We start from the raw sequence: 69,909 nt of genomic DNA on the forward strand, positions 1-69,909 counted from the left end.
TGGGTGACAGAGCAAGACCCCATCTTCAAAAACAAAAACAAAATAACAGATTGAGGAGAGTAGGTTAGTTAGAAGATGAATGTAAAGTCCTGAGTCAGGCACAAGAGGGGAGAAAAAAGATGGATGTAAAAAATGAAGGGCCGGGCGCAGTGGCTCACACCTGTAATCCCAGCACTTTGGGAGGCTGAGGCAGACGGATCACCTGAGGTCAGGAGTTTGAGACCAGCCTGACCAACATGGTGAAACCCTGTTGTAGGGAAGTGGAGGGGGAAGAAAAAAAAAAAAAGAAAAGAAACCCTGTTGTAGAAAGAAAACAATCAAAATTGAGGCGTCTTCAGAGAAGATGCCTATTGTAGGGACCAATATCACAGTTTAAATAAAGTATACAAGGGCTAGACACAGTGGCTCACGCCTGTACTCCCAGCACTTTCGGAGGCTGAGGCGAGTGGATCACTCTACAAAAATACAAAAATTAGCTGGGCATGATGGTGGATGCCTGTAATCCCAGCTACTCAGAAGGCTGAGGCAGGAGAATCACTTGAACCCAGGAGGCGGCAGTTGCAGTGACCCGAGATCCCACCATTGCACTCTAGCCTGGGTGACAGAGTGAGACTCCATCTCAAAAAAAAAAAAAGAAGAAGAAGAAGAAGAAGGAGGAGGAGGAGGAGGAGGAGGAGGAGGAGAAGGAGAAGAAGAAGGAGAAGGAGAAGGAGAAGGAGAAGCAGAAAGAAGGAGAAGAAGAAAAGAAGAAGAAGAAGAAGAGGAGGAGGAGGAGGAGGAGGAGGAAGAATGAGGATGGGCCAGGCTCAGTGGCTGACGCCTGTAATCTCAGCACTTTGGGAGACCAAGGCAGGAGGAGCACTTGAGTCCAAGAAGTCAAGGCTACAGTGAGCCATGATCACTGCTCCACTGTACTCCAGCCTGGCTGACAGAATGAGACCCTGTCTCAAAAACAAAAACAAAAAAGAACGAAGATGTGTTAGAGCTCCCAGTTTATATGGTGCTCAAAGCCTGTTGTAGGGACCAATGTTACAGTTTAAAGAAAGCATACATGGGCTGGACACAGTGGCTCACGCCTGTACTCCCAACACTTTCAGAGGCTGAGGCGAGTGGATCACTTCAGGTCAGGAGTTTGAGACCAGCCTGGCCAACATGGTGAAACCTCATCTCTACTTTAAAAAAAAAAAAAATTGCCGGGCCCGGTGGCTCAGTCCTATAATCCCAGCACTTTGGGAGGCCGAGGGGGTGGATCACGAGGTCAAGATATCAAGACCATCCTGGTCAACAAGGTGAAACCCCGTCTCTACTAAAAATACAAAAATTAGCTGGGCATGGTGGCACGTGCCTGTAGTCCCAGCTACTCGGGAGGCTGAGGCAGGAGAATTGCCTGAACCCAGGAGGCGGAGGTTGCGGTGAGCCGAGATCGCGCCATTGCACTCCAGCCTGGGTAACAAGAGCGAAACTCCGTCTCAAAAAAAAAAAAAAAATTAGTCAGGTGGGATGGTGCATGCCTGTAATCCCAGCTACTCGGGAGGCTGAGGCAGGAGAATCACTTGAACCTGGGAGACAGAGGCTGCAGTGAGCCGAGATTGTGCCACTGCACTCCAGCCTGGGCGACAGAGGAAGACTCCATCTCAAAAATGTTAAATACATAAAAAATAAAGAAAGACAGAAATTTAAAAAAGAAGAAAAAGGCCAGGTGTGGTGGCTTACGCCTGTAATTCCAGCACTTTGGGAGGCTGAGGCGGGTGGATCATCTGAGGTCAGGTGTTTGAGACCAGCCTGGCCAACATGGTGAAACCCCGTCTCTACTAAAAATACAAAAAAAAAAGTAGCCAGGTGTGGTGGTGTGCACCTATAATCCCAACTACTAGAGAGGCTGAGGCAGGAGAATTGCTTGAGCCTGGGGCGCAGAGGTTGCAGTGAGCCGAGATTATACCACTGCACTCCAGTGTGGGTGACAGAGCGAGACTCTGTCTCAAAAAAATATCTATCTATCTGTCTATATATATATATATATATGTGTGTGTGTGTGTGTGTGTGTGTGTGTGTGCGCGTAACAGGAACCCCAAAATTTCAATTTCACTTTTTTCTTTTTCTTTCTTTCTTTTTTTGACAGTCTTGCTCCGTCGCCCAGGCTAGAGTGCAGTGGTGCGATCTTGGCTCGTGGCAACCAGGCTCAAGCAATCCCGCCACCTCAGCCTCCCAAGTAGCTGGGACCACAGGTGCACACCAGTACACCCAGCTAATTTTTGTATTTTTAGTAGAGACGGGGTTTTGCCATGTTGGCCAGGCTGGCCTCGAACTCCTGACCTCAGGTGATCTGCCTGCCGTGGCCTCCCAAAGTGCTGGGATTACAGGCATGAGCAATTGCGCCCAGCCTTTTTCACATTTTTCACTTGATTATCTAGTCTAGCAAAATGATGTGGAACTTTCTGGAGTCTTTTGCAAGCACAGCTTCTGTTGGTCCAATGATCAGACATCAGTGAAATATAATACCATTTCTTAAATCCAAAATTAGGGACTTCAAAAACACAGTAACGGGGCAAAATGAATTCCAAGTTGCAGTGAGTAGATATGGTGCTTAAGGCCCTCATTCCCAGGAAATCTATAGGCTCCAGGCAGCACCACCTCACTTGTAGACCTTACTGCTAGCTGAATTAGCGTACCATCTTGACTATGTGGGGCTGGTTTTAGAATATTTCACAAAATTAGGTTTTAGAAGGAGGGAAGCGGAATCAACTTTGCTTTTGTTCTCCACTCCAAACTGTCCTTAGAGCAAATGGTATATGTCTAACCCTCAAGTGAATTGGGGCACTATCTGGTACAATTCTTCAGAAACCTCCTTGGGAAAATATTGATAACACCCTCTAGCTGGCTTCTTCAAAGAATATGAATTCCTGGGGCATAGATTCATTCATATAATCATGTGATTTTTGAAAAGGATTTGTGAGATATAGTATCAGTTATGAATACAGGACCACTTCCATATTTCCCTTGCAGCTCTCACTGGGAACAGTTTGCCTGACCTTCCACAGCCTGAGCTGGGGTGGGATTTGGGAAATGTTCTGCAGCTTCTCAGGGTTAGCCATCTCCTTAAGCCTGTGGACCCGTTTGGGAAGAGTTTTTGCCTGTGTGTCATGAACAACATTTACATTGGAAGCTGTCCCTTTGATTTCTGAGCTATACAGCTATGCTGTCTCATTGATCAAAGCCATACAAAATGCCACATTTTGTTCGGTAATGAGGCCCAGGGACGAGCTGGATGTTGGACTCCACATGCAAGGCTGTGCTGCTGCCTGCCATCCCAGAAAGCCTCAAGATTGCCGTTGCTGAGGCAGCCGCCACAACTCCCTGATGTAATGAGCAGAGCTCTCACCAGGCTGCCGATTCTGTTTATGAGGCCTGAAGCTCTGAACTATGACGATGTCAGTGGTAAGATGTGCTTTTAAATAATGTGATCAGTTTGCTCCATCAACTCTCTCGGTCTGGGTGGAACAGGAATGAGGACAGCGCTTCTTTGGGCTGATGTTTGAGCCATGCTGGAGACAGCAGGCTTGTGTTTAGGGTCTCTTACCTTGAATGTCTCAAGATTTAATGAAGATTTCCCCCAGAGAATCTCAGAAAATAAGCAGGCTGAGGTAAAGCTTTTAAATATTCCCCCAAAACATTCATTGTAAGGAGAAAGTCTGGGCGGAGCACCTGTAATCTCAGCACTTTGGGAGGCCAAGGTGGGCAGATAGCTTGAGTTCAAGAGTTTGAGACCAGCCTGGTCAACATGGCGAGACCCCATCTCTAAAAAAAAAAAAAAAAAATGAAAATTAGCCAGGTGTGGTGGCACACACCTGTAGTCCTAGCTACTTGGGAGACTGAGATGGGATGATCGCTTGAGCCCAGGAGGTCGAGGCTGCAGTGAGCCATGATGGTACCACTGCATTCCAACTTGGGTGACAGACCAAGGCCCTGTCTCAAAAAAAAGAAGAAGAAAGTCTGCTTAGGATTCCAGGTAGCAGCTCAATTCAGCTGCATCACAGGAGCAAATGGATTTACATTGTTCAGCGTAGTCATTTTCCTCCTCTCCGCTTTATTTTCCCTTTGCCCTTCCCTCTTTTCCCTCCCTTCTCTCTCCTTGCCTTTCCTCTCTGTAGCAGCTGCACTCCATCCAGAAGATATGCTCAGGTAACAGTAAACAGGCAGCAGACAGGCCAATTCTAGCAACAGTATACTTTATACAGCTACAAAATATCCAAATATACTTCTATAGCTTAGAACTATAAGCATTGCAAAGAAATCCTGCCAGAACTCCAAGGAACAATGAGTACACACTAATATTAACATGCAGTTTCTCTTCCTAGGAACCCCACTACCTATAGGAGCTCTCTCTTCCAGTCAAACAGGTCTGCCCACCATTCCCTAAACACATCTCACAACTTCCTGTCACCTAGAATGTTTGTCCCTCCATCTCCTTTATGACCCACGTCCAACTCTGCCTTTCTGTTAAACCTACCCTTTTCTTCTGTGTCTGAACTTCTGGCATCTCATATCTGCATATGGCATTTAGGACGAACTCCCTTGTAGTTACTCAGGTGAGCATCTCATCTGTCCTGTTAGCTTAGGATCTTCTGGAGTCAGGGACCACCTCTAACTCAGATTCTCAGTGGGACCTTGTAGAGCTCACCAGTTGTGATGTAGTGGCCAAGTGAACAAGTTCTGGAGCCAGACTTCCTGGGTTCAAATCCAGCTTTGTTACTTACCAGTAGCTGGCTAACCTCAATTATATCACTTAACCTCTGTGTGCCTTAATTCCCCTGTAACATGAGAATATTAATAGTGCCTACTTTGTAGGGTTATTTTGAGGATCAAACAAGGTAATACTCACAAAGCACTTTGAACATTGCCTTTTATGCCTTAAGTACTCAGGAAACGCTAGTCGTCTTTATCCACTCCAACCTGTACGCTCAGCGGGAAGAATGGCATTCAGCCTGGCCCCCACCCACCATGGTGTCCAGCTCAGTTTTGCCTTTACCAACTTTACCAGGCATGCACTAAAGGAATTCCCTATCTGGCTTTAAATGTTCTCCATACTCTAAGCCTCTAAACTGACTGACAGCTTCCTCCACAGACCCTCAACACAGTCCTGCCTCCTTACTGACTCCCAGACATGCTTTGCTCATTCCTACTCTGTGCCTTCACTCACACTGTTCCTTCTAGCCCTGTCTTTCCCCTTCCATCTCCTACCTCTTATACTTCTCCACTCAAACCTCACCTCCTCTAGGAAGCCTTCCCTGATTACTTCAGTTTACTCTCATCATTCCCTTCTCTGGATTCTCTCAGCAGTCAAAGTTAGAACCACACAATTGAATACACACTGATATTTTTTACAGCAATTTCTTGGGTCTTGGTCCCCTCTCCTCAAGAAGTTTGGCAGGGCATGATGGCTCATGCTTGTAATCCCAGTGCTTTGGGAGGCTGAGGCAGGTGGATCACTTGAGCCCAGGAGTTCAAGACCAGCCTGGCCAACATGGTGAAACCCCATCTCTACTAAAAATACAAAAATTAGCCTGGCACCTGTAATCCCAGCTACTCGGGAGGCTGAGGCAGGAGAATCGCTTGAACCCAGGAGGCAGAGGTTGCAGTGAGCCAAGATTACGCCACTGCACTCTAGCCTGGGCAACAGAGCAAGATTGCATCTCAAAAAAAAAAGAAAGAAAGAAAGAAAGAAAAGGAAGTTGATACATCTCTTATGAACAGTTGGGATGTTTTCACCTTCTTTGCCACCTGCCCCCCGGCACATAGCCTTATGCTGGGTTCCTAGTAGGTGTCCAGTACTCATGGATTGATGTATCCATATGCCCAGGTTTGGCTAACAGAAGCTGAGGCCCTGGCTCCCTTTCTAGCAGTGAGCTCAAGCTGCAGTGAAGAACAGAAGGCAGGGGACTACTTTCTCTGCTGACTTCCCTTATTTGTCCACTGCCATTCAGGCCACAGAACCCAGCAGGGTCTTCAGGTAAGTTGTCAGTGGTGCAGACCTTGAAAGCGGACTGATCTCTCAGTTAATGGCATTCTCTGTTTATCTTCATGATTGCCAAGATTCATTGCTGCACATGATACGCTTTGCAGTTCAACTGCCTTGGCCTTGAGGGTAGAAAGCAATTTCTGAGGTTTTAGGGTTCTGGGATAGGATTAGAGATACTTTGGTGCGTCCCCAGCCACTCAGGATGTGGACAATAAGCAAGTGACGAAAGGGCACCCTGGGACTGCCATATGGGTGGGAAGCACTGCCAGCTCCCACCTTGACCTCAGGTGCCAGCAGGCATTACCCATGGCTTTTTCCTCCCCATCGTCATATAATGTGTATGTTTATTTACACTTTTTGTAGGGATGAGGTCTTACTATGTTGCCAAGGCTGGTCTCAAACTCCTGGCTTCAAGTGATCCTCCTGCCTTGGCCAAAATGCTGGGATTACAGGCCTGAGCCACCATGCCCAGCCCTGTCATATTGTTTTAGAGGCTGGGAGCTAGAAGGAGTGACCAGGATGGCAGCCGGTACAGGATCCCTCTCTGCAACTTGCCTGAACTGTGGATCTCCCTAAGGCCAGGGCGTGGGGGAAGCCTGAGGGATGCTGAGGAGCACAGGTCCAGCTCAGTCTCTCAGAGAGACTAAACCTGGGTGGGTGACAATGATGCCTGTCTTCCTCTGGGACAGGGCAGTGACTCCAGGCTAGGTGATCTGTCTCTCCAAATCCATTGGGAGCTCAGAGGATCAATCCTGTTTAATGATTGTGTGTGTGAGGAGGTGGGGCTGGTTAATGTTTGTCTGGTTCCTCCTGGGCTGTGGGCCATTTCTGGCTCTGGCCCTGGGCTCATTGTCCCTCCCCTGGGCTGGGCTGACAGTACCTGGTGGCATAGGGCAGACACGCCTGCAGACATTCTCTGGGAAAGGGCAGCAGCAGCCAGGTGTGGCAGTGACAGGGAGGTGAGGAGACTGGGGGCTGAGGGAGGTGGGCCAGGGAGGGCTGATGTGGCTCAAGGGGCCGGAAATGGGGCTGGGTCTTGCCTTCTCTTGACCTCCACCTTCAACCACCTAGGTCCCTTCCATGCTTCCCTCTGAAGCTGGGGTGAGGCCCGTCCTGCCAGGTGCCAGGTTTGCTTAGCCTCTCTCTGCAGCCTCTTTCCAGGTTCAAAGTTGCTTCTCCTCTCATTCTTTTTCTTCCAGCCAAAGATTCACCTCATTCCCATAGGGACAGATTTGCAGGAAGACTTGAGGGACCCCCTAGGTGCAAGGTGGCCAAGTTTGTCTCTCTGAGACATTTCCTGCCACACAGGGTTAGGGTTTGGTGCAAATGTTGGGCACTGCCAGGTGCTGTTTTCCTTCCCTGATTACAAGGCAAACCAGGCATGCACCCAACACGGGGCTGCGTGTGGATGAATAGAGGAGTGTGCTCCGCAGGCTGCAGAGGGTTAGCCAACAGGGCCAAGAATTTGGGAGCGTGTATTTCAATTTTCTTGAAGGAGGCAGACTGACTCAAGCTGAACTTGGAGTAATTGATGGTTTGGAGATCTAAAGGAAGGATTTCCCCCAGCTGTTTGAAAGTTGTTGCACCTGTTGGGAATGGCACAGCAGAATGTGTGGACTTAGAAAATGAGACGAGGAGAGGAGAATATAGACAAGAGGGGTTTTAACGGAGAGAAGTATAGATGAGAATGCAGCCTGGCAATGGAAAAGGGACCCAGGCTTGGGTGAGGGGCGAATACGATTCCTATGCCGAGCTCCAGCACTTGCTTACCACCTGTGTAATAAGTTAATCAGCTTCTATGAGCCTTCACTGCCTCACCTGTGAGTTGCAGACAATAGCTCCTGGCTCACGGGGTTGTTGTGAGCATCAGAGTCCGTGAACATACACGCAGGGGCACTCCATCAATGGCAGCTGTTAGAATAACCCAAGCAGAGAGCAACAGCAAGTCAGGTGGGTGATGGAGGAGTAAGAGAGTGTGTCCAAACAATGGGGAAGGGAGCTGGCATGAGCAGAAGCTCTCTGAAAAGACTGCAGCAGAGAGGAGGAAAGAACAAATTGGAATGAGTTAGACTGGACCTGACCCAAGCCTGGCCACAGAACACGTATGGCAGGGTGGAGAGGCTAAGTCCGGTGGCTGAGATACTGTAGAACCGCAGGAGAGAGAAGCAGGGGAAGGGGAAGAGGGCTGGAGGAGTTTGGCCTTAGCCACACCAAACTGATGAAGGCAGCCAGAAGTTCCTAAGGAAATCTCAAAGAAAGCCCCATGTCCCTTCTTGACCAGTGACTGCCTGTGAAATGGGGAAGGGAACATGGGACCGAGGCTGAATGCAACGTCATCCAGCCCAGCCAATCCCTCTTCCCCAAACCCCCAAATACAAGCATATTCCTGTAGTTGGAAGGAAGGATAGGGAGGAGGTGGGGACAGAAAGGGAGACAGAGACAGAGTAGACGAATGTGTGCGTGTGCGCACGTGCCAGCACACGCAGGAAACTGTATAGGTTTTTGAATAGTAGGCCTGATCTCAGAATGCAAACTCCTTAAAGGAAGGGAGGCTGCCATAAGTAGTGCTGTATGCAAAGACTTTGAGGTAAGAAAATAAATTTGGAACTGAATTCTACCACTTAGCAGCAGTGCAATTGCCGTTGAAGGAAGTTACTTAACCTCTCTGAGTCTCAACTTCCTTGTCTGAAAAATGGGGATAATATTACAGGACTGCTGTAAAGACTAAGCGAGATCACCTGATTTTGAACTGTGCTTGAGTGCTAGGGCAAATCTACATTGGGGACAGGGCCAGAGAAGTCCTGTCTAATTAAACATGAGAGGAGCAAAACACGCCTGGAGCAACACGGAGTACATCAATACCTGGACTTTAACCTAAAGTCACAAAAACAGTTTGGATTTCAAAATCAGGTCACTCCCCTGGATGTTTTAGAATGAAATCCTTGAGGTATCAATGTTAACATAGGGATCAGTTCTCCTTCCAACGGGAACAGCAAAAATTGAGATCACAGCACCCAAACAAGGGTCCTTAGAGGCCCCAGAAGCCTTGAGAAGAAAAGAGGCGGAGAGCTACAAGAACCTAGAAACTCAGGGGTGGCCAGGATGTCCATGGCACACCCCTGAAGGGCAGAGAAAAGAGAACAGCTAAGGTTTGCTTTACAGTTTGAGGAAATAGCCCAAGAAAAGTAAGGAAAGGAAAAGCAGACCAACTCAAGAGGCAACAGAAAATTCTGGGGCAGAAGGAGAGAAAAAGAATTGTCAATTGCTACAACAAAAGCACCTTAGGAAAAAAAGCTGAGCCAGGCACAGTGGCTCAAGCCTGTAATCCCAGCACTTTGGGAGGCCAAGGTGGGCGGATCACCTGAGGTTGGGAGTTCAAGACCAGCCTGACCAACATAGAGAAACCCTGTCTTTATTAAAAATACAAAATTAGCTGGGTGTGGTGGTGCATGCCTGTAATCCCAGCTACTCCAGAGGCTGAGGCAGGAGAATCGCTTGAACCCGGGAGGCAGACATTGTGGTGAGCCGAGATCGAACCATTGCACTCTAGCCTGGGCAATAAGAGGGAAACTCTGTCTCAAAAAACAGCAACAAAAAAAAACGTGCTGGGATTACAGGCATGAGTCACGGCACCCGGCCAGGTTATTCTTTTATTATTTATTTCTTCTATTTTTTTTTTTTTTTTTTTGAGACAAAGTCTCGCTCTGTCACCACGCTGGAGTACAGTGGCACCATCTCGACTCACTGCAACTTTCGCCTCCCCAGTTGAAGCAATTCTCCTGCCTCAGCCTTCCCAGTTACCAGGACTACAGAGGTGCACCACCACACTCAGCTAATTTTTGTATTTTTAGTAGAGACAGGGTTTCACCATGTTGGTCAGGATGGTCTCGATCTCTTGACCTCATGATCTGCCCACCTTGGCCTCCCAAAGTGCTGGGATTACAGGCGTGAGCCACTGCACCCAGCCTTTTTTCTTTTTTCTTTTGAGACGGAGTCTCATTCTGTCACCCGGGCTGGAGTGCAGTGGCACGATCTTGGCTCACTTCTGCCTCTTGGGTTCAAGTGATTCTCCTGCCTCAGCCTCCCGAGTAGCTGGAACTACAGGTGTGCGACACCACAGCCAGGTAATTTTTGTATTTTTAGTAGAGATGAGGTTTCACCATGCTGGTCAGGCTGGTCTCGAACCCCTGACCTCAGATGATCCACCTGCCTCGGCCTCCCAAAGTGCTGGGATCACAGGCGTGAGCCACCGCACTGGCCTTTTCTTTTCTTTCTTTTTATTTTTTTTTTTTAATATAACAGAGACGGGGGTCTCACTATGTGGCCCAGGATGGTCTCCAACTCCTGGACTCAAGCAATCCACTTACCTCACCCTCGCAAAGTGCCAGGATTCCAGGTGTGAACCACTGCACCTGGCCTAGGTTATTTTTATTATTAATTTTTTTTTTGAGATGGGGTCTCGCTCTTTCCCCCAGGCTGGAATGCAGTGGCACAATCTTGGCTCACTGCAACCTCTACCTCCCGGATTCAAGCAATTCTCTGCCTCAGCCTCCCGAGTAGCTGGGATTACAGGCGTGCACCACCATGTCCAGCTAATTTTTTGTTTGTATTTTTAGTAGAGATGAGGTTTTACCATCTTAGCCAGGCTGGTCTTGAACTCCTGACCTCTTGATCCATCCGCCTCGGCCTTCCAAAGTGCTGGGATTACAGGCGTGAGCCACCACGCCTGGCCCAGTTATTCTTAATAATTCTCTTTGACCACTTGTTTTAGAGTGTATGTAACACATCTCACCACCTGAAGCATTTCTTTACGGCTAACTGTGGTGCCTAGTGCAGCAGCTTTGCATGTAGACTGTGAGGCTTGGAAGAAAGGGCACCCATACATACCCCTGCTACCCCATGCTGGTTGGCACATGACATGAACTTACTAAGGCTTTTAATTAATTTATTTATTTTAGCTAAATGAAGAAACCTTGTTTTGAGAAGTAATCTATGTCCTGTGAACTGTCCTTCTTTCCCCAGATTCTTTCATCTCATTTCCCAACTTTTGTAGTTGCTGGTTTGTTGTTGTTGTTGTTGTTGTTTTAATAGAGACAGGGTTTCACCATGTTGGCCAGACTGGTCTCGAACTTCTGACCTCAGGTGATCCACCCGCCTCGGCCTCCCAAAGTGCTGGGATTACAGGCGTGAGCCACCACGCCCAGCCAATGCAGTTGCTGCTACCCTACCCCTTTCCTCTATAGCACAGAGGACCACCCAGGGCTGAATATGAGGCTGCTTCCACAATCACTTGCCCTGCTGTGGAGCAGGCTCTGGGGTCAGGAAATGACTCCAGGGACCATTGCATTTCCTGTGGTCCAGGGCTTCAAGTCCTCTTCACATCCAGTTTCCTGCTTCTAGCATGATCTCCTTGCAGCTTCATGACAGAAGTGGCAGAAGGTGGGAGAAGCCTTCTTAGCTTGCCTAAGGGATGGAGGAGAATTTCCTCCTTAGAGCAACTGGCAAGCTCCTGAAACCACGAGGTTGCAATATGCACTTGGGGCTGGGGGATGGGCAGCAATGGGGTGTCAGACAGACCCTATGGGTCAACAACAGGATTGGGGGCTGCTCAAGGTGGCTCACGCCTGTAATCCCAACACTTTGGGAGGCAAATGTGGGAGGATCGCTTGAGCCCAGGAGTTCAAGACCAGCCTGGGCAATATAGCGAGCCCTCCATCTCTACAAAAAAAAAAAAAAAAAAAAAAAAGGAAGAAACAAAGAAAGAAAAACTAAGCATGGTGACACATGCCTGTGGTCCCAGCTAATTGCTCTGTCTCCCAGGCTAGAATGCAGTAGTGCGATCGTGGCTCACTGCAACCTCCGCCTCCCAGGTTCAAGTGATTCTGCCACCTCAGCCTCCTGAGTAGCTGGGATTACAGGCATGTGCCACCACACCTGGCTAATTTTTTGTATGTTTAGTAGCGACAGGATTTCACCATGTTGGCCACGTTGGTCTTGAACTCCTGACCTGAAGTGATCCACCTGCCTCAGCCTCCCAAAGTGCTGGGATTACAGGTGTGAGCCACTGTGCCTGGCCCCTGAGAAGATCCTTAACCCCTTTGGTCACCAGCTATGATCCTGGAGCTGGGCTAAGAACTTTGGCAGGTTGTCTCATTGAACTTCACAATAACCCTGGGTATTAACCACATTTATAGATGAACAAGCAGGCTCGGAGCAGCTCAGTAGCTAGCCCAAAGTCACATTAAGTGAAGAACCAGGATCCTAAGCCTAAAGCTATGTGACTGTAGGTAAGAGTCACAGCCTGATTCCTGACCGTCTGTTTGCTCAGTGACCTTTTGCTTTCTCCTTCTGGGTTATGCTCACCATGTGCCCAACTGACCACCCCTGCATGAGTTCCCTTTCCTGAAACTCAAAGAGATGGTCAAGGTTTGCTCTGTGACACTGGAGTTGGAATGTGCTCACAGATTCACCTTTGCTTTTTATTTTATTTATTTTTTTTTTTTGAGAAGGAGTGTCTTGCTCTGCCACCCAGGCTGGCATGCAGTGGCTCAGTCTCGGCTCACTGCAACCTCCACCTCCCAGGTTCAAGCGATTCTCCTGCCTCTCAGCCACCCAAGTAGCTGGGACTAGAGGCACGTGTCGCCAAGCCTGGCTAATTTTTTTTGTATTTTTAGTAGAGACGGGGTTTCACCTTGTTAGCCAGGATGGTCTCGATCTCCTAACCTCATGATCCACCTGCCTCAGCCTCCCAAAGTGCTGGGATTACAGGTGTGAGCCACCGCGCCTAGCCTTTGCTTTTTGCAGACACTACCTGCAAAGCCCCAAGGAGCCTGCTGTAGAAAGACTTCTGTCTCAGAGACATTGTTTCATCCTACCTAGCCTACTGCTTTCTAACTGTGTGATCTTGAGGAGTTACTTATCTGAGCTTCAGCTTCCTCATCTGGAAAATGGGATAACAGGCTTGCTAAATGGGTCGAAAGAAAAATGTATGGAACAATGCTCAGCACAGTTCCTGACTTGACAAATATGAGCTCTCTTTCCTCTCCATATTCTGGAGGGGATCTAAGCCTCAGGGAAAATCCTGCTGACCTTAAGTTTCTGATGGGACCATGGGGGAGGGACTCAGCCCAGAGCCTCCCGATCCCCTGGGGTCCCCTCTTCACATGCACCTGCCTGTGTTTCAGCTCCCTCCCCCCATGGCTATTCTTCTGGTGGGGCTATGGGGCGGGTGCGGCGATGGACCGGGCGGGCACAGAACAGGTGGGTGCAGGCTGGGTGTCCGGCGCTGGGACACAAGTGCTCTGTGTGTAGGGTGGGCGGAAGTCAGGGCGTTTGATCTGAATTCTAAAGGGCGTTGTTCAGAGCCCCACAAAGGTCTCATTGTGCAGACACTGGGTATAAAGCAGCATATGACTCCCCAGCACCGGGCGGTGATGAATTGGGACGCAGGCGCGGAGCCCAGGGACCACTCCCCCTGCACAGACATGAGACCATAGGGGACCTGTCTGGGTGGCCTCAGGGATAGGCGCTCCCCAAGGTAAGAGGGCTTTGTTGAGTTTGCCCCAGGTCTGGCGTTAAGGAGCTAGGGGACAGCCAGAGGGGATGGCTGATATGGGAACAAGATGGGCTTGGCAAAGAAAGGCGTGGCGAGGAAAGAATGTTGGATGAAAGCAAAGAAGGGGGATGGGACTCAGGGAGGTCAAGTCAAGTGAGTGAGGAGGAGGAGATGGCAAGGGAGATGGGGTGAAGAGAAAGTCATGACCATCCTTCCTTTCCTGCAACTGGCTCTTGGAAGAGTTGGGGGGCAGGCAGTGCTATGGTGCCCGGCTTTCCGCCCCAGCTTTCTGACAGCTTACTTCATGGCTGGTGTTTTGCAGGTGTGAATGAGGCAGGATGAACTGGACAGGTTTGTACACCTTGCTCAGTGGCGTGAACAGGCATTCTACTGCCATTGGCCGAGTATGGCTCTCCGTCATCTTCATCTTCAGAATCATGGTGCTGGTGGTGGCTGCAGAGAGTGTGTGGGGTGATGAGAAGTCTTCCTTCATCTGCAACACCCTCCAGCCTGGCTGCAACAGCGTCTGCTATGACCAGTTCTTCCCCATCTCCCATGTGCGGCTGTGGTCCCTGCAGCTCATCCTAGTTTCTACCCCAGCTCTCCTCGTAGCCATGCATGTGGCTCACCAGCAACATATAGAGAAGAAAATGCTGCGGCTTGAGGGCCATGGGGACCCCCTACACCTGGAGGAGGTGAAGAGGCACAAGGTCCACATCTCAGGGACACTGTGGTGGACCTATGTCATCAGCGTGGTGTTCCGGCTGCTGTTCGAGGCTGTCTTCATGTATGTCTTTTATCTGCTCTACCCCGGCTATGCCATGGTGCGGCTGGTCAAGTGTGACGTCTACCCATGCCCCAACACAGTGGACTGCTTCGTGTCCCGCCCCACCGAGAAAACCGTCTTCACCGTCTTCATGCTAGCCGCCTCCGGCATCTGCATCATCCTCAATGTGGCCGAGGTGGTGTACCTCATCATCCGGGCCTGTGCCCGCCGAGCCCAGCGCCGCTCCAATCCGCCCTCCCGCAAGGGCTCGGGCTTCGGCCACCGCCTCTCACCTGAATACAAGCAGAATGAGATCAACAAGCTGCTGAGCGAACAGGATGGTTCCCTGAAAGACATACTGCGGCGCAGCCCTGGCACCGGGGCCGGGCTGGCTGAGAAGAGCGACCGCTGCTCGGCCTGCTGATGCCACATACCAGGCAACCTCCCATCCTGCCCCCGCCCCTGCCCTGGGCAAGCTCCTCCTTCTCCCCTACCGGTGCACAGGCCTCTGCCTGCTGGGGATTACTCGATCAAAACCTTCCTTCCCTGGCTACTTCCCTTCCTCCCAGAGCCTTTCATTTGAGGAGCTGGAGGGCTGGGGAGCTGGAGGCCACCTATGCCAGTGCTCAAGGTTACTGGGGGTGTGGGCTGCCCTTGTTGCCTGCACCCTTTCCTCTCCCTCTCCCTCTCCCTGGGATCACTGGGGACCAGAGACGGGATGCTCCGACAGCGTCTCCAATTATGAAACTAATCTTAACCCTGTGCTGTCAGATACCCTGTTTCTGGAGTCACATCAGTGGGGAGGGATGTGGGCAAGCAGAGTGGAGGGCGGAGGTGCTGTGGACACGTGGGTAGAGAAGGGAGGGTGGTGAGCACTAGTAAAGGAGGAACAGTGCTTGCTGGCCGCAAGGAAAAGGAGGAGGTGTCTGGGGTGAGGGAGTCAGGGAGGGAATAGCAGGCAGATAAGTTGGAGTGGGGGTCGCTCAGGGCCGCCTCTGCCTCCAGTCCCCAAGGCCTCTTTCTGCCTGAAATGTTACACATTAAACAGGATTTTACAGTAAATGAAGAGGTGGCTTGTGTGTTTGTCAAGTTCTTTCTCCTGCAATGTCTGACCTCCCCCAGGATGAGCTGGCCTTGGTTTTTCACTGATTAAGAAAGGAACATGGCAAAATAAGTAGTTACTTGAGTAGCTGAAGCTGCAAATGAGGAACCGCTGCACTTGGAGCCGCAGAGCCAGCCCACGAGCCATTCCGCCTGTTGATTTTGTTGTGGTGGTTCTTGTCTTTTTCATTGTCTGATAACAGATTTACTGGGATTTCATTTACATACCTCCTTCCTCTGATTTTAGAAAGATTAAAAATGACAACTCTCTCTGGAGAGACGAGAAATGATCGGGAAATTTCTCACGCCCCAGAAGGTGGCACACATTCCCTGGGTACCTTGGCGAGAACCCCTCCCCTACACACCTGGAGATCTATCTCCTTACTCCCTCCAAACTCAGCATCCCCTATAAGCTGTTGCCCCACAGACCACCTGTTGGGTTGCACAATGACCCTGACCCCTTTCCTCTGGACATAGCCCCTAATTCCATCCACTTTCCCCATTTCCTTCTCTCAGGAATTAATGCCTCCCACCCCAGAGATGCCTCCACCACAGGTCAGACACTTCACAGCAGCAGTTCCCGCACCAGCATCACCCTCCCCTGTCAGCTGTGGTCAGAAAAACCCCAGGCTGAGACTTGGAAAAGCTGCGCTCTCATCCCGGTGCTGTCAATTAGCAGCAAGGCATTCCCTTCCCCGAGCCTCAGCTTCCTTATGAGCAAATGAGAACTGCCCTAGCACCTCTCCCAGCTCCCTTCAACGCTCCGTGCTTCTGGGATTCCTAAAAGACTTCCCCAAGTAACAAGGCCTCGCAGGGGTTTCCTCAGAGTCACTGCCCCCACAAATAGCCCATCAGAGTAAAAGTTCCCCCCAAGTTTCCCTCCTCAGCTTCCTCACCTCTGAACAGGAGAAATTATTTGCCACTCCCTCTCAGAGTATGTGGACTCCATGTAGGAAGTACTGGATATCAGAAAGGAAGAGAAAATCAGACACAATCTCATCTGAATTGTTCTCCCTTGAAACAGTTTGTCCTCTTCAGAGAGAAAGCATGGAAGTTTTCCTTATTTGAGATTTCTCCTTTAGAAAAAAAAAAAAAGGAAGGCTGGATGTGGTGGCTCATGCCTGTAGTCTCAGTACTTTGGAAGGCCAAGGGGAGAGGATCACTTGAGCCCAAGAGTTTGAGACCGGCCGGGCGCGGTGGCTCAAGCCTGTAATCCCAGCACTGTGGGAGGCCAAGGCGGGTGGATCATGAGGTCAAGATATCAAGACCATCCTGGTCAACATGGTGAAACCCCGTCTCTACTAAAAATACAAAAAATTAGCTGGGCATGGTGGCGTGTGCCTGTAATCCCAGCTACTCAGGAGGCTGAGGCAGGAGAATTGCCTGAACCCAGGAGGCGGAGGTTGCGGTGAGCCGAGATCGCACCATTGCACTCCAGCCTGGGTAACAAGAGCGAAACTCCGTCTCAAAAAAAAAAAAAAAAAAAGAGTTTGAGACCAGTCTGGGCAACATAGGGAGACCCCATCTCTAAAAAAAAAAATTAGGTGTGGTGGCGTGTGCCTATAGTCCCAAGCTATTTCAGAGGCTGAGGTGGGAGGATAACTTGAGCCCAGGAGGAGGTTGAGGCTGCGGTGAGCCATGATCATGCCACTGCACTCCATCCTGGGCCAGAGAGTGAGACCCTGTCAAGAAAGATGGAAGGAAGGAAGGAAGGAAGAGAGGGAGGGAGGGAGAGTAAGGAGACTTTGGGAGACCAAGGCAAGAGGATTGCTTGAGGCCAGGAGTTTGAGACTAGCCTGGACAGCATAGCAAGACCCTATCTCTATTTGTTTTTAAATATGATAGAAAGGAGAGAGGCTGGGCGCGGTGGCTCATGCCTGTAATCCAAGCACTTTGGAGGCCTAGGCGGGCGGATCACCTGAGGTTGGGAGTTCAAGATCAGCTTGACCAACATGGTGAAACCCTGTCGTTAAATTTAAAAAAAAAAAAAAAGGAAGGAGAGTATTCCTTTCCACCACACTTAGCAATCCCTGAGAGAGAGCTTCCTCTCCCTTAAAAGAGGAACATTCCTTTCCTGAAAGAAATTTCCTTTTCCCTTAGAAGCTGACATTATGTTCCATCAGAGGAGAAGTTCCCACCCCCTCACGGTGAGAGAGATTCCTTTTGTTATTGAAATCCATCCTCTTCACCCACAACAATACAACAAACACAGAGCATCCCCTCTCCATACAATATGCCATCAAGAGAAAGATTTTCTTTTTGAAAATCTATCCTGGTCCTGGGCAGAAGCAGGGAACCTTATGCCCTCTCCACATTAAGAAATGCTAACCCCATCATCATGTCAGAAATGTAGTTTCTCTTCAAAGATTCTACCAATCCTCCTTGGAAAGAGGCTCCAACTTCAAATCAAGGCTTTCCTCTCCAGGGGGCAGTGGTGTGACAATAAAGCTATCAGGCTGTGTGTTACAGCCCAAGTGGGGGGACACAGGATTCCTGGGTTCCATGAACCAGGTAGGAGCAGGCCCAAGGAACTTTGAGGGAAGCTTCTGGACACAATGTCTCAGGGAAATAGGAGGCAGAGTTAGACTAACGTCAAGCCTGACTTTTCAAATCTGAGGCTCTGTCACAAGACTATAAGAGAGAGATGGCCGGGCGCAGTGGCTCATGCCTGCAATCCTAGCATTTTGGGAGGCCAAGGCAGGCGGATCACAAGGTCAGGAGTTCCAGACCAGCCTGGCCAACGTGGTGAAGCCCCATCTCTACTAAAAATATGAAAATTAGCTGGGCGTGGTGGTGCGTGCCTGTAGCCCCAGCTACTCAGGAGGCTGAGGCAGGAGAATCACTTGAACCTGACAGGCAGAGGTTGCAGTGAGCCAAGACCCCACTACTGCACTCCAGCCTGGGCGACAGAGTAAGATTCCATCTCAAAATAAATAAACAAACAAAACAAAATTGGCTGGGGGCCGTGGCTCACGCCTGTAATCCCAACACTTTGGGAGTCCGAGGCAGGCGGATCATGAGGTCAGGAGTTCGAGACCAGCCTGAACATGGTGAAACCCCGTCTCTACTAAAAAATACAAAAATTAGCTGGGCGCGGTGGCAGGCGCCTATAATCCCAGCTACTCGGGAGGCTGAGGCAGGAGAATCGCTTGAACCCAGGAGGCGGAGGTTACAATGAGCCAAGATTCTGCCATTGCACTCCAGCCTGGGAGACACAGCAAGACTCCGTCTCAAAAAAAAAAAAAAAAAAAAAATGAGAGAGACAGAGAAACATCGAGGCTAATGGCAAATCAGGCATGCTCTCTGTCACGCAGTAGAAATTCAATGTGCTGAGTGACCTGCGTTGTGGAGAGGACACTGGAATTAGGAGACCTCGTTCTCCAGTGATGAGCTCTGTCCCCTCCTTGGACGCATGATATTTACCCTCTCCAGATCGGTTTCCTCATCTCCAATAGATAGTTAATAATAACCTCTCTACCTCTTTCACAGAACGTTTGTGAGAATCAGACAAGATAGATTCAAAAGCTGGTTATGAACTAACTGTAAAGTAAGGTAAGATAGTATCATAAGCACTGAGACCATGGCCTTAAGCTAGAATTCTCAATGAGCCACAAAGGAGTGAGGCTGGTTCAGGTAGGCTGAAGATAGTGGAAACAATTTGGCAATAACAGTGTTGGCTCCCCCAGGGAGTGGACAGCAGTCCAAACAGCAAAGTCCAAGAGAGGTTGCAAACCTGAGCGTGATTCATTTAAGGGTCAATATTCAAGGGGTCTGATTAGGGGGCAGAAAAGGCCTAGTAACAGGAAGTTCTTGCATACTGTGGCTCATGGAACTGGTCCTTTTAGGAATATCTATGATCTTTTAGAGGTGTCTATGTGCAGAGATGCCAGGAGCTGGGGGTCAAGGGAACAGAGGCAGATGAGCTAGGAGAGTAGTCAAGGCCTCCAGCCAGCTGAGCTGGGATTTCAAAGCAAGCTGCGGTATCCATAGAGAATCGGCATGGCAACCACAAACTGGTTCAGATGCTTAATCAGATAGCCTGGGTGTACACAGTGGGGGCTAGAGGGGAATGCTTGCTCCATTTACTGATTCCACAGTACTTAAATGCCAGACCTGGCCTAGGGTGCAGAAGGTACACAATTGTACCAAGCTGAACTCCTGTTGATTCCTGGACTACGCCAGGGAGAATGTACAGGATCAAATGGAGAAAGGATTGAGGACATTCCAGCAAGGGGCAAATAAAAGAGGCAAAAAATACCCTACAGATATGACAGGAGTTGCTGGGTGCAGTGGCTCATGCCTGTAATCCCAGCAAGTTGGGAAGCCAAGGCAGGCAGATTACTTGAAGCCAGGAGTTCAAGATCAGCCTGGCCAACATGGTGAAACACTGTCTCTACTAAAAATACAACAATTAGCCAGACGTGGTGGCACACGCCTGTACTCCCAGCTACTCAGGAGGCTGAGGCAGGAGAATTGCTTGAACCCGGGGGGTGGATGTTGCAGGGAGACAAGATCACGCCACTGCTCTCCAGCCTGGGCGTCAGAGTGAGTGAGACTCCATCACCAAAAAAAAAAAAAAAAAAAAGGCCAGGCACGGTGGTTGATGTCTGTAATCCCAGCACTTTGGGAGGCCGAGGCAGGTGGATCCCCCGAGGTCAGGAGGTTGAGACCAGCCTGGCGAATATGGTGAAACCCCGTCTCTACTAAAAATACAAAAAGTAGCCGGGCGTGGTGGTGGGCGCCTGTAATTCCAGCTACTTGGAAGGTGGAGGCATGAGAATCGCTTGAATAGGGGAGGCAGAGGTTGCAGTGGGCCGAGATCATGCCACTGCACTCCAGCCGGGGCGACAGAGCAAGATGCTTTCTCAAAAAAAAAAAGTATGATGGGGTGATACTTTCAAACTTGTGTGTTTGAAAGCTCAGCCACCAGCTGCATGGAGACTGAATTGGGGATTGAAGACAGATTGACCAGGTACTGCCAGGTGCACTGGCATACCTGTAGTCCCACCTACTCGGGAGGCTGAGGTGGGAGGATTCCTTGGGCCCAAGAGTTTAAGACCAATCTGGGCAACATAGCGAGATTCTGTCTCTTTTTTTTTTTTTTTTTTTTGAGACAGAATTTTGCTCTCGTTGCCCAGGCTGGAGGGCAGGGGCATGATCTTGGCTCACTACAACCTCCGCCTCCCAGGTTCAAGCAATTCTCCTGCCTCAGCCTTCCGAGTAGCTGGGATTACAGGCATGCACTACCATGCCCAGCTAATTTTGTATTTTTAGTAGAGACGAGGTTTTGCCATGTTGGACAGGCTGGTTTCGAACTCCTGACCTCAAGTGATCTACCCGCCTCGGCCTCCCAAAGTGCTGGGATTACAGGCGTGAGCCACCAAGCCCGGCCGCTGTCTCTTAAAAAAAAAAAAAACCTGTTATGGAGCTGTTGCAATAGACCAAGTGAGGCATGTAGGACTAGGACTGTGGCAGAGGAATATGAAGGAGACAGGTGTGAGAGACATTTTGGATGCAGAACCTACAGGAGGACTTCATGTCTGAGTTGCGGGGTGTGGAAGAGCCAAAGGTAATTTGGAGGTTTCCTTTTCTTCCTCTGACTGGCAAACTCCTAATCATTAAAAAACTCATCTCGCCGGGTGCAGTGGCTCACGCCTGTAATCCTAGCACTTTGGGAGGCCGAGGTGGGTGGATCACCTGAGGTCAGGAGTTCAAGACCAGCCTGGCCATCATGGTGAAACCCCATCTTGAAAAAAAAAAACTCATCTCAAACCTTGTTTCCTCTGTGAAGCCAACAACTCTTCTCTCCCCGCTGACCAAGTCCCTCGGAGAGAATGAGTCTTCCCCTCCACTCAATTCCCACAACATGATTGTGGTGTATGTGATAAGAGCACCTATCAGAGGCCGGGCGCGGTGGCTCACAGCTGTAATCCAAGCACTTTGGAGGCCAAGGCAGGCGGATCACCTGAGGTCGGGAGTTCAAGACCAGCCTGACCAACATGGTGAAACCCCGTCTTTAAAAAAAAAAAAAAAAAAAAAAAACAGCGCCCATCACATTATGTGGTGCCAGGTGCAGTGACATGCATTGTAAGCCTTTGCATAAGCTGCTCAGGAGGGTGAGGTGGGAGGATCTCTTGAAGAGCAGCCTGGGCTACACAGTGAGACCTCATCTCTAAAAAATACCGCCACGACCACCACACACACACACACAAAAGAAAAACACACAGGGGCCGGGCGCGGTGGCTCACGCCTGTAATCCCAGCACTTTGGGAGGCCGAGGCGGGTGGATCACGAGGTCAAGAGATCGAGACCATCCTGGTCAACATGGTGAAACCCCGTCTCTACTAAAAATACAAAAAATCAGCTGGGCATGGTGGCGCATGCTTGTAATCCCAGCTACTCAGGAGGCTGAGGCAGGAGAATTGCCTGAACCCAGGAGGCGGAGGTTGCGGTGAGCCGAGATCGCGCCACTGCACTCCAGCCTGGGTAACAAGACCGAAACTCCATCTCAAAAAAAAAAAAAGAAAAAGAAAAACACACAGGCCAGGCGTGGTAGGTCATGCCTGTAATCCCAGCACTTTTGGAGCCTAAGGCAGGTGGATCTCTTGAGGCCTGGAGTTCAAGACCAGCCTTTTGCACAATAAGGCAAAACCCTGTCTCTACTAAAAATATAAAAGTTAGCTGGGCATAGTGGCAGGCACCTGTAGTCCCAGCTACTCAGGAGGCTGAGGCAGGAGAATCGCTTGAACCTGGGAGGCACAGGTTGCAGTGAGCCAAGATCACTCCACTACGCTCCAGCCTGGCGACAGAGCGGAACTCTGTCTCAAAAAAAAAAAAAAAAAAAAAAAAAAACCCAAGAAAAAAAAAAAGAAAAGAAAGAAAGAAAAACATACAAATTTATTATCTCATAAAATCTGTGTCTTAAAAAAAGAAAGAGGCTGGGTGTGGTGGCTCACGTCTGTAATCCCAGCACTCTGGGAAGCCGAGGCAGGTGGATCTCTTGATGCCAGGAGTTCGAGACCAGCCTGGCCAACATGGCAAAACCCTGTCTCTACTAAAAATACGAAAATTAGCTGGGCATGGTGGCATGTGCCTGTAATCCCAGCTACTCAGGAGGCTGAGGCAGGAGAATCGCTTGAACCCAGGAGGCGGAGGTTGCAGTGAGCTGAGATCATGGCATTGTGCTCCAGCCTGGGTGACAGAGCGAGACTCCATATCAAAAAAAAAAAAGAAAAGAAAAGAAAGCAAGAAGCCATTGTGTGGTAATCACTTGCATAAGCTTAACACATAGTAGGTGCTTTAGTAATCTGTGAAATTCAGGGCAGCTGGGAAGAAAACAGGCATGTGCACAGGTTCAGAATCTTGAGAGAGTAGAGTGTGTTCACTGTGACTAGAGCAGAAAATGCATGGGATGGGGAGTGGGGTGGTTGCTGTAGGAGGTGAGACTGGCAAAGCAGGTCGGGGCTGGTCAGTGAAGACGCTCATAGAAATGCATGCAGGTTTGCATAGGAGTCTGGACTCCAGTACCACGTGTAGAAGCCCTTCTGACATAAAAGCTAGGGCCCTACTAGACTAACAGGCAATTCTGCACTCATGATCATGGACAGAGTGTAGAGGTTTTCAGGAGATCCAGATCAGGGCCGACCTTTGCACAAACAGATGTGTTAAAGTTGAGAGTGAACTATGGAAGAAAGGCCAGAAGGATTTGAAAGTGGACTTCAAGGAGAAAGGGTAATTTACACAGAATGGTGACCAACTGTTCTCCATTTTTTTCACCACAACTGAAGCCCCTGTGCAGTGGGTGTAACACAGTGACTAAGAGCATTGTTGGCCAGGCGTGGTGGCTCACGCCTGTAATCCCAGCACTTTGGGAGGCCAAGGCGGGTGGATCATCTAAGGTCGGGAGTGGGAGACCAGCCTGAGCAACATAGAGAAATCCCATCTCTTCTAAAAATACAAAATTAGTGGAGCATGGTGGCGCATGCCTGTAATCTCAGCTACCCAGGAAGGCTGAAGCAGGAGAATCGCTTGAATGTGGGAGGTGGAGATTGTGATGAACCAAGATCGCGCCATTGCACTCCAGCCTGGGCAACAAGAGCAAAACTCCGTCTCAAAAAAAAAAAAAAAATCATTCTACTATAAGGACACATGTACACGAATGTTCATTGCAGCACTGTTTACAATAGCAAAGACCTGAAACCAACCCAAATGCCCATAGATGATAGACTGGACAGGGAAAATGTGGCACATATACACCATGGAATACTATGCAGCCATCAAAAACGATGAGTTCATGTCCTTTGTAGGGACATGGATGAACCTGGAAACCATCATTCTCAGCAAACTGACACAAGAACAGAAAATCAAACACTGCATGTTCTCACTCATAGGTGGATGTTGAACAATGAGAACACATGGACACAGGGAGGGGAGCATCACACACTGGGGTCTGTTGGGGGGAAATAGGGGAGGGACGGGGTGTAGGGAGTTAGGGATAGAGAACATGGGGGGAAATGCCAGATATAGGTGACAGGGAGGAAGGCAGCAAATCACATTGCCATGTGTGTACCTATGCAACTATCTTGCATGTTCTTCACATGTACCCCAAAACCTAAAATGCAATTTAAAAAAAGAGCATTGTTTACTTCCTACCTGTGTGAGTTTGACCATGTTACTTGGCCACTCTAGACCTTAGTTTCCTCATCTGTGGCACATGAGTACTTGTGCCACAGGGCTATAGTGAGGATGAAATGTGTCCATTATATATAAAGCACTTCAAACAGGGCCTGGTCAATAGTGAGCTCTGCACAAGGGTGTGCTGTTACTATTTCATCTCACCATCTTCGCCATTTCTCCAGCTATTCACCAACTCTCTCAAACACTGAGTTAAACTCTGTCTCACCTAATTAACATGCTTGCTTCTTTTTTTTTTTAGACAGGGTCTCACTCTGTTGCCCAGGCTGGAGTGAGTGGTGCCATCATAGCCCACTGGTACCCCAAACTCCTAGCTCCAGTGATCCTCCCTCCTCAGCTTCCCAAAGTGCTGGGATTACAGGCATGAGCCACTGTGCCTGGCCTAACATGTCCTCTTGACTGTCTGACTATCCACTGTCATGTGCGTGTGCTTAAGCAAGCAAGTCTGTATGTTTGCATGCATATGTATTATTGTATCGGTACATATGACCACATTCACATGTATGTGGAAGGATGGCAGTGAGGGGAGTGCCTTTTTTTTTTTTTTTTTTTTTGAGATAGAGTCTCTCTCTGTTGCCCAGGCTAAAGTGCAATGGTGTGATCTCGGCTCACTGCAACTTCTGCCTTTCTGGTTCAAGCGATTCTCCTGCCTCAGCCTCCTGAGTAGCTGGGATAACAGGTGCTTGCCACCACGCCCGGCTAAATTTTTTGTATTTTTAGTAGAGATGGGGTTTCACCATGTTGGTCAGGGTGGTCTCAAACTCCTGACCTCGTGATCCATCTGCCTCTGCCTCCCAAAGTGCTGGGATTACAGGTATGAGCCACTGCACCCAGCCGTGCCTTAACTCTTAATGTAGTTTTAATGAAAAGGATGTGTCCCAATCATAATATGGTCTGAAACCTTATTATCAGACTTAGAAATGACTTAGACGGGTCAAGCGCTGTGGCTCATGCCTGCAATCCCAGTACTTTGGGAGGCCAAGGCAGGCAGATCACCTGAGGTCAGGAGTTTGAGACCAGCCTGGGCAACAAGGTGAAACCCCATCTCTACTAAAAATACAAAATGTAGCCGGGCTTTGTGGCAGGTGCCTATAATCCCAGCTACTTGGGAGGCTGAGACAGGAAAATCTCTTAAACCCAGGAGGTGGAGGTTGCAGTGAGCTGAGATCATACCAGGGCACTCCAGCCTGGGCAACAGAGCAAGACTCTGTTTCAAAAAAAAAAAAAAAAAAAAAGAGAGAGAGAGAGAGGAAAGAAAAGAAAGAAATGGCTTAGGTGGATGAAATGAAAGGAGACTAAGGAGACTGTGTTTATGGAGCACCTAGTACGTGCCAGATTTGGTGCTAAATTAAGCACTGACATGTATAATCTTAGTACTATATAATAATAATAGCAACATAGCTATTATTATCCCCATACTTGCACATGAGGAAATGGAGACTCAGAGAGGTCAAGTAATATGTCCAAAGGTTGCACTGCAGAGCTAGAATTAAAACCTAGTCCCATTCTAACCCAAAACCTGTGCTGTTTCCTCTAATCCATAGTAACCACTCTGGCCGGGCACAGTGACTCACGCCTGTAATCTCTGCACTTTGGGAGGTCGAGGTCAGCGGATCGCTTGAGGTCAGGAGTTCCAGACCAGCCTGGCCAACATGGTGAAACCCCGTCCCTACTAAAAATACAAAAATTAGCCAGGTGTGGTGGTGGGCACCTGTAATCCCAGCTACTCGGGAGGCTGAGACACAAGAACCACTTGAACCCGGGCATGCCTGTAATCCCAGCACTTCAGGAGGTTGCAGTGAGCCAAGATTGTGCCAGTGCACTCTAGCCTGGATAACAGAGTGAGATTCCCTCTCAAAAAAAAGTAAACACGGCCGGGCGCGGTGGCTCACGCCTGTAATCCCAGCACTTTGGAAGGCCCAGGCGGGTGGATCACAAGGTCAAGAGATCGAGACCATCCTGGTCAGCATGGTGAAACCCCGTCTCTACTAAAAATACAAAAATTCAGCTGGGCATGGTGGCATGTGCCTGTAATCCCAGCTACTCAGGAGGCTGAGGCAGGAGAATTGCCTGAACCCAGGAGGCGGAGGTTGCAGTGAGCCGAGATCGGGCCATTGCACTCCAGCCTGGGTAACAAGAGCGAAACTCCGTCTCAAAAAAAAAAAAAAGTAAACACAACAACAAACAAACAAGGCCGGGCGCGGTGTCTCACGCCTGTAATCCCAACACTTTGGGAGGCGGAGGCGGGCAGATTACGAGGTCAAGAGATGAAGACCATCCTGGCCAACATGGTGAAACCCTATCTCTACTACAAATACAAAAAATACCTGGGCATGGTGACGCATGCCTGTAGTCACAACTATTTGGGAGGCTGAGGCAGGAGAATTGCTTGAACCTCCTCAAAAAAACAAACAAACAAAAAAGCCAAAGTAACCACTGTATGCTGCTTTAGGAAGTGTTTCAGGATGTAGGGGGTGGGGTGGAGGTGGGGAGCTCAGTATGATGTGAAAATATCCCTAAGTACTAACATGCTGGAAAACAAAATGTTTGTACAGGACCCCTAAGGTTAAGAGAGAGAAATGGTGAAAGTTGAGGAAGGGGCTGCTCTGCATTCAGGCAGGGAAGGGCAGTTTTGTGGGGAGAGGGCCCTTCCCGGGATGTCTACCTGGAACAGGATCCAGAAATTGTCCTTCCCTGGGAAGGAAGGGAGGCAACTTGGGGAGTACAGGGAAGATGGGGAGAGGCAGTTATTCAGAATCCCTTACCCTTGTTTGGCCTAAGTCAAGATAAGCTTTTGAAACTGTCACCCTTTCTCTCCCTTCACTTTAGGGATCCCAAACACATACTTTGTTTTCCCCGAAGTCTCCCTAATCCCTTTCTGTTTCTGCCCCAGCTTTCTTCAAAGGACAAAGCCTTTCATTCTTCAGTTAGAGATAATTGTCTTGAAACGCAGATACCTGGGAGAACTCATTCACACTAAAATATAATCACCTAACTGATAAACAAGTTCTGGTAATTCTGCTTTTCAAATCTTTCTCCAATCCCTTTCCTCCTCAGCATCCCCATTGCCACTGCTGCTTTCCTTCAGGCCTCGCCAGAATCTAACTGATAAGGTGGATGAGAGCGAACTTGGATTAAAACACTTGCTCCATGCCCGGCACTGTGCTACATTACCTCCTTTAATCCTCACTATCGCTGAGGCAAGATCCATATTGTTCCCATTTTACACATGAGGAAACGAAGGCTCAAGTAGGTTAAGTAACTTGCCTGGTCACATAGGAAAGAAAGGGCTGAGACGGGGAACTGGAATTCACATCTGGCAGATGCCAAAGGTGAAGCAATAACCATCAGTTTTTTGTTGCTGGGTTTTTTTTTGTTTTTTTTTTTTTGAGATGGAGTCTTGTTTCATCGCCCAGGCTGGATTGGCTTGATCTCTGTTCACTGCAACCTCCGCCTCCCGAGTTCAAGGGATTCTCCTGCCTCAGCCTCCTGAGTAGCTGGGATTACGGTGCTTGCCACCACGCCTGGCTAAATTTTTTGTATTTTTTAGTAGAGATAGGGTTTCACCATGTTGGCCAGGCTGGTCTTGAACTCCTGACCTCGTGATCCGCCCGCCTTGGCCTCCCAAAGTTCTGGGATTACAGGTGTGAGCCACCACACCCAGCCAGCACTAACCATTTCTATACCATACTTCATCCCTGTAACTGGCCCCTTGAGTTTCTTCAGCACCCAGTTCGACATCTCCCCCAGACATGCTAGAGTCACCTTAAACATGAAGCATATCCTGCCAATTCTTAGTGAAAGTCTTTCATGGCTTTCCACTGCTTCTAGGAGAAAATGTAACAGGAAGACTATCTAGGATAAAGTATGGCCATCCCAGCTTGCCAGGACCGAGGGGTTCTCAGGATGCTGAACTTTCATTGCTAAAACTGGGGAAGTCCTGGGCAAACAAAGGTGGTTGGTCACTCTAGCAGGTTGTGGCATGGCACAGCATTCAGTGCTTTTCACAACCTGACCTTTATTTTCTCAGCAACACCTCCCACCACCTTCAGCCTTTCCACTATGTCCTCTCTACCGCCTTTGCAGCCCAGCCACCCTTTTCTGCAGACGCTTTGTGCTGTTACACCTCCGTGCCTTTGTTCACACTGATCCTTGCAGCTCTAGTCTGCCTGACGAGCTATTGCCCACTCTTCATGAAACCCCAGCTCCCTTGTCACCTCTGTAATCTTTATTTTATTTTATTTTATTTTGAGATGGAGTCACTTTTTGCTGCCTAGGCTGGAGTGAGTAGTGCCATCTCAGCTCACTGCAACCTCCACCTCCTGGGGCTCAAGCGATTCTCCTGCCTCAGCCTCCCCAGTAACTGAGATTACAGGTGCCCACCATCATGCCCAGCTAATTCTTATATTTTTAGTAGAGACAGGGTTTCACCATGTTGTCCAGGCTGTTCTCAAACTCCTGACCTCAAATGACCTGCCCCCCTCGGCCCCCTAAAGTGCTGGGATTACAGGCATGAGCCACCACACCTGGCCACCTCTGTAATCTTTCTTGATTTCCTGGGAGAGAGTGAGAAACAATTACATTCTACCTTGGCTATTTTATTGACATGTGAGCCTTTCCCAGGGTCAGGACTAGGGTGAGGCAATCGAGGCACCTAGAATGCAACTGTAAGGAGGCACTCCTTCTCAGGGTCATGCAAATGCCAACCCTGTACTTGTGTGACCCCAAGAGCAAGTGCCCTCTTATATTTTTCACCGTAGGTGCCTCAATTGCCTCACCCAGTGCCAGCCCTGGTCTTTCCTGTCAGACTAGGGACTTCTCAAGAGTAGACCCCAGGTTCTTTTTTTCTTTTTTCTTTTTTTGAGCTAGAGTCTCACTCTGCTACCCAGATGGGAGTACAGTGGTGCGATCATGACTCAATGCAACCTCTGCCTCCTGGGTTCAAGTGATTCTCCTGCCTCAGCCTCCCGAGCAGCTGGGACTACGAGCACCATGCCCGGCTAATTTTTGTATTTTGAGTACAGGCGCGGTTTCACCATGTTGACCAGGCTGCTCTCAAACTCCTGACCTCAAATGATCCACCCACTTTGGCCTCCCAAAGTGCTGGGATTACAGGCATGAGCCACTGTGCCCGGCCAACCCCAGGTTCTTATTTATCTTTGTATTCATAGTGAGTAAGACGAGGCTCAGCACAGAGTACATATCTAGTTGAAAAAATGACATCAGGCCCTTCTCTGTTTCAACAGTGAGGGAGGTAAGAGGAAGAGGATGGTTTGGCACCCTGTTGTGAATGCAAGAAGAAGGTAAATTTAAGACTTCATCTTGGCCTGGACTGGAAGGACAGTTTTTCATCGGTTAGCTGTCTTAGGCATCTGGCAGATTTGGGGCTCCTCCACCTTCTCTGGTCTCTCCCTCTCAGTGCCTTTCTTTGGTTAACTACAGACATTCTTCAAAGTATTGTGGGTTTTTTGTCTTCTTCTCCCTTCACTCTATTTTCCCAAGTGACCTTGTGTACTCCCAGAGCTTCAGCGAGGAGCTCTGCAGATGACTTCTAAATTAACACCTCACCTCTCCTAAGCCTCAGACTTGAATTTCTAACTGCCTAGTACATACGGTAACACGTAGCATCAATATTTGCTCTTTTGTGTTTGTTGTCTCATCTGACCTTCCCAACACTTCTGTGAGAAAGTCAGGGCAGAATAGGAACTCATTTTTTTTTTCTTTTTATTTTCGAGATTGAGATTCACATCATTGCAAATATGAACTCATTTTTTAGGTGAGGCTCAAAAAGGTTGTCTTGCCCAAGATTTTATGGCAGACCTATAGAAACTCAAGTCTAGGTGTTCTCTCTGCTGTGCCATGTTGCGTGGTGCACCACAAAGGTGTTTCAATGGCGTCTCAAAACCAATGTGATAAAAATCTCAAATTATTACTGACCTTCTCCTATCCCTGACAGAAAACACACACACACACACACACACACCTTTAAGAAAACGACCGGGCATGGTGGCTCACGCTTGTAATCCCAGCACTTTCAGAGGCCGAGGCGGGAGGATCACGAGATCAAGAGATAGAGACCATCATTCCTGATCTTGAAAAGAAAATTTAAATTTTTTAAAAAGAAAAAAAAAAGAGCTCAAGATCATTCTGACTGATATGGTGAAATGCCATCTCTACTAAAAATATGAAAATTAGCTGGATGTGGTGGTACACGTCTGTAGTCCCAGCTACTCAGGAGGCTGAATTAGGAGAATCGCTTGAACCTAGGAGGCGGAGGCAGAGTTTGCAGTGAGCCAAGATCACACCACTGCACTCCAGGGTGGTGACAGAGTGAGACTCCGTCTCAGAAAAAAAACAAAAAACAAAAAACTTGTCCCTGTGCTACCCATCTTGGTTAAAGGCATCTCACTCTCCCAGTCATCAAGGCTAGACACCTGGGGTTCATGCTCAGTTCTTCCCTTTCCCTTAACTTGTTTTTTTTTTTTTTTTTTTGAGATAGAGTCTCACTCAGTCTGTCACCCAGGCTGGAGTGCAGTGGCATAGTCTCAGCTCACTACAACTTCCACCTCCCGGGTTCAAGCAATTCTCCTGCCTTAGCCTCCTGAGTAGCTGGGATTACAGGCACCCACCATCATACCTGGCTAATTTTTGTATTTCTGGTAGAGATGGGATTTCACCATGTTGGCCAGGCTGGTCTTGAACTCCTGACCTCAAGTCACTCACCTGCCTCTGCCTCTCAAAGTGCTGAGATTCTAAGTGTGAGCCCCTTCTTTTTTTGGGGGGGGGATTCTTGATCAAATCTTTTTTTCTTTTTTGAGATGGAGTTTTGCTCTGTTGCCAGGCTGGAGTGCAGTGGCATGATCTTGGCTCACTTCAGCCTCCGCCTCCCGGGTTCAAGCAATTCTCCTGCCTCAGCCTCCCGAACAGCTGGGATTACAGACACCCACCGCAACACCCAGCTCATTTATTGTATTTTGGTAAAGACAGGATTTCACCATGTTGGCCAGGATGGTCTTATCTCCTGACCTTGTGATCCACCCACCTTAGCCTCCCAAAGCGCTGGGATTATAGGCGTGAGCACTGCGCCCCGCCCACAACCTTTACTTCTAATGATTCATCAGATCCTGCAGACCTGATCTTCAAAATGTCTCAAATTTACTTTGAATTCCTCTTTTTTTTCCTTCTCTATCCCCACAGTCCCCATTGAGGCCCACAGAATCTCTTAGCCATAGTCCTCCTACCAATCTCCAGGCTTTCAGGCCTACCCCCACTCCCTGTTCTTCATATTGTTCTGGGGATTGTCTCTCTAAACAGATCTGAGCCTACTACCCCTTGGCTGGAAAAATCTCAGCCTTGCACTTCCCACCCCTATCTCTGTGATCTCCCAACCCTTTCCACTTTGTTTTTGAGGCCCAGGTCTAATGCCACCTCCCTTGGTAAACCCTCACATAGCCTCCCTATAAACGTGTTTTGTCTTTTTTTGAGACAGTTTCACTCTGTCGCCCAGAATGGGTGCAGTGGGGTGATTTTGGCTCACTGCAGCCTCTGTCTCCTAGGCTCAAACCATCCTCCCAGCCTCAGCTTTCTCAATAGCTGCAACTGCTGGTGTGCACCACCACACCCAGCTTAATTCTTGTATTTTTGTTAGAGATGGGGTTTTGCCATGTTGCCCAGGCTAGTCTTGAACTCCTGGGCTCAAGGGATCTTCCCACCTTGGTCTCCCAAAGTGCTGGGATTACAGGCGTGAGCCACCACACCCAGCCTCCCTGGAAACCTGAAGTGAGTGCTTTATTCCTCTGTTCTCCCACAGCACTATTTATTTTATTCTGCCTGTATTAGGACTAACTGTGTGCTACTTGGTCTCCCCTATAGGCTGGGAGCCTGCTGGGGATTGGATCCTGGTCTACCAGTCTGTCTTTTTTGAAGCATGTAATCTAGGTCTTTAAACATAATAGTTTCTTAATACATGGCTAGTGAATTTTTTTTTTCCTTAAGTGTTTGGAAACTTGTTAACAAGACCACATTCCCAGTAGATTCATTCAGTAAAGTAAGAACAATTCTCAAACACCACCTGACTTCTTTATATTTGGAAAGGTTTGAAGTTCCAGCATTGCTCCTCTATATCCATCACCCAGAAAAGACAAAAGGCAATTTTAACTCTTTATTTGAAACAAACAATTTCAGAGACAGGTTAGTCGTGACAACAGCTTCTCACTACAACACAAGGGTGGGCATGGCTCACTGAAGGGACAGGCCAGGCGCCTCAGAACAATATATACAATTTAAACAGTCGCTAACTGGTGACAGTTATAAAAACACAAAAAGGAGCCTGGGAAACAGCAAAGTCAACAGGGAAAGAACTGGGTACCCCCTTTGCCAGAAGCTAATCATTTTCTGGGACCTCAAAGGCAAGATGGGGAAGAGAAAAGATGTAGGCAGTGGGGGCAGGCCCCGTGCCCACAGCTCCTCACCTGTCCTTCGACCACAGATCCCATCCTGCACGACTCAAGCCCCCACAGGCTTGGCCTGGCTCTTATGACGGGGGTGGGGGAAACAAAAAGAGGGGAACCCAGCCTCAACCCAAGTCAGAAGGTAGTTTTTGCCTTGGGAGCTCTGTCCATTGAACTAAAGGGAGGCAGTTACAGAGGGGCTAAGCATGTTGACACCATGGCTCATGGCAACCTAAGATGGCAGAGAGACAAACACAGAAACCAAGGGGACAGGAGTCTGCACAACAGGAGTCTGCTCCCCATACTTAGTCATTCTCTGCCTCTGAGGAAAAGAAGGCATTTGGAAAATTTTTTAAACGGCAGCACCAAGGGTCGGTACTTGCCGGGGTGGGTACGCAGTGGTGAGAGGGTGCCAACAACCAATTATTTCATGGAAAGGGAAAAGTGTCTAAGCTTTGTGTTTTAGGTAAATGGTCCCCTCATCACTTTCATCGTTTATTCCATACCTTTCAGATAAGACTGTTTTGCGTGGTTCTGGGGAAGAGAAGGGAGTGGGCACAGGGCAGAGAAGGCAGCTGGGTTTTTCCCTAGGTCATACCTAGGAACAAGAGGCTTTACCTATGCGGGATGGGTCAGGAAACCCAAAGCCAACAGGATCACCAGAGCTATTAACACTCCACCCAGAGTATGGACCCGGAAGGAGGGGTTTACTCTGACGCATAAAGAAAACGGGTGAGCTGGCTTTTGCCCATCACTGGGAGACCAGCCCGAGTACAGAAGACCGGGGCCCCATGGTTGTCAAGTGGTATGGAAGAAGGTAAAAGCCAGGGGTTCCTAGAGAAGGCAGGGAATGGGTGAGCGGAAGGAGGCAGTCAGGGTCCTTCAGAATGAGTAGCATTGGTTCCTGGGCCTGTAACCCTGAGGGGACATGGCCGCAGGGCAGACATTGATGTGAAAGATGGATATGGATGGCACATGAGCTCAGTCCAGGTCTTCCTCCCCAGGACGACCCAGTTCCTCATAAATCTCACGCACAGCCAGGATGCGATTGAGCATGCTCTCCAACATGCTGCGGTCCATGGGGATCACAGAATACCAGAGAGGCGACTCGGCGATGCAGGACCGTTCGGGTTGCAGATAGAACACATCATTGCGAGTCCGGAGGCTTTCAGGACTGCAACATCAGGGGTGGGGTGGGGATGGCAGGACAGAAGATCAGTACCGAGGCAAAGTAGATCCCTCGGTTCCCCATGCTAATGCTCTTCCTGCCAACTCACCAACTCACCATTTTGAGAGATAGAATTCATAGAACTTGACAGGGCAGCGGAGGGGATTCATGCGGTTCTCACGCTGCTCTAAGATAGGGGCTTCATCTTCTCTCTTCCGTTTTCCAGGACCTGTGTCTGTAGGGGAGGAAAATGACTCAGACTTGTTAAGAGCAGAGGCTCCATGAGCCACATCCAAGAGCACTGTCCAGGGTACAGGGAGACGGTGTCATGACACAAAGTACGGTCTCATCAAGTCTCATCAAGACTGAGAGGTGAAAGAAGAGGTCAGTCTCTCCCACGCCAGCCCCACATCCTGTCGGGCTGTTGTTACTCGGCACTCCCCAGAGTTCCCACTGCCAAACTCTCTCATTAAAAACTCTCCCAAGTTGCCCTCTTGAAAAGGTGATCTCTGAAGTTATAAACAACTGATAAAACAGACCCTATTGCAAGGGTGAGCTTGCCTTCTGGGATCGAGAAACAGCAATGACCCCAACCCCTTGTGTGTTAGTCCAGTAGAAGCATGGGTCAAGAAAAGGGACCTTGGGAACTATACTCAGACAGGACAGAAATCCAGGGACAGAAAAAAATGGAAACCAAGGTGCAGTTGTTGTTAGGCCCGATAGCAAAGAATCACAGAAAGCCTGTCATTCATTCAGGCTTTCTACACTCCCCTACAGCCAAACACACCCAACGGCTTCCTCCTTCTCCACCACCCAGAAAAAGCAGGCAAGCAAGTAGTGTTTTAAACGAGGAAAGGTGGGAAACAGGCCATAGGGTGACCTCCTATTTATATGACAGCCATTGCCCATCAGGTAGGAAGACTGGCCGTTTCTATCCTTTCTGCACACAGGAACGGAAGGAGAAGGGAGCTAGGGGCCAAGGAGAGGGCCGATCTGGCAGGTATGGTGGATTATAGCGGGGCATGGAAAGGGAAGGCAGAGAAGGGGCAAAAGCACAGGGGAGGGGGCAGCCTCGTACCTCGCCCTTTCCTCTGGCGGACTGGGGCATAGTAGCGGATGCTCACCACCTTGGTGGTGCCTCGAGGGGTGGTACACTTGCGGGACTGCCGCACCACATTGGTGAAGGAGAGCTGCATGTGTTCCTCAGCTGTCTGCAGCCCAAAAAACTTAGTGTTGAAGAACATGAGGGTGTTGAGGAGGACAAAAGGCGAGTAGACCCCCAGTTGCTTACACTCCCAGAGGTGCTCCTCCTCCACTCGAGAGAACACCGTATCTATAATGGTCAAGGGGGAGAGGCCGGTCAGCAGGGTGTGGCTACCCAAACCCAACCACTTCCCATCCCACGTGCCCTGCTTATTTCCCACATGATTCCATTTGGTGAGTAACCTTTGTATATAAAACGCTGTCACTCTGCTACACTTGCTACACTACACAGTGGGACTGGGCTTTTAAAAATATATACTTTCCACACCTGCAATTTGGAACATCTCTCACCACCCTCAAGTTGCAGACAGGTAAATGTAAACCTTGAGGAGTCCCACGATTTCTTACTTTCTTTCTTTACTTACCACCCAAACCCAGGCCATCTTTTTCTGGTCCTAGAGATAGCTCTTCAGACCTAAGTCTTGATCCCCTCCTCATGTTCAAGTACAGGTGCTCCTGTGCTCCTTTAACTCTAAACCCTGAGGCATCCAGCTACACGATCCTGCCCTCGGGCCCTTTGTGAAGAGTGGCACACCAAACAGCACAGGACTCTCGGGATGGTGAATTGGAAGAATGGAGAAAGGGTGTAGGGGTTGCTACATCCCTGTCCCTTACTGTTGGGGAGGAGTGTAGGCTGCCAGGTACTCAGAGACTTGTTGAGTTCTTGAACAAAAGTCAGGTAGTAAAGGTCCGTGAAAATGTTCACCATCCGGTTATTTTCCAGCAAGTACTGTGAAAAGAAAAGCAGACACACATAAGGCTAGACTGTAGGTCCTAGAAGAAAGATAATGATGCTGAAGCTCCCAGGTATGGTGTCCTTGATCATTAAGAGATGATGGGAAACAGCTGCTTGATTAGGTAGCCTCGAGCACTTTCCCCCAGGTCTACCTACATTTCTCAACTACTCAGGGTTTGCTGGAAGAGGAGGAGGCTTGGAGATGTTCTTCAGAAGCCCATACCTCCTTGTCAGGTAATATGTGGCTGACTTCTCCTAGTGGGAACTAAACATTACCCCAGCACTCAAGGAGCCTGGCTCTACCTATCCCTGCCCTCCTAGAATGGGCTTAAGGATTACAAAGGGAACCTGAATAGCAATGAAGACTGCTCCTTGGCCAACAGTCCTGGAATGCAGTTTTGATTTTAGAAGAACACTGGTATTTCATGTTCTATTTGGAGTAAGAGATTAAAGGCAAGCTGCCTGCTTGAGGTAGGGAACAAGATGAGGAACAGGGAGTGCAACAGAATATTTTTTTTTTCATTAAAAAATATGTTTTGAGTAGAGATGGGGTATCACCTGGTTGCCCAGGCTGGTCTCAAACTCCTAGCTTGAAGCAATCCTCCTGCCTCAGCCTCCCAAAGTGTTGGGATTACAGGCGTGAGCTACCATGCCCAACCCAGAATCATTTCTGGTTAGACCCCGCCTGCTGTGTTAACAGTGACAGGAAGTGAGGCGGTGCACGAGGGGTACCTGCTGGATGCCAAGACACAGATAGTAGATACTGTCAGGTTCATATCGTTCACCATTGGGCCGAGTGATTTCTCTCACAAACTGGGCCAGACCGTAGTTGAGCTCAGCAGCTGAGCAGGCGAGAATATCCTCTTTAATACGCATTGGTTTGGCTGCAGTGATATGTAGTACAGGTGGACAGGATTAAGAAAAACTCTATATGGAGAATTTCACTTAGCTCCACCACCATTAACCCCTTCATCCCTTAGTCATGCCTAGCTCCTGAACAATTACAGAAAAAGCCCCTAACCTGGAAGCTAGACAGCAATTCCCTTTTAATCTACAACTCCTCCCTTTCTTCACAGGGCACCCTTAAGTGATCACACCCTTATCACTCCTAGACATCTTCAGCCGAATCACAGGCCCAGCCCCTCTTCCCCTTTCCCTCCTCCTCCCTGCCCCTGTCTCCCCCCAGCCCCACCCCAACCCCCAGGTACTTACGGCCAAAGCGCAGCTCATCACCCTTGCTGGTTTCTCCATTGGCATATTTTGACTGCACCCAGCACTTCCAAGCATTGACACCGTAAGAATAGTTGAGTCCAGTACAACTAGGCTGACTGCTCATGGAGTCCCGGGAACAGCTTTCGGAAAGCACCAGCCGCTTTTGACCCTGGAGGGGAAGAGAAAGCAGGGGCGTGGCAGAGGTAAGGCCAGAGGCAAGGTGAAAGCTAGTCAACACCATATTTACTGCTGGCTGGGGCAGGGGCTGATGTAAGCACACAGCAAGCTTCCATAGCACAGAGTCCCAGGAACAGCTTTGATGACCTTGTGAAATGGGAGGAGGGCAAAGTTTGGCTTTATCTCAGTACTTCTAGGGTTGGAGAAAGGAGGTTAGGGAAGGTCAAACTATGGTTGCTGGCTTGGCTCTCGCGTCCTCTCCCCTTTGGGCCGCCATTCTTCTTTGGTACATACAGTAACCCCAGCCCTACCTTCCTCATGGTTCGGGGAAGGTCTTGTTCAGTAGACACGTCCTCGGGCCCTACCAGGCCACAATCAAAGAGGAAGTCTACACTGGGATTAATGTCCAAAGGATCTAATATAAGGGAAAGAAAGAAAAAAATCAATTTCTTAAGATCTCAACCCTGCAGACCTTCCACCCCACCCCTGCTACTTGCCAACTTTATAACTACACGAGCCAAAGGAACTAGTAAAGCTATACCAAAAAGCATGCTCAGAGGCACAAAAACAAAACACAGCAACGTGAAGATATTCAGCACTACTGAACTGTAAACATGTTGAACATGGTGAAATTTTATGTTCTTTCACAGTTGAAAAATTAAAGGGGAAAAAAAAAAAAACATGACTCAGAAGTCTAAAAGAGTGCACCTGTCCTGGTATCTCTGGCACTGCTCCCTGTGAGAACCTTCTGTCTTAGAATCACAATGAACACTTTTCAGGGTCACGCTCAGGGACACAAGGAACACTCCCTTCCTGATGGCACAAATGCTACCGTACTCAGTGGGCATGGCTCCAACCTTACTCACTCTTAGGAAAGTCTGCCTCCAAGTCTTGCCCAGGCTCATCCAAGACATTGGCCATCTTGACTGCCATGGCCAGGACATCATCTCGAGCAGGCCCAAACAGGTCACAGTCTTCCAGGAGTCCCTCTGCACTCTGGTTGCTCACAAGATCTGGGAAGCAGAGAAGTTGGCTCAGTGGCTACAAGCTCCTGCTAGTACCCTCACAAACTTTCAGGGGCTGATCCCAGCTATCTTCCCATTCTACTAGGCACCAAGATCACCCATACCACCCCCTCAGGCAGTGACACGCTGGTAACACCCTGTCTCCCTTGTTGCCACCATCTATGGCATACCACAAAGGTCAGATGAGGCCTTGTCTAACTCCTCAGCCTCTGCAATCATTTCTGCCATGGCCAGGATGTCAGCCTCCAAGGGGTTGGAAGGGATCTTCACCTTCAGCTCCTCAATGGTCTCTACAATCTTGTCTGTGCTCTCCAAGGTAGTGGGCAAGAACATGGGCACAGGCACCTGGAGGCACGAATCCCAACTAAATGCCAAGAACCATACCAGCAGATGAGGAGGAGATTATGAGAGTGAGGGGGACAGTTGATGAGAGCAAGGGGAAAGGGTGGATCTCAAACTTGGAAGAGGAAAGGAGGACCCAGCCAGGAAGGGCAGGGAAACTTACCGGGATAGGCATCGAGAAAGGCACCGGGACTTTCTGGCAGTACAGATGCATAGGCACTGGCACAAAGATGGGCACTGGGATGGGCAGCACGATCACCTGTGGCTTCCACTCTTCTGTGGATAAGAAAGGGGTCTCAGAGATCCTGCTGAACTGGTCACATGTGACCCGCCAAAAGCTCTAACATGTGCTCAGTGTCACAAAACTGCCCTTGAACCAACGACTGAATGACACCTCTGTGATTCCAGGACAACCATATGCATGAGGCTTCAGCCACCTAAGAAATCCCCTTGTCCAGTTCCCGGATACAGGGCTGGCAGGCCTAGGATTCTGGAATACAGCCTGTGGCATCGAGGTACCCTGGCTCACCTGTCTGACTCCCTTTGGACTTCATCTCCACCTTGCAGGAGACGCCCCGATTCTGCATCAGTGGCTTACACATGGCAGCTTTGTTTTTGCGGGGTGTTGCTGGGGGCGGCGGGGGTGGAGGAGGGGTGGGAGCAGTGGGAGCTGATCGGGTCTTCACAGGGATCTGCAGAGATAAAGGAACGTTTGTGCCCCCAACCACCGTACCCTCCTCTGAAATTATCCTCCCCATTGGCTTTTGCTCCGACCTTGCCCAAATTCCCATTTTCCTCTGGGGTCCTCACTGTGTTGCTGTTCTCCACTTTGGTTTGAGAGGGTGTCTGGGGTTTTGCCTCAGGAGACTGACCTGTAGATCAAAACAAATGAATGCTCTCATCCAAGGAACTAGCTGTCCATTTTCCTTACACCTGTCCCAGGAGAGCTTCATTAACAGGTACACCAAATACAGATGGGAAGTTCTAGGATCTGTCCCCCTTGCCATCCCAGATGTAGTCTCCTATATGCCCCAGCAACAGCAGCCAAGAAGATTCTTTGCTCCTGGAGAATGAAACATTACACTTTCCCCCACAACCCACATTTGAAACCTTCCATTTAGATAGCCTGAAGAGTTTGGTATCCCTGGAGTTGTGGAGGGGAGGGGTAACATTCGAGAAACAGTAGTCTTCAGTCTCACTAAAGGTAGAGTTTACGCTGAGATCTCCTTATCTCAAAAAACTAACCACAATCCCTACATGCCCCATCATACTTGGATAGGTACCCATTCCCTAAAAATACACACTTCATAGAAAATCAGTAGATGCTAACTCTAAGAAGCTTTAAATAAGACTCACCCTGGTACCTGCAGGGTCTGGAAGCTAAAAGAGAATACAGTTCACAGTACCACACCCTATCTGGCCAGGGATGAGGTGAATGCAAGAGGAAGGAGAAAAGGGCCAGGCTTAGGATTAGGAGAGTCCAGGCCCCCTCTAACAGAGTGTGCCCTCTGCCCGGGACTCACTGTTCAGGAGGCTCTCGGGCCCACTCTGGGTATCCAGGTTGGGTTGGTTCTGCTGGCTATAGAAGCGCAGCAGACACTGCTGGTTGCAGAAATGACGGATTTGCCCACGCCAGTGGATGGTCTCCAGCAGCTTCCCCTGGCGCTTACAGGCATGGCACCGGGCAGCCTGAGGATGTTAACAGGATGGTCAGACCTGCCTCCCTAAAATGTGTCGGGCACTTTCTTTCCCCTGGGATAAGCCATGCTCCTCCTCTCAGAGATGGGGCCGCTTAGAGATGGAAGGCTGGCTGCCCTCCCTGAGATCTGCCCACACCCAAGCTCAGTACCACAGCCCATGGTCCCCGCCACCCTCTTTCCCGGCTCGCTAGCATGCTGACCCGCCTTACCTTGCAGTACCACAGCAGGTACTTGCTCTTACAGTCTTCACTGCAGAAGTCCCAAGTGCTGCCATCCAGTTGCTCAGTGACTCCACGCTGGCAGGTCTGGGAGCAGTAAGTACAAGTGATACAGCACAAGCCCAGCTTCTTAGTGAAGTCCTGTTTGTACAGCAGCACACAGCCTGGAAAGAGGGAAAGAGGAAAGAGCGTCCAGAGACACAGATACCGAAGGGCACAAGACCCAATCTTTTCAAGGCACGACACCTGAAACCTCTCTCTAAGCAGCCCCTTGTACCCAAAGCCTTAGAGGGGACAGGGTTGGGGGGGCGGGTAGAGTATCATGGGCAGAAGGCTCTGCCTCATGGACCACTTTCCCAGCCTCCCTCCGTTTCCCTCCATTCTTCCTGGCTGGGAGTTAACAGTATCTTCTGCCCTTCCCCATTTCCTTACCTTCGCTGCAGAAGCTTTTCTCCACTCCGCTGAATCGGAGTTTCTCATGCAAGAGTTTCTCCTGCCGACAGTGCTCACACTGGGACACCACACCCCGAAGCCGCTTGAAGTCCTCACAGCAATCACGGCAGCAGAATTGGAACACCTGGTCCTGAGGTGGGGGCACAGGGCGAGGAGGACAAGCTGTAACGTCTGGCCCAGCAGGGGCCAAGTGGAAGGACCCCTTCAGACAGTCTGGTCGTGTGGCAAGATGTGGGTGGGGGTGGGGCTCTTACCTGCCAGTCCAAGACCTCAGGCTTGCCACTGAAGAGGCTGTGGCAGTAGTGACAGCTCAGGTGAATGCCCCCCTCGGGGCTTGTGCGCTGGAGGGAAGGAAGACAAGTAAGGAGGGAGGGGCAAGATGTGTGCAGCGGTGGAGAAGGGGAGTCAGGCTTGTTCTTTGCTCTGCCCAGGCCTGCCTACCCCAATCCTCTGACCCTCTTTATGTTGCCACACCCTTCTATCCCTGGTCCAGGGTCTGAGTACCTGGAACTTGGTCCAGCAGCTGGGGCTGCAGAACTGGTAGACTGTGCGGTCCACCTTGTTGTAGTAACAGGGGTCAGAGAGGCTGCGGCGGCAGAAGCTGCAGGGTCGGGGAGGGCCTGGGGCATAGAGAGAATGAGAGAGAGGAAAAGAGAAAGAAAGAAAGAGAGAGAGAGGGAGAGAGAGAGCACACAGAAGGTGTAAGGTAGTGCAGAGACGGAACAGAAAATCCACGGGGAAACGTGGTTGGGGCTGAGGCGGGGCAGCAGGGATTACTCTGGAAGAGGGGAGTATGGGAGGTAGAGAGAAGGCCAGCAGGGGACTCAGAGAAGAGGGCTTTGCACCTACCAGTGAGCCCTGCCTGCTTCACTTTGTAAGAAGTGGTACAGCACAGGGAACAGAACAAGCTGGTCTTGCCATTACGATCCACATGTGATAGCATCTCAAAGTTCTTACACAGGGTCTTGCACCAGACACATGGGTACACACGTGTGTTTTTCTGTGAGGATGGGGAAGGAGAGGCTGAGGCTGGATTTGTCCCTTCACTTTTATTTTTTAAATGTTTTAAACATGAAATATTTCAGGCATACAAAAAAAGTATAGATGATGATGTAACAAAGACCTGTGTATCCACCAGCCAGCTTCAAAAATAAAACATAACAGATACAATTGAAACCCCCTTTATTTGTTTTATTTCTCCCAGCCCTTGACCCATCAGCCACCTTTATTTATCACCCAAGAACCACACCCCCTTCCACAGCCCTCTAATGCACTACTCCCTCGGCCCCACCTTCTTGTACGCCCCCAAGCAGGTTGTGTTGCAGAACCGCTTTTGTTGGCCCTCATGGAAGAGGAGCTCGGGGCCAGGGCTCCCAGTCTTGGTGTAGATGTAAGCCCCACACTGGTCACAACAGTTGGTTTTCAGTCCCTTGTTGGCCCGGAATTTGGAGAAGCAAGAATCGCTGCAGAGCCGGTGCACCACGCTGCCATTGCTGACCTCATGCAGGACCTGCCACACACACACACACCCTGAGCTACAGCCTGGCCACCACCGCCCACCCCAATGCAAGGACAGCCCCCCACCTCACCCTAGACCTTCACAGCAGACAGTGGGCCCAGGGACCCCCCAACCTGCGCCTCAGGCTGCCGACTTGATGGTGAGGTCCTGGGAGATAAGGAAGGCCAGCTGCGCACATCCTGGAGAAGCTCTGTCCTTGAATATGCTCCCTCATGGTGGCCACCTTTCCTCCCCACTCCCCTTTCCACAGGGCCTGGCCCCTGCAGCCCCAGGATGGGAGGGGCAGGTCAGGACTGGCCAGGCTCTGTACATCAGCCCCCACCGAGTGTCCTCACCTCCCCAGTCTTCTGGCATATGCTGCAGCGAGTGGCATCGGCGGGATCCCCAGACTGGGGGATTGGGCGCTGTTGTTGGGCCTCATACAGGGAGAGACAGACAGACGTGCAGAACTCATGGAAGGAGCCTCCGGAACCAGTCTGCGCCACAACCGAGTCCTTGGTGTTCCAGATCTCCCTAGAGGTGGGAACAGGTTTGAATATTCACTCAGGACCACCCTCTCGTTTCCTCAGCTTCCGCCCCTCCTCCAGGATCAGTGACCACAGACTCCCTCCCTATATCGCTCACTTGCCCAGCTCTGGCCTGCTAGGTTCTTACCAACAGTCTCTGTCTTACTCATACTCCTGCCCAGATCCCTGCCCTCTGCACAGCCCCCAAGACCCTCACGCACTTCTTGCAGAAGGTACAGGTCTTTTTGCCCGAAGGCTTCTTGGAGAAAGTAGTGAGGCAGGATGACGAGCAGAAGAGCTGAGGCAGCCCCTTGCGCTGATAGGCAGTCTGCCCCTTCTGCAGTGGTGTCCGGCAATGTGCACAAGTCATCTTGGTGCCCACTGCAGAGCGCCCAGCCCTTTGTGACACACTTGAACGTAGGGACATTCGAGGAGAGCGCCGGGGTCGGAATGGCACAAAGTCCTCATCATTGGGGTCATCTACCATGGCATCAGAATCCTCATCTGACACTGGAACTGAGGAAGTGGGGAGGTGGATGTGAGAAAGGCCACCAAACCAGGTCTCCAACCATCCCCTGATCAACAGTTCAGTCCCTCTCCTGGAATCCCAGTTGTTCCAGCCTTTACACCCTGGGCCTTGTTACATTAGTATAAGACCTTGGTGTCTCTCTCCCTTGGTTACTCTGTAACCTCCCGGGGGGGAAAGAGAGAGGCTCTAAATGAGTAGATTTGTGGACAGAGATGGCATAGATCAAACAGGAAACTCACCATTCTCACTGCTCTTGTTTTCAATTTCCCCCACTGCCCCTGGTTCCCATGCCAACCCATAGCGGAGACAGGTACTTCTTGAACTGCATAGAGCAGGACTACAGGAGCTAGAAGATCCATGCCCTGCTGCATGCCACTTTCGGCTCTCTTCCATACCCAGAACTCCCAGGTCACACTTCCTCAAATCCTACTTACTGCTCTCAGTGGAATCCACAACCTCAGGTTTTGGAGGTTCTGCTCTCCTAACGCGCTCGCTTCTCTTCTGTACCTTGGAAAGATGGGAGGGGTGGAAAACTGACACCCTGGCCAGGCTAACACTAGTACAGGGTTTGGGGGGGGGGATAGAGGAGATGGGAGGGGGAAGGGAGAATAGGGACCCTTGGCCCAGCCCTTAGGAGGAGGGGAGAAAAGGAGGCTGGACTTTCTCCCCAACAAGCAGTAGACAGTAGTGCTCCCTCCCTCCTCCTTACACACACTCTCTACTGAACAACATCTGGGAGGGAAAATGAAGGGTCTGTCCTTCCCAGAGCTAAGGGGGAACGAGACTCCTTCCAATCCCCTCCCCCTCACCCGTTCAGGCGGCTTCTCACTCGCCTTCGCAGTCAGGCCATCTCCTGCAAAGGAAGCAGAAGGCAGCCTAAATGTTGAGCCTGCCCTCACCACCCCCTCCCCGGCCCAACCCCCACCTCCATTCCTGGGGAAGAACTGACTCAAAACTGAAAGGGAAAACTCAAGTGCCTGTGGCTTCTTGGGGCCCCTCTCAGGGTTACCTCGGGCACTGTACTAAGGGGGGGCACGTGCAGCTATTCCATAAAAAAAATTCTATCCTTCCCATCAGCTTTCTGTCCCAATCCTTAAGGGTTAAGGAAATACAGGTAATATACCTTTCATTAAGAATTTATATTTTACCAATGAAAGACACACACAACCACCCAAAGGTAGCAAAAGGAAAAGGACGCATCAATGTCTGGGTAGGTTTCCCTGGATTCGGGTGGTTATATAAGCCCCAAGACCCTCACCACAGCGTGACAGAGGCACACCACTAGGCAGAAGACGGGAGAAACTAGAGCCTCTCAAATCAAGGCTGTCCCTCCCCTATCAGAGATTCAATCCTAGACCCTGCATTTCTACCACTCTGCCTAAATCCTTATGCTGTTAGGGGTTCTAGAACCTAGTTACCATTCATCAAACCCAGAAACCCCACTCCCATTTAGAACCAAAAAGCTGTAAAAGTCTTAGAACCAAGAAGCCTGGTGTACTTCCCTAAATCCTGAAGGAAGGACTCTGGCACCAAAAGCCTGCTGGGCTAAGAAAAAGGGAACCTTTCCCACCAAATCCACTCCCCCCAACCTACACTCCCTGAAACCTTACCCCATTCCTCCCCCACAGCCTGTGCCCACCCCTACTTTCCTTAATCTTCCTCTCCACACCACCATACTCCTCCCTCCTAAACCCCAAGTCCTTCCCCACACCCATCCCTACTCTTATCTCTCCACCCTCCTCCTCCCCACTACTTCGCAAAGCACACAGCCACACTTCCTTACCACCCGTCTCCTAGCCCTGATTCTCCAGATAATTAGGCAACCTACCTGGCAAGGAAGGATGTGCAGCTGGGCTAGAGCCCCCAGGTTTGGTTTGAGAACTGTTGATTCCATCCCCCAGAGTCTCTCCCACTGAAGGGCTAGGGGGGGCATTTGGGCTCTGTGGCTGCCCTTGGGGAAGCTCCTCCTCCTGCCCAGGGGAGCCCCTTCTCACAGTAGCCATGGAGGTGGTCTCCTCTTCTTCAATATGTGGGGACTGCAGGGTTATTGGAGAATCTGGAGCCAAAGGCTCTAGCAGCCCCTCGGGTGAAGAGGAATTTGCCCCAGCCCCTGGGTCAGTTGGTACCACCTCAGGGGTCTGGCCTTCTGGTCCAGGCTCTAGGGTCTGATCCCCCGCATCCCATGCCAGGGTCCCCTCAGGACCGTGGTCCACCTCCGGGGGAGACGGGGCTTTATAGAGCAGCCCCCCCAGCCCCAGCAACTCAGTGGCTCCATCCAGGACTCCAGGGTCTTTTTCCAGGCCAGCAGGGGTATCAAGCAGGTCCAGGGCTCCCGAGGATGGAGAAGGGCCAGGAGGGGCCCATCCTCGAGTTGGGGCAGTCTGGGATTCCAGCAGATCCTCTCCAAATTCCATGTCTACTGGTAGATCTCCAGCCAGGGGCTTCTCTGGCAGGGTCAATGTGTCAAATGGACTGGGGAAATCACTGGGGTCCATGAGTATGGCTAGATATGGGCTGCAGAGTAGGAGTGGAAGAGGGAGCAATAGAGGTGGTCTTAGCCAGAATTCCTTCTTATATAGGCTGAGACACACCCCATCATCCACTTGTATTTCTCTTGAACAGCCCCACCACCACAATCTACAAGCATTTCCGAAGGCTTCAGTCCTAATGACCACTCCCCCCATACAGCGCCCCCAGTGGGGAGAGGCGTTCCCCGCCCTGGCCCCGTGCCCACACTGGCCAGGCAGTCGGTCTTTCCACCCGCCCACCGCCCCCCCCACACTCGACTGCAACTCCCATTCCCTTCCCCCCTTACCTTTCACCCCCCCAACTCAGGCTGAATGCCCCCTTAGAGTCTCCTAAGGCCGTCGCCACCAGGAGCCTTTCCCGCCCCCGCGATCTCAGTTTCCATTCCCTCCCCACACTGCTGGAGCCCCCCAGCTCCCCAGTCTTTACCCACCCTGTCTGGCCCCACCCCCCCTCCCCGCGTTGCTAGGTCCTCCCTCGGCCCTTCCCCCGCCCCCACAAACTGCCCTACGTAACCCCTTCCCCCCAGTTACCTTTCAGGTCTCCCACTTCTTCAGCCCCGTCCCCCTTTCCCATTGCTCCTCCAGTCCTCCCTTCTCCTGTTGCCCACCCCCAACCTCAGGCATTTACAGGGAGACATTTTGGAGCTGCGATCTCTCCTCAGACCCCCCCTCCCGGCTACCGCAGGATACCGCTTGCAGGTTCGGTTCGGGTTGAGCAGGCCCGACCCCTACCTGCGGCAGGGTTAGTGTAAAGGCTACAAGCCTAGAACTGCAGACAGCGACGGCCCCGCGCTCCTTCTCCACCTCCCTCCCTAGCAGCCGGGACAGGGGTCGCGGCCCCTTTAAATGGCAGCGCCGCTCGCAGCGCCCAGCGCTCTGCACCAGGCGGGCGGGCGGTGCCAGCAACCAACCCCATTGGCTGGCTCGAGGAGGGGGCTCGCGAGACAGCGCCGGCCCCCGGCGCGAGACTCCCAGTCCAGTGGCCGCCTGGAAATTGCGGAGTGGAGTACAGCCACTGGAGACGGCGCTTGAGCCCCCGCCCGGGGCCCCGTTAGTTGAGAAGGAAAAGATAGCCTCTGGAGCTTTGAAGCCGGCCCCCCCGGGAAAGGCGGCGTCCCCTTTCCACCCAAGGGCCGAGTGTGCTCACCCACAAAAAACACAGATCTACGCACCTGCTTCCCTTACCTGGCTCAAGAGTCTGGCCCCCGTCACACCCTGCCCGCCCTACCTCCTGGAGCCCACTCTACCCGTGATCCCCTCCTCTCATTCAAATGGTTCCCGGTCCCCTCCCCCTCCCCGTGTCTCTCTTCGCTTCCCACTCGTGTTCAACCCCCTCGGCGTCCGCCCCCCTCAATAGTCCCTACCTACGCCATGCAGCAGGCGCCTGCCAAGATTACCCTCCCCCATCCCCACCTCTCCGGGGCCCGCCCCCTGGGCGACTGTTGGGGTAGTGAGTGACAGCGGAGGATGGGGGGAGGTAGGGACCCAGCCTTCACGTGCCCCTCCTCCCCTTGTCTGCAGTCCTGAGGCCCCCTAAACAGTCGGAGATTCAGAGTTATGGGGTGTCTGAAGCCTGATCCCCAGCCACACAGGTCGGGTTAAATGGCTCTGGCTGAGTGACAACGCCTATGCAGTAACCGTTAATGCTTGATGACCCCCAAACCAGGTCCTGCAAAGCCACCCCCTACTCTCTCAACAGGCTTAGGGTAAGTTGGGATCTTCTCCCTGAGTCTTCCTGCAGGAGCTCCCTGCATTATCTCTGGAGTTTTCCTCCCTCACCAAGGCTGACCGATCGCTCCCTCTCTCTCAGACACACACACTCTCACTCTCTCTGCCTCTCTCCTCCCGCCCTCTTTCAGTCCTTGTCTGTCTCTCTCTTCTCGCTCTCTCTCTCTCTCTCTCCCCCTGTCTCTTTTTGTCTCCGTCTCTGTCTCTCTGCTTTTCTCTTGCGCACGAGCACGCAGGCGCGCTAACACACTCACGCTCCCCCCCTCCTGGATGGTCCTTAGCCTGTGGGTGTGGCTGAGGTTAGGCTAGAGAAGTGGAGTAGGGGTAGGTGGCACTAACGTTAAGCCTACTGCCTTTACAAAATGTATGCCAGGATCCATTCTCAGTCCGCATTATATTAATAGTTAGAACACTTTACAATCCCCGCTCCCCACTTCCCACTCCAGCCCCTAAAGGCTGAGAGCATTTAGTAGCTGAGCTACTAGAGGAGGCTCAGTCTGGAAGGAAGTCTCCTTAGGAACAGGAAGGTTTGGTGTCCAGTGCCTATTCTATCCTGCCTCGTTGACTTCTGGCCTCTCCTCCTTCCCACACAAAGCGTCTCCTGGCCTTGTAGTCCTCGGGAGTTTACCCTCCCTTTTCTCATTCCTTTTCCCAGAAGCCTTATCCTTCCTAGCTCCCCACATGGCCTTGAGGTTATCTTTGCTCCCTCCTACAAACAGATAAAAGCCAGAGTTTCTTACTTTTAGGTTTCCCAAATCCAGCTTTCTCTTTATCTTAACCAGCGTTCTGTGTACCCATCTCCTACCTCCTGTTTATTTCTATTCTTGGACCTCCCCTTGGCATTTTCTGCTTGTTCCATCTCAGTTAGGCCACCTAGTTTTTTTGTATTGCCTGCCCTCCTCAACATATACTTGAATCCTTGGCTGCTCTGCTTGTGGAGATGCCTGCCTGGTCACTGTCTTTCAAGTTGAGGGGAGCTGATCTAACAGGGTTAGGTGGCGTATTATTAATTCTAGATGCAGTGTGGTGGCCTAAGAACGGGTTCTGGAGTCACATCAGATTTCTAATCTCAGCTCTGCCACTTTTTAGTCAGGTGACTTTGGACAAGTGACTTGTCAAATGAAGGGCCTTAGTTTTCTCATCTTTAAAACAGATAAGGAAACAGTCTAAATGTCCAATAATAGGGGATTTTGGTTATACAACGGATGTAGGCCGGGTTAGTGACTCACGTCTTTAATCCTGGCACTTTGGGATGCCGAGGCAGATGGATCCCTTGAGCTCAGGAGTTCCAGACCAGCCTGAGCAACATGGTGAAACCTCTTCTCTACAAAAAATACAAAAAATTAGCAAGGTATGGTGGTACACACCTGTAGTTCCAGCTATTCAGGAGGCGGAGGTGTGAGGATCACTTGAGCTGGGAGGCAGAAATTGAAGTGAACTCAGATGGCCCACTTGCACTCCAGCTCAGGGCGACAGAAGAGCACTCTGTCTCAAACAAAACAAAACCTGAAAAAAAACAAAAAACAAACAAAAAAAAAAAATCGAATGACACATGATACTGTAATAGTGGATACATGCAAGTATACATTTGTTCAAAGAGGTACGCAATGTAAACACCAAGGTTGAAGTAACTCTAATGTAAACTGCAGACTTTGGTTACTAATGATGTGTCAATGTAGGTTCATTGAATGTAACAAATTTACCACTCTGATTCAGATGTTGGTAGTCAGGGAAGCCTTCACTACATGGGGGAAGGAGGTCTATGAGAATCTCCGTACCTACCTATCAGTTTTGCTGTGAAACTAAAATTGCTCTTAAAAAATAAAATCTTGGCCGGGCGCGGTGGCTCAAGCCTGTAATCACAGCACTTTGGGAGGCCGAGGCAGGTGGATCACGAGGTCAACAGATCGAGACCATCCTGGTCAACATGGTGAAACCCCGTCTCTACTAAAACTACAAAAAATTAGCTGGGCATGGTGGCACGTGCCTGTAATCCCAGCTACTCAGGAGGCTGAAGCAGAGAACTGCTTGAACTGGGGAGGCGGAGGTTGCAGTGAGCCAAGATCGCGCCACTGCACTTCCGAGACTACGTCTCAAAAAACATAAAAAATAAAATCTTTATTTAAAAAAATTAAAACCCATAGAATGTACACCACCAAAAGGAAGCCCTTACATAAACTGTGGGCTTTGGTTGATAATATATCACTGTATATTCATTACTGCAACAAATTTACCACTCTGCACAGGCTGTTGATAGGGAGGCTGTGTCTGTGTGGGTGGAGGGGTACAAAGGACTCTTGATACTTTTCAGCTCAATGTTGCAGTGAAGCCAAAACTGCTCTAAAAAATAAAGTGGGCCGAGTGCTGTAGCTTCTGTAATCCCAGCACTTTGGGAAGCTGAGGCAGGTGGATTATTTGAGCCCAGGAGTTCAAGACCAACCTGGGCAACCCCATCTCTACAAAAAATACAAAAAAATTGTACCGGCATTGTGTTGTGCACCTATATTCCCAGCTATTCTGAAGCCTGCGGTGGGAGGGTCCCTTAAGCCAGGAGGCAGAGATTGCAGTGAGCCACAATTGCATCACTCCACCACTGCAGCCTGGGTGACAGAGCAGGACACTATCTGAAAATAAAAACAAAAACAAGGCTGGGCAAGGTGGCTCACACCTGTAATCCCAGCACTTTGGGAAGCCAGGTGGGCAGATCACCTGAGACCAGGAGTTCAAGACCAGCCTGACCATCATGGTGAAACCCCATGTATACTAAAATAACAAAAATTAGCCATGCGTGGTGGCACATGCCTATAATTCCAGCTCCTCGGGAGGTCGAGGCAGGAGAATCGCTCCAACCCGGGAGGCAGAGGTTGCAGTGAGCCGAGATCGCGCCACTGCACTCCAGCCTGGGAGACAGAGACACTACGTCTAAAAAACAAACAAAACAAAACAAAAACTAATGGAGGGAGGCACAGGATTTTTAGAATAGCAAAAATAATTTTCATATTTTAATCGTGGATACACATAGGTATACATTTGTAAACCACAGGCTTTCGTTAGTAACGAAGTGTCTGTTTTTTTTTTTTTGTTTGTTTGTTTGTTTTTTTTTGAGATGGAGTTTCGCTCTTGTTACCCAGGCTGGAGTGCAATGGCGGGATCTCGGCTCACTGCAACCTCCGCCTCCTGGGTTCAGGCAATTCTCCTGCCTCAGCCTCCTAAGTAGCTGGGATTACAAGCACGTGCCACCATGCCCAGCTAATGTTTTGTATTTTTAGTAGAGACGGGGTTTTACCATGTTGACCAGGATGGTCTCAGTCTCTTGACCTCGTGATCCACCCGCCTCGGCCTCCCAAAGTGCTGGGATTACAGGCGTGAGCCACCGCGCCCAGCCGTATTTTCTAAAGTATTCTACTCAGTACCTATTGTTTTTATAATCAGAAAAAAAAATATTAGCCCTTAAAAATAAGGGCTGGGCTAGGCACTGTAGATCACACCTATAATCTCAGTGGCTCACGCCTATGATCCTAGCACTTTGGGAGGCTGAGACGGGCAAATCACAAAGTAGACAGAGAAACCTCATCTCTACTAAAAATACAAAAAATTAGCTGGGTGTGGTGGTGGGCGCCTGTAATCCCCGCTACTTGGGAAGCTAAGGCAGGAGAATCATGTTAACCTGGGAGGTGTAGGTTGTGGTGAGCCAAGATCTCGCCACTGCACTCCAGCCTGAGTGACAATGTGAGACTCCGTCTCAAAAAAAATAAAAAATAAGGGCTGGCCAGGCACCCTGGCTCAAACCTGTAATCCCAGCACTTTGGGAGGCCGAGGGGGATGGATCATTTGAGGTCAGGAGTTCAATATCGGCTTGACCAATGTGGTGAAACCCCACCTCTACTAAAAAATAAAAAAAATTAGCCAGGCGCGGTGGCGGACGCCTATAATCCCAGCTACTCAGAAGGCTGAGGTAGGAGAATCGCCTGAAATCGCCAGGCGGAGGTTGCAGTGAGCCGAGATCGCAACTGCACTCCAGCCTGGGCAACAAAGCGAGACTCTGCCTCAAAAAAAAAAAAAAAAAAAAAAAAAAAAAGAAGGGCTAGACCCTGGCACCGTGGCTGATGCCTGCAATCCTAGCACGCTGGCAGGCTGAGGCGTGTGGATCACGTCAGCCCAGGAGTTCAAGACCAACTTGGGCAACATGTCTCTACAAAAGACACAAAAATGAGGCTGGAGAGTCGCTTGATCCCAGGAGGTCGAGGCTGGGAGGATCTCTTGAGCCTAGGAGGCAGAGGTTGCATTGAACTCAGATCGTGCCGCTGCACTCCAGCCTGGGCAACAGAGCTAGTTCCTGTCTCAAAAAAATAAAATTAAAAAATAAAATAAAATAAAATACCATCCTGGCCAACATAGTGAAACCCTGTCTCTACTAAAATACAAAAATTAGCCGAGTGTGGTGGCACGCGTCTGTAGTCCCAGCTACTTGGGAGGCTGAGGCAGGAGAATTGCTTGAACCCAGGAGGCAGAGGTTGCAGTGAGCCAAGATTGCACCACTGCACTCCAGCCTGGCACCTGGTGGCAGAGCAAGACTCTGTCTCAAAAAATAAATAAATAAAATAAAATAATAAAATAAAGGACCCACCACAGTGGCTCATTCCTGTAATCCCAACACTGGAAGGGGGAGATGGGTGGCTTGCTGAAACCCAGGAGTTTGAGACTAGCCTGGGCATCATGGAGAAACCCCCGGCTCTACAAATATATATATATAATATATATAAATTATATATATTATATATATAATTTTTATATATAATATATATATAAATTTATTTATATATATATATAAATTTATATGTATATTATATATATATATAAATTAGCGGGACATGGTGGCCCATGACTGTAGTCCTAGCTACTCGGGAGGCTGAGGTGGAAAGATGGCTTGACCCTAGGAGGTGAGGCTGCAGTGAGCTGAGATCGCACCGCTGCACTCCAGCCTGGGCTACAGAGTGAAACCCTGTTTCAATACATAAATAAATAATAAAATAAGGCCGGGCGCAGTGGCTCAAGCCTGTAATTCCAGCACTGTGGGAGGCCAAGGCGGGTGGATCACGAGGTCAACAGATCGAGACCATCCTGGTCAACACGGTGAAACCCCGTCTCTACTAAAAATACAAAAAATTAGCTGGGCATGGTGGTGCGTGCCTGTAATCCCAGCTACTCAGGAGGCTGAGGCAGGAGAATTGCCTGAACCCAGGAGGTGGAGGTTGCGGTGAGCCGAGATCGCGCCATTGCGCTCCAGCCTGGGTAACAAGAGTGAAACTCCGTCTCAAAAAAAAATAATAATAATAATAATAATAATGATAAAATATCCCAGGCAGACAATAGCCTTTCAACATTGTTTTAACTTTTTTTTTTTTTTTTTTTTGAGACAGAGTCTCACTCTGTTGCCCAGACTGGAATGCAGTGGCTTCATCACAGCTCATTGCAGCTTTGACCTCCTGGGCTCAGGTGATCCTCCTGACTCAGCCTCCTGAGTAGCTGGAACTGCAGGTGCACACCACCAGGTCCAGCTAATATTTGTATTTCTTGGTGAGATGCAGTTTTGCGGCCAGGCGCAGTGGCTCACGCCTGTAATCCCAGCACTTTGGGAGGCCGAGGTGGGCAGATCACCTAAGGTCAGGAGTTCACCATGTCGGCCAGGCTGGTCTCAAATTCCTGACCTCAGATGATCCACCCACCTCGGCCTCCCAAAGTGCTGTGATTACAGGCGTGAGCCACTGCACCCAGCCTGGTTACTGTTATAAAAGAAATACATCTGGTTTCATGGAAGGTCTGGGATTTCCCAAACTGGAGCTTTTATATCCTTAAGATGAATATATATTTTGTTTTTGACTAGGCCAAGAGTGGCCACAGTTGGTAAATTTGTATATGTATCAGCCACATATGAAAGGCTCTAACATAGAATGGGCAGATATTTCAGGAGAAGGAAGAGTGTAGCCTGCAATTTATCTGATTTTTCAGCCTTGTTACCATTATTGCATACTACTTTATACTCCGTGGTAGTATACTGTTAGACTCAATTCTTTTTTTGGTGGGGGCAGAGTCTCACTCTGTTGCCAGGCTGGAGTGTGCTGGCGCGATTTCTGCTCACTGCAACCTCCACCTCCTGGATTCAAGCAATTCTTGTGCCTCAGGCTCCGAGTAGCTGGGATTACAGGCACACACCACCACACCCAGCTAACTTTTGTATTTTTATTTTTTGTTTATTTATTTATTTTTTTCTAAGATGGGGTTTCACCATGTTGGCCAGGCTGGTCTTGAACTCCTGACCTCAGGTGATCCACCCACCTCGGCCTCCCAAAGTGCTAGGATTACAGACGTGAGCCACCGCGCCCGGCAACTTTTGTATTTTTAGTAGAGATAGGGTTTCACCATGTTGACCAAGATGGTCTCAATCTCATGACCTGATCTGCCTGCCTCAGCCTCCCAAAGTGCTGCGATTACAGGCGTGAGCCACCGCACACAGCCTACTCAATTCTACTACTTGTTATTTGCCATTATAAATCACCCCCAGCTACATGGGAGTCTGAGGCAGGAAAATCGCTTAAACCCAGGAGGCAGAGGTTGCAGTGAGCTGAGATCGCGCCACTGCACTCCGGCCTGAGTGACAGAGTGAGACTCTGTCTCAAAATAATAATAATAAATATTTTCCTGACTAATCTGTAAAAAAGAAAAAGAAAAAATAATGAATAAATAAATCATTCCTAAAGTGCTGTAAGCACTATCAAATATGTAAAAATGCAGTCCTTGTGCTTGGGAGGACGCTTTCATTTAAGTGTACATTGTTTTGTTTCTGATTACAAAATTATAAATAAATGTCTACTGTAAAAATTTTGGAAAGCACAGAAAGTCTGATGAAGTAAGCAATAATTGTTTATATTCCATCACTGGGAGATGACCACTGCTATTTTCGCTCTGTTGCCCAGGCTGGAGTGTAGTGGTGTGATCTCGGCTTACTACAACCTCTGCCTCCTGGATTCAATCAATTCTCCTACTTTAGCCTCCCAGGTAGCTGGGACTATGGGCACATGCCACCATGCCCAGCTAATTTTTACATTTTTAGTAGAGACGATGTTTCACTATGTTGGTCAGGCTAGTTTCAAACTCCTGACCTCAAGTGATCCGCCCGTCTCAGCTTCCCAGAGTGCTGGTTACAGGTGGGAGTCACCTCATCCAGCCCTGTTTGTTTTTGAGACAGGGTCTCTGTCACCCAGGCTGGAGTGCAGTGGCATGATCATGGCTAACTTCAACCTTGACCTTCCAGGCTCAAGTCATCCTCTCACCTCAGCCTCCCAAGTAGTTGGGAGGACAGGTACATGCCATCATTCCCAGCTATTTTTTGTTTTTCATTTCGTAGAGATATAGTGTTACTATATTCCAACTTGGCCTCCCAAGAATTTGGGATTACAGATGTGAGCCACCGCTCCTGGCCATGGATTCTTTTTTTTTTTCTTTGAGATGGAGTCTCGCTCTGTCATCCAGGCTGAAGTGCTGTGGCACAGTCTCGGCCCACTGCAACCTCTGCCACACAGATTCAAGCGATTCTCCAGCCTCAGCCTCCCGAGCACCTGGAATTACAGGCATGCACAACTATGCCAGGTACTTTTTGTATTTTTTGTAGAGACAGGGTTTCACTATGTTGGCTAGGCTGGTCTCAAACTCCTGACCTCAGGTAATCCACCCCCCTCAGCCTCCCAAAGTGCTGGAATTATAGGCATGAGCCACCACACCCAGCCGGATTCTTACTCTTATTCTTTTTTTTTTTTTTTTTTTGAAACAGAGTTTTGTTTCTATTGCTCCCAGGCTGGAGTGATCTTGGCTCAGGCAATGGCGTGATCTTGGCTCACCGCAACCTCCGCCTCCTGGGTTCAAGCGATTCTCCTGCCTCAGCCTCAGCCTCCCAGTAGCAGGGATTACAGGCATGCACCCCCATGCCTGGCTAATTTTGTATTTTTAGTAGAGATAGGGTTTCACCATGTTGCCCAGGCTGGTCTCAAACTCCTGAGCTCAGGCAATCTGCTCACCTCAGCCTCCCAAAGAGCAATGACTACTGGCAGGAGCCAACATGCCTGGCCCCTCAGGGTACTTTGGAATGCTACAAAACACTAACACTAAGAGTGGCTGGTTTCACCATGTTGGCCAGGTTGGTCTCGAACTCTAGGCCTCAAGTGATCTGCCTGCCTCGGCCTCCCAAAGTGCAAGGATTACAGGAGTGAACCACCATGCTGGCCCCGAAACATTGTTAAAAGAAATTAGGGGCCGGGTGAGCCACCGCGCCCGGCCTTTATTTTTTTTAATTAATTTTTTTTTTTTAAAGACTGAGTTTCGTTCTTGTTGTCCAGGCTGGAGTGCAATGCTGTGATCTCCACTCACTGCAACCTGTCTCCCGATGATGTGATTCCCTTGCCTCGGCCGCCCGAGTAGCTGGGATTACAGGTGCCCGCCACCACGCCCAGCAATTTTTTTTTTTTTTTTTTTTTGGTATTTTTAGTAGAGGCAGAGTTTCGAATGTTGGCCAGGCTGGTCTCGAACTCCTGGCCTCAAGTGATCCACCTGCCTGGGCCTCCCAAGTGCTGGGATTACAGGTGTGAGCCACCATGCCGGGCCAATTTTTGTATTTTTAAAAAATTTTATGTATTTATTTATTTTCCTCCCAGCCTTAAACAACCACCATGCTACTTTCTGTCTCCATAGATTTGCCTACTTGGGACATTTTATGTAAATGGAATCATATAATATGTGGATTTTTGTGGTTGTCTTTGTTCACTTAGCTTTTTTTTTTTTTTGAGATGGAGTCTTGCTCCGTTGCCCAGGCTGGAGTGTAGTGGCATCATCTCGACTCACTGCAATCTTGCCTCCTGGGTTCAAGCAATTCTCCTGTCTCAGCCTCCCGAGTAGCTGGGACTATAGGCGCCTGCCACCTTGTCCAGCTAATTTTTGTACTTTTAGTAGAGATGGAGTTTCACCTTGTTGGTCAGGCTGGTGTCAAACTCCTGACCTCTGGTGATCCACCTGCCTCAGCCTCCCAAAGTGCTGGGATTACAGGTATGAGCCACCATGCCTGGCCACTTTGCATATTTTCAAGGTTCATCCACATTGTAGAATATACTATAATTCATTCTTTTCGTGGCTGAATTATATTCCATTGTATGGATAGACCATATTTTATTTATCCATTTATCAGATAACTGGCAGTGGAAATGCTGGGTCACATGGCAACTCTATGTTTAATTGTTTGAGGAACTGCCAGACTGTCTTCCAAAATAGCTGTACCATTTTACATTCCCACTAGGAAGGTTCCAGTTTCTTCATATCCTCGTCCACACTTGTTAATATCTGACTTTGATTCTAGCCATTCTAGTGGTTAAGTGGTATCTCATTGTGGGTTTGATTTGCATTTCTCTGATAACTAATAATGTTGAGCATCCTTTCATGTACTTTGAGCTTTTTGTATATCTTTCTTGGAGAAATGTCTATTTATAAGTTTGTCCATTTTTGAATTGGGCTATTTGTCTTTTTTTTTTCTTTTGAGATGGAGTTTCGCTCTTGTTGCCAGGCTGGAGTGCAACGGCACAATCTCAGCTCACTGCAACCTCCACCTCCCAGGTTCAAGCGATTCTCCTGCCTCAGTCTCCTGAGTAGCTGGAACTACAGCCATACGCCACCACGTCTGGCTAATTTTTGTATTTTTAGTAGAGACAGGGTTTCACCATGTTGGCCAGACTGGTCTCGAACTTCTGACCTCAGGTAATCCACCCACCTCAGCCTCCCAAAGTGCTGGGATTATAGCCGTGAGCCACCGCACCTGGTTTATTTGTCTTTTTATTATTGAGTTGTAAGAGTTCTTCGTATATCCTGAATACAAGCCCCTTATCAGATGTATGATTTACAAATATTTTTTCTCATTCCGTGTGGAATTTTTTTCATTTTCTTAATAATGTAATTTGAAGCATGAAAGTTTTAAATTTTTTTGCCCTCACCCCCACCCACCAAGTTTTGATTTTTTTTTTTTTTTTTTTTTTTTTTTTTTGAGACGGAGTTTCACTCATGTTACCCAGGCTGGAGTGCAATGGCGCGATCTCGGCTCACCGCAACCTCCGCCTCCTGGGTTCAGGCAATTCTCCTGCCTCAGCCTCCTGAGTAGCTGGGATTACAGGCACGCGCCACCATGCCCAGCTAATGTTTTGTATTTTTAGTAGAGACGGGGTTTCACCATGTTGACCAGGATGGTCTCGATCTCTTGACCTCGTGATCCACCCGCCTCGGCCTCCCAAAGTGCTGGGATTACAGGCTTGAGCCACCGCGCCCGGCCAAGCTTTGATTTTTTAAAGACTCCCTCCACACACACAGTTTCAATTTTGATGTGGTCCAAGTTATCTATTTTTTTCTTTTGATGTCTTTGCTTTGGGTGTTATATCTAAGAATTCACTGTCAAATTCAAGGTCATGAAGATTTATCCCTATGTTTTCTTCTAAGAGTTGTATAGACCAGGTTTTATGGCTCACGCCTCTAATCCCAGCATTTTGGAAGACAGACGTGGTCGGATCACTTGAGGTCAAGAGTTTGAGACCAGCCTGGCCAACATAATGAAACCCTGTCTCTACTAAAAATACAAAAATTAGCCGGGCATTGTGGCACATGCCTGTAATCTCAGCCACTCGGGACTCCATCTCAAGAAAAAAAAGAAAGAAATTAGAAAATTTGAGTCCTTGGCCTGATAAGAGCTTGTTAAAAAAAAAAAAAGAAAAGAAATAAAAGAAAAAAAGAAAGTGTGAGTCCTCCAATTTTGCTTGTTTTATTTATCAAAGTTGTTTTGGCTAAATCTGCGTCCTGGCAATTCCATATGAATTTTAGAATCAGCTTGTCAAATTCTACAGGTAACCTAGGATTCTGATAGAGATTGCATTGAATTTGTTGGTTAACTTGGGGAATATTGCCATTTTAACAACATTAGGCCTTCTGATTCACAATCACCAGATGTTTTTCCATTTATTTAGATCCCTTCCTTCCTTCCTCCCTTCCTCCCTTCCTCCCTTCCTCTCTTCCTCTCTCTCTCTCTCTCTCTTTCCTTTTCTTTCTTTTTCTGAGTTTTGCTCTTGTTGCCCAGGCTGCAGTACAGCAGCATTATCTCAGCTCACTGCAACCTCCTACTCCCAGGTTCAAGTGATTCTCCTGCCTCAGGCTCCTGAGTAGCTGGGATTACAAGCATCCACACCACACCTGGCTGGTTTTTTTTGTTTTTTTGTTTTTTTTTTTTTTTTTTTGTATTTTTAGTAGAGAAGGGGGTTTCACCACATTGGTCAGGCTGGTCTTGAACTCCTGACCTCAGGTGATCCACCCACCTCGGCCTCCCAAAGTGCTAGGATTACAAGCGTGAGCCACTGCACCCAGCCCTAATTTATGTATTTATGTGTTTCTCAAGACGGAGTCTCGCTCTGTCACCCAGGCTGGAGTGCAATGGTGCAATCTCAGCTCACTGAGACCTCTGCCTCCTGGGTCCAAGCAATTCTCCTGCCTCAGCCTCCTGAATAGCTGAGATTACAGGTGCACTCCACCACGTCCGGCTAATTTTTTTTTTTTTTTTTTTTGTATTTTTAGTAGAGACGGAGTTTCTGCATCTTGGCCTGGCTCGAACTCCTGACATTGTGGTCCACCTTCCTCAGCCTCCCAAAGTGCTGGGATTACAGGTGTGAGCCTCCCCCAACCCGGCCCTAATATCTTTTAAGTGTTTTGAGGCCAGGCACAGTGGTTCACTCCTGTAATCCTTGCACTTCGGGAGGCCGAGGCAGGTGGATCATTTGAGGCCAGGAGTTCAAGACCAGCCTAGCCAACATGGTGGAACCCTGTCTGTACTAAAAATACAAAAAAAAAAAAAAAAAAAAAAAAAAAAAAAAATTAGCTAGGCGTGGTGGCTTGCATCAATAATTCCAGCTGCTCTGGAGGCTGAGCCTTCAATGATTCCCAAGGAGAATCGCTTGAACCTGGGAGGCAGAGGCTGCAGTGAGCTGAGATTAAGCCACTGCACTCCAGCTTGGGTGGCACAGTGAGACTATATCAAAAGCAAAACAAAACAAAACAATAGTTTGTAGTATTCAGGGTATAAGTTTTGTACTTCTGCTGTTACGTTTATTCCTAAACATTTTATTATTTCTGATGCTATTATAAATGAAATTGTTTCCTTAATTTTTTTCTTTTTTTCTTTTTGTAGTACATGTCATGGCTGTGGTGTTTCCTTAATTTCATTTTCAAATTGTTCATTGCAAGTATATAGACATATACTTGACTTTTGCATGTTGACTTCTGTATATCCTGAAATCTTGCTGAATTCATTTCTTTGTTCTAATAGGGTTTTCTTAGTATGTTCCCTATGATTTTCCATATACAACATCATATCATCCACAAATAGATACAATTTGACTTCTTCCTTTAAATTCTGGATACCTTTTATTTTTTTTGTCAATTGCTCTGGCTAGCATCTCTAAGTACAATATTGAATACAAGTGTCATTCACTATAATCCTTAAAGCAGAGTGTTGCACACTGAGCCATTCACTTTTTCTTTTTCTTTTTTTTTTTTTTTTGAGACGGAGTTTCGCTGTTGTTGCCCAGACTGGAGTGCAATGGCACGATCTCGGCTCACCGCAACCTCCGCCTCCTGGGTTCAAGCAATTCTCCTGCCTCAGCCTCCCGAGTAGCTGGGACTACAGGCACGCACCATCATGCCCAGCTAATTTTTCTATTTTTAGTAGAGACGAGGTTTCACCATGTTGACCAGGATGGTCTCGATCTGTTGACCTCGTGATCCACCCGCCTCGGCCTCCCAAAGTGCTGGGATTACAGGCTTGAGCCACCGTGCCCGGCCCATTCACTTTTTCTTGATTGATATTTCTTGTGTATCGATTTACTCATTATCGACGACAGAAATCCTTAGTATTGATAAACCCCAATTATCATATTCAGTACCTTGAAAGTATTCAAATAGTATGTAATTGATAATGATACATAGAAAAAAATGGCCTCTCAGCTGGGAGAGGTGGCTCAGGCCTGTAATCCCAGCACTTTGGGAGGCTGAGGCGGGTGGATCACCGGAGGTTAGGGGTTCAAGGCCAGCCTGGCCAACATGGCGAAACCCCATCTCTACTAAAAATACAAAAATTAACTGAGCGTGGTGGTGCACGCCTGTAATCCCAGCTACTTGGGAGGCTGAGGCAGGAGAATCGCTTGAACCCAGGAGGTGGAGGTTGCAGTGAGCTGAGATCAGGCCACTGCACTCCAGCCTGGGCAACAGAGCAAGACTCTGTCTCAGGGAAAAAAAAAAGAAAAGAAAAAAGTGGCCTCTCAAAACCTTGCTTGGATCTTCTTTCTCTCTTGTTTTGGCTGGCTCCTCTCCATCATCACCTGCCTCTTAACTGTAGACGTTTTGCAGGTTTCTGTCCTAGGTCATCTTTTTGTTTGTTTGTGTTTGTTTTTGTTTTTGAGACAGAGTCTCATTCTGTCAGCAGGCTGGAGTGCAGTGGTGCGATCTCAGCTCACTGCAACCTCTGCCTCCCTGGTTTAAGCGACTCTCCTGCTTCAGCCTCCCAAGTAGCTGGGACTACAGGCACATGCCACCATGCCCGGCTAATTTTTTGTATTTTTAGTAGAAACGGGGTTTCACCATGTTAGCCAGGATGGTGTTGATCTCCTGACCTCATGATCTGCCTGCCTTGGCCTCCCAAAGTGCTGGGATTACAGGTGTGAGCCACCGCAGCAGGCCTTTTTCTTTTTTTAACTTTAGTTTTCTCCTTCCCTCATGCCCTCAGCTTCACTCACACATTGTCTATGTTGACAATCCAGAACTCTATTTTGAGATTTAGAGCTACATTTCAATTGGCTTATAGCCAATTACATGTTGTCTCCACCTGGACATTCTGCATATACTTAAACTCAACATGACTAAAACTACACTGATTGACTTTCCCCAAGTCTTGCTCTTCTGCCTGTATTTACTATCCTGGTTAGTGGCACAACCAGACTTCCAAGCACCCAAATCAGAAACCTGGGAATCATTCTAGTCTTTTCCATTCCTTACCTCCTACATTTAACTGGTTATTAAGTTCCCTTGATCCTACCTTCTAAATATCTGAATTTGGTTTCCTTTTCTTTATCCCTACAACCACTGCTTTAATTCAGGACTTCCTGGTCTCTTACTTGAATTATCATTGTATTCTACTTTTTTTTTTTTTTTTTGCCAAGCTTCCCTGACAATCATGATTGTATTCTAATTGGTGTCCCTATCTCCTAGCATATCTCCTCCAATCTATTCTACACTCTGTTGCCAGGGTTATATCCATGTCCTCTTCCCTGGAACCTGTGAGTGTTAATTTATATGGCAGAAAAGAAGGACTTCACAGATTTGATTAAGTTAAGGATCTTGAGATGGGGAGATTATCCAGGTGGGCCCTAAATGCAACGACAAATGTCCTGATAAGAGAGAGAGAAATTTGACACACAGAGACAAGGAGAAGGCCATGTGATGACGGAGGCAGAGATTGGAGTGAAAGGGCCACAAGCCAAGGAATGCCGGCAGCCACCAGAAGCTGGAAGAGACAAGAAACAGATTCTCTTCTACAGCCTCTGGAAGGAGTGTGCCCCTACCAACACCTTGATTTCATCTCAGTGATAATGATTTCAGAATTCTGTCCTTCAGAACTGTGAGAAAATAAATTTTTCTTGTTTTAAGCCACCAAATTTGTGGTAATTTGTACAACCGCCCCGGAAACGAATACAGTGATTTTCTAAAATTCAGTCCTATCATGAATGGAAAAAAAAAATATTTTCTCTGTCTCTATATATCATTCCAGCTATGTATTTATGTGTCTACGTATGTAATGTATGTATCTATCTATCTATGTGTGTGTATATCTGGAAGAAAAAAAATACCAAAATGTTAACAATTATTTCTGGACAGTGGGATAATAATTTTTATTCTTCTGTGCATTTTCCAATTTTTCTCTCAAAAAGCATATATTACTTTTATAATCAGAAAAAGCAATATGGTGGGGTGCGGTGAGTCATGCCTGTAATTCCAGCACTTTGGGAGGCTGAGGCGGGTGGCTAACATGGTGAAACCCCATCTCTACTAAAAATACAAAAAATTAGCCAGGCGTGGTGGCACATGCCTGTAGTTCCAGCTACTCGGGAGGCTGAGGCAGGAGAATCGCTTGAACCCGGGAGGTAGAGGTTGCAGTGAGCTGAGACTGCGCCGCTGCACTCCAGCCTGGGCGATGAAGCGAGACTTTGTCTCAAAAAAAATTGTTTAATTAGCTGGACATGGTGGTGCATACCTGTAGCCCCCACTACTCAAGAGGCTGAGGCTGAGATGGGAGGATCACTTGAACCCAGCAAGCAGAGGTTGCAGTGAACCGAGATCATGCCACTGCACTCCAGCCTGGGTGACAGAGCGAGACTCCATCTCAAAAAAACAAAAGCAATATAAATTATTTTTTAAAAACCCTTCAATGGTTCCCCATCACTTACAGATTAAAGTACAAACTTCTTCTTTTTTTTTAAAGACAGGGTTTCACCATGTTGGTCAGGCTCATCTTGAACTCCCAACCTCAGGTGATCCGCCCGCCTTGGCCTCCAAAGTGCTTGGATTACAGGCGTGAGCCACCACGTCCGGCCTCAAAGTACAAACTTCTAAGCATAGCACAGGCCCTTAATTTTTTTGGCCTTTGCCTGTGTCTCTAGCCTAATTTCCTATCACAGTCTCCCCACTTCTTTACAGCCATGAAAAACTACCAAAGCATATCATTCTGCCTCTGACACTTAGCACAAAGACCTCCTTGACTTCATTATCTTGGTCAAGAACCAGTTCATATCAGGCAAGGTGGCTTATGCCTGTAATCCCAGCATTTTGGGAGGCAGAGGCAGGATGATGGCTTGAGCCCAGTTCAAGACTAGACTGGGCAACATGGCAAAACCACGTTTCTACAAACAAACATATTAGCCAAGGGTGGTGGTGAGTGCCTGTAGTCCCAGCCACTTGGAGGCTGAGGTAGGAAGACTGCTTAAGCCGAGGAGGTCAAGGCTACAGTGAACCGTGTTCACGTCACTGCTCTCCAGCCTGGGTGACAGCCACATCTTGTGTATAAATAAATAAGTAAATAAATAAATAAACCAATTCAAGGGTGTTTTTTCCTGCGAAGCCATTCCTGATCTACTCAAGCAGATCCATGTTACCCTTTACTGCTACTGTATCTCCAATATGCTACTATTATTTTATTTGCATAAGGTATTGCAACTATTTGTTTGCATGAACATCTTTCTATTTATTTTATTAACAATGTATACAGGCCGGGCGTGGTGGCTCACGCCTGTAATTCAAGCACTTTGGAGGCCAAGACGGGTGGATCACCTGAGGTCGGGAGTTCAATACCAGCCTGACCAACATGGTGAAACCCCACCTTTTTTTAAAAAAAGTATACATTCATTAAAATGTTATTGAATCCATAGTTTTTTGTAATTATGTATTTTCTCACTCAACAGATACTAAAAACTATCATGTGGCAACCTATAAAATATTTGATATTAAAAAGTAGTCCTGGCTGGGCGCAGTGGCTCATGCTTGTAATCCTAGCACTTTAGGAGGCTGAGGTGGGCAGATCACTTGAGGTCAGGAGTTTGAGACCAGCCTAGCCAACATGGTGAAACCCTGTCTCTACTAAAAATACAAAAATTAGCCAGGCGTGGTGGCAGGTGCCTGTAATACCAGCTACTCGGGAGGCTGAGGCAGGAGAATCGCTTGAACCTGTGAGGTGGAGGCTACAGTGAGCCCAGATCGCACCACTGCACTCCAACCCGGGCGCCAGAGCGAGACTCTGTCTAGAAAAAAAAAAGTGGTCTTACGTTGCCTGGCTCATGCCTGTAATCCCCGCACTTTGCCAAGCAGAGGTGGGAGGATTGCTTACACCCAGGAATTTAATATCAATCTGGACAACGTGGTGAAACCCTGCCTCTACAAAAAATACAAAAATTACCCGGGTGTAGTTGTGCCTGCCTGTAGTCCCAGCTACTCAGGAAGCTGAATCGGGAGAATTGCTGGAACACAAAAGGCAGAGGTTGCAGTGAGCTGTGTTTGGGCCACTGCACTCCAGCCTGGACGACAGAGCAAGACTCTGTAAATATAAATAAATAAACAAATAAATAAATAAAAACATTTCTGTTTGGCCAGGACAGTACATACATAGAAAATAGATATGCAAGGAAGTGGTCATAATTGCTACCTCTAGAGAATGAGTAGAGGGGGAGACTTTTCTCTTTATACGGTTGGGTATTGTTTGATTTTTTTTCCCCCATGAGTAAGGATTAGTTTCCTTCTTCTTTTTAATTGAGATGGAGTCTCACTCTGTAATGCAGGCTGGAGCGCGATCTCCACTCACTGTAGCCTCTGCCTCCCACACTCAAGCTATGCTCCCACATTAACCTTAACCTCCTGAGTAGGTGGGACTACAGGGACGCTCCACCACGACTGGCTTTTTCTAATTCTTTTTTTTTTTTTTTTTTAAGACAGGGTTTCACCATGTTGGTCAGGCTGGTCTTGAACTCCTGACCTCAGGTGATCCGCCCGCCTTGGCCTCTAAAGTGTTTGGATTACAGGCGTGAGCCACCAAGCCCACCTGCTTTTTTTTTTTTTTTTTTTTTGAAGATGGGGTTTTGCCATGTTACCCAGGCTGGTCTCGAACTCCTGGGCTCAGGTGTTCTGCCCGTCTCGGCCTCTCAAGGTGCTAGGATTACAGGCATGAGACCTGCACCCAGCCAGAATTAAAAATTCAGGTCCTCAGTTGCATTAGTCATATTTCATTTTTTAAAATTTTTATTAATTTTTTTGAGATGGAGTTTGGCTCTTGTTTCCTATGTTGGAGTGTAATGGCGCGATCTTGGCTTACCACAGCCTCCGCCTCCTGGGTTCAAGCGATTCTCCTACCTCAGCCTCCCGAATAGTTGGGATCACAGGCATGCACCACCACGCCCGGCTAATTATTTTTTGTATTTTTAGTAGAGACGAGGTTTCTCCATGTTGGTCAGGTTGGTCTCGAACTCCCGACCTCAGGTTATCTGCCTGCCTCGACCTCCCAATGTGCTGGGATTATAGGTCTAAACCACTGCGCCCGGTCACATTAGTCATATATCAATGGCCACTTATCATTAGTAGCTGCCATACTGAACACAGCAGAGATAGGACCTTTCCATCATTGCAGACAGCAAGTCTAGATCATTGTGCCCCACATAAGGTGGTGCCCACTGGGATACCCTGCAACCCTGAGTGTGAATTAGTGGGAATTAACAACAAATACCTATCAATTGATCCTTGTAGTCCATGGTTAACCACTGGGGCGAGGCGAGTTAGGCATTACTGAAACAGTGAAGGTTAGTTACTAATAGGCCTCTTATGGAGTATCTGATCTGTAGGCCTACAGTATATCCATGGCAATGATGACACCTGTTGAAGCTCTCTGTAAATCATAGGAACAATAGTGATGTTTGGACTGCTAGGTTTTCTGGTTACCATGGAAATGAGGGTGCTGGTTACAATTCTGTGTAATCACGCAGAGACTAAGGTATGATGTTCCCTCTCCTCCCCCACCTCCTGTCTGTAACCATGACCAAAGAGTGGACTATTTCAGTTGCGTTTCCCAAGTAGCCCTAGAAACAGCAGAAGCACCTAGAAATCTGATTAAGTATGAGCTGTCAGGATGTAAGCCCTAACGAGGAAGTGTGGAAAAAGGAAACATGGCGAGGCCAAATCTATTACATTGAATATGACATTGTTACTCTTGCATCTTGCACAGGCGCAGTGCAGAAATGCTCCGAGCACGCCTACGCGCACATTTTCTCCCCTTCCTCTCCCTCTTTCCACTTTACTCTGTCTCCCATTTTCTCCTCTCCTTTCCCCCTCCCACCACTTGGTCTTTCAGTCTTTCAGTTAGTGCGTTTGTCTCTCCTTCCGACCCCCACCCCCAGCTCCTCTCCCTTTCCTTTTCCCCCCTCCCCCTTTCCTTTTCCGTCTCACGCGCCAGGCCGCTTGCACATGCGTATTAGGTACAAAGCCTCGCTCTTTGTCCCCATCTGTCGTTCACACCAACTCAAGCCTTTGGCATTCGGCAGCCAATAGAATCTAAGAAATGGCGGAAAAATGATTCCGCCTCGGGAGATAAACCTTGATTAGCAGTTCAGCTAACCAATCGAGAACACCACTTTGTACCCCTTGGGAGGCACCGATCTCCATCGTCTCGTTTCCGGCGGTCGCGCGCTCTTTTCTCGGGACGGTAGAGGCCGTGTAGCTTCGCCGTTACTCCGAGGAGAGATCAGTCGGTAAAGGGTGAGTTTTGGGACGGCTTGTTCTTATTTGGGAGGGTAGTGGGATTTCTTGGAACAATCAGCGAAGGAAGAGGCTCGGGCGAGGCTAGATTTGGAAGAGGGGATGGCGGTTCCGAGGGCCCTTGAGGCCTTGTCTCCGCCGCCTCACTGCCTTCTCTGCCCACCCGCGGGGGCCCACCTCTCTCTACTCGCTTCGCCTCAGGCTTTCCCCGTTTTCGCTCCCGCCCTGTTTTTTTGTGCAACTCATCTCCGAATCTTGCCGGTGTCAGTAAGTTGCTGGTCTCTGAGCCGCCACAGGCCCGGCGGTGTGGGGTCTATTATGAGAGATCGCTGAAGTCGTGGTTGGTTGGAGGAGGAGGCGCTTTGTTGGGCGCTCCTCCTCTCGGCCCCGCGAGGCCATTAATTCAGAATGGGCAAGTGAGGCCCCTCGAGCGATATTTCTTTGTCAAAAGTCTTAGCTGGAAAGTTCCTCTGCACGTCCAGAGCCCACCGCTTTCGTAGTCAGATTTCTGTATGCCCTTTTTTTAGTCTACCGCCTAGCTCCTTGACGCATTTATATAGCATCACTTTTTAAAATGAAACCTCAATTTATGGATTTTGCATCGAGTATTTTATTTTCCTGTTTGAGAAACTCTTATCATAGCTGACACCTTTTCGTTTTTTAACAGAGAAGTCGAGGTTAGAGAGGACTGGGAGGCACTTTGCTGTCTTCAATCGAAGTTGAGGTAGGTGTAAGGGATAGCGTTGCCAGACAAAACACCGGGGGGCACCCAGTTGAATTAGAATTTCACGTACACAACCAATTATTTTTAAGTATACTTTGCATAGTTTAAGTTAAATTTGAAATTCCAATTGTGGGTTGTGTATTTCATTTGCGAAATCTGGCAACTCTAGTTGCAGGGGGTACTGGCTCTATTTATACTGTATCTTTGTCCACCTTCCTTGTTATTAAGTGAAAAGTCCTAAGAAACCCTTAGAAAAGGACCTTAGTTCATTTCACAGCTTTCAGGCTGGCCATCCAGGCGGCCATCTCAGTCTGGTAAATTTATATCAGATTTTCCCCGAAGTTACCTAAAAAGTTGACCCTTCTGCTGAAAATCGAGGGAACATTTATTTAGATTTCATATATGTGTGATGTAGTGTTTGGTCTTGTACCTAAACATTTGTCTAACTGTAGCATGCCCAGTAAGTAGTCTTTCTCAACCAGCAATGTATATTTTCTCTCAAAATTCTTCATCAGGATTATTACTCGTGGGGACAAGTAAGTAGACAGAAGTCTTTGCTGCTGATCTTTGCACTCTGTTCTCTTCTCAGAGGCCCAGTATTTAGGCGACCATGAATTTATTATTCTGAAGAGGGTTCTGCACATATTTCCAAATTATATTGGTGGTCATCAGAAATAGGTGATAGGAAGAAATATTTCTCGAGGTACTTGCTACTTGGTGGGCGCTCTTCTAGGTGCTTTATACAGTATGACAGTCTTCACTAGTGCATTCCATCTTTGGTCGCTCTGGGGCCACGGGAAGAAAGATGTTTAACACTTGGAACCCAAATAGGAAAATAATTGATTTTGATGCCCCCCAGCTGTTTCCAGAGTGCATTTTAGATTTTGTGTGTTTTAACTTCTTTTATATCTTATTTTTTAAAACATGATTTCCTTTTTTTAAGGTATTTCATTTGCCATGAAACTGCTACACCTGCTCATGGTATTTAAAATCCTTACAACTTTTTGTTGTAAAACAATGTTGTGTTTTGTTTTAAAAACAATGTTGTGCTATGTGGCAAGAGTCACAGGATAGATCTATTTTTAAGAATATATCCTACGGAAATAATTAAATGGAAACAAAGCCTAAAGCCAGAAGACATTTACTGCAGCATTGTAATAGGAAAAGCCCAAAACAACAACCTAAATGTCTTCTTGTAGGGAGTAGTTTAGTAAATTAGTGTACATCCTGGTGGACTTTATGTAGGCATTAAAAATTATAATTATGTTGACATTAGCAGAAATGAGGAATATACAAGAGTGCAATATCAGTCACCGAAATGATAATGTATGTTTAATTAAGCAAGAATGGAAAACTGTGGGAGGAATATTTACATAGGTATGTCCAAAGATTTAGCTATGAGCATTGATTATAATGGTGAAAAAGTAGAAACAACGCAGGTGTCCAATACAATAGGGACTTGGTTGACAACTGAATACTGTGTTTGTTAATGTAAAAGATTTAATGACATGAAAGCTGTTTATGATACATCAAAGTAGAAAAAACAGGTTACAGAATAGTTGTATCTCATTTCAAATACATAAATTAATGACTAGAAGGGTATACAAACATGTTAACAGTATTATTAGTGGTAGATCTATGGATTTTTATTTCTTTTTGTTTTTCTAAATTTTCTATATTAAAATGCATTTTGTAATAAGTATGTAATTATAATTTCTGTTTAAAAATTTTTAAATAAAATTTTAACTTGTAATTTCTGATACCCTAGAACATTAATGAGAAACATAAGATTGATTAAATTATATAAATGTGAAAATTTAAGTCTTGGCTTAAATGTCAAATGTTAAGTGAGGTTTACCATCTGCCTCCTTCCATTCCCTATCCACTTTATCCTCCTCCCCCATTTTTATTTATTTTCCCATAGTACTTAACCTCTTCTTAATTACTATATAATTTACTCACATAGTCTCTCACTAGAAGTATGCTCTGTAGGCAAGAATCTGCTTTTTTCACTGATCACTCCAAGCACCTAGAATAGTGCCTAGCAGATAGTAGGCATTCACTGAATATTTTTTGAATGAAATAGTGA

General features: G+C 48.4%; 3 protein-coding genes across 12 annotated transcripts in view; 2 read left to right on the forward strand and 1 right to left on the reverse strand.

Annotated features, from left to right (window-relative positions):
* Nucleotides 1-6,867: 6,867 nt before the first annotated feature.
* Nucleotides 6,868-15,403, forward strand: GJB1 (gap junction protein beta 1). Of its 2 annotated transcripts, none has more exons than XM_032255898.1 (2): nt 6,868-6,975; nt 13,894-15,403. In XM_032255898.1, exon 2 carries the CDS (start codon nt 13,910-13,912, stop codon nt 14,759-14,761), a length of 852 nt encoding a protein of 283 aa, XP_032111789.1. In that variant the 5' UTR covers nt 6,868-6,975; nt 13,894-13,909; the 3' UTR covers nt 14,762-15,403. The 2 variants fall into 2 exon arrangements, with proteins under 2 accessions (XP_032111789.1, XP_032111788.1); XM_032255897.1 differs by lacking the exon at nt 6,868-6,975 and adding an exon at nt 13,394-13,553.
* Nucleotides 15,404-32,280: 16,877 nt separating this feature from the next.
* On the reverse strand, nt 32,281-47,888 carry ZMYM3 (zinc finger MYM-type containing 3). 8 transcript variants are annotated; one of them, XM_032255904.1, is made up of 25 exons: nt 47,323-47,888; nt 45,259-45,944; nt 44,240-44,283; nt 43,865-43,931; nt 43,123-43,417; nt 42,731-42,908; nt 42,168-42,386; nt 41,726-41,876; nt 41,381-41,496; nt 41,131-41,217; nt 40,856-41,006; nt 40,415-40,587; nt 40,029-40,194; nt 39,280-39,377; nt 39,035-39,197; nt 38,669-38,781; nt 38,334-38,508; nt 38,005-38,151; nt 37,450-37,553; nt 36,962-37,130; nt 36,482-36,633; nt 35,629-35,743; nt 34,829-35,083; nt 33,868-33,985; nt 32,281-33,756 (listed from the first exon to the last, which is right to left on the reverse strand). In XM_032255904.1, the coding sequence occupies exons 2-25, from the start codon at nt 45,923-45,925 to the stop codon at nt 33,564-33,566; spliced, it is 4,116 nt and encodes a 1,371-aa protein (XP_032111795.1). In that variant the 5' UTR covers nt 45,926-45,944; nt 47,323-47,888; the 3' UTR covers nt 32,281-33,563. The 8 variants fall into 8 exon arrangements, with proteins under 8 accessions (XP_032111795.1, XP_032111791.1, XP_032111796.1 ...); XM_032255900.1 differs by having other exon boundaries at nt 43,865-43,937; XM_032255905.1 differs by lacking the exon at nt 47,323-47,888 and adding an exon at nt 47,144-47,313.
* Nucleotides 47,889-66,568: 18,680 nt separating this feature from the next.
* The window catches only part of NONO (non-POU domain containing octamer binding), a 20,999-nt gene continuing 17,658 nt past the window's right edge, over nt 66,569-69,909 (forward strand). Inside the window, exons 1-2 of one of the 2 annotated variants that reach the window (XM_032255907.1) lie at nt 66,569-67,096; nt 67,764-67,820. The gene's annotated coding sequence lies outside the window, so the exon portion shown is untranslated. The remainder of the gene's footprint in view (nt 67,097-67,763; nt 67,821-69,909) is intronic. The other variant, XM_032255908.1, reaches the window with a different exon arrangement.

Source organism: Sapajus apella, unplaced genomic scaffold (genome assembly GCF_009761245.1).
Source record: "Sapajus apella isolate SASKATOON/1434 unplaced genomic scaffold, GSC_monkey_1.0 scaffold91, whole genome shotgun sequence".
Taxonomy (NCBI): domain Eukaryota; kingdom Metazoa; phylum Chordata; class Mammalia; order Primates; family Cebidae; genus Sapajus; species Sapajus apella.

Coding starts and splice junctions, on each gene's coding strand:
- GJB1 (XM_032255898.1), top strand. CDS start 13,910: ATGAACTGGACAGGTTTGTACACCTTGCTCAGTGGCGTGAACAGGCAT.
- ZMYM3 (XM_032255900.1), bottom strand. CDS start 45,925: ATGGACCCCAGTGATTTCCCCAGTCCATTTGACACATTGACCCTGCCA. Junction 37,554..38,004: donor GGAGGCAGACTTTCCTAAGA/GTGAGTAAGGTT, acceptor CCCTTATATTAG/ATCCTTTGGACATTAATCCC. Junction 37,131..37,449: donor TTCCCCGAACCATGAGGAAG/GTAGGGCTGGGG, acceptor CTTCCCCTCCAG/GGTCAAAAGCGGCTGGTGCT.